Raw genomic sequence first — 72,089 nt, 5'->3', positions numbered from 1 at the left:
CATCTCTGCTGCATTCCCTTCCCTCCTGGCCTCCACTAACTTTCAAACAGCTCCTATTGCTTCCTCAGCTGCCTTCCCACACTGTGATAAAACTCTGGTTCCTATGTGCTTTTCATTCCTCCTGCCATGGCGCAACCTATGCTCTTGCTGAGTCTTTCAGGGATCAGGTCTTTGTTGCTATTGCTGGAGTCTTTGTATAATGGGCTGGAATGTTTTTATTATAAATACTTGTATTTCTATAGCACTTTTCCCCTAAAGATCTTAAAGCATTTTATACACATGAATGAATTAATCATCACCATATTCCTGGGAGATGGGGAAACTGAGGCACAGAGGCTGTGATGTGCCAGAACTGAGACTAGAACCCATATCTTCTGACTGCCAGTACTCTGATCACCAGACCATACAGGCACTCACCAGAGCTTAGCATTTTGTAGTCAGTTTTTAACCACGGGCTCCTTTAATAGCACATCCCAGTGCCACATCTGAATGGCTATATTAGCACATAGGCAAATGCCCATTTTACGTAACCGGACAAAGTCCAGAACTGGAAGTTCTATCAAGGTTTGAAAATTAAGCACCTGTTTTATACTGCAGTTTTCACTGAGCATTCTTGTGCCAATGCTACTACTGGAGAGATGGAGTACTAATGTGAGAGGGTACAAAGAAATCTTTAAATTGCCATGATCTATTGAGGGGAGGAGTCCTTTTTTTTTCTTTTTTTTCTTTTTTTTTTTTTTTAAGAAAAAGTGCTTCTTACCTTCAATTTCAGCATGCTTGGTTGCATGCCGTTCCCTTTCTTGCCGCACGCAAGGCAGGTTACTTTGATTGAGGAAATATTCGATAAATGGCACTGGGATTTCCCTGACTTAAATTAGCCACTAACCTTAGAGTGTCACAAACAGCATCTACCAAAAGCCCCTGTTGAGTTTCCTGGTGTGCTTTAGTCTGTAGCTGTCACCAATCTGCATTTAATGCGTTAATGTTTTGGGGGAGGGCAGGAAGGGATGGTGTGACTGTTACCCCTAGTTCTGCACAGGTTGATTATTGCTTGAATGAGTGGACTTCCGGATTTAGAAGTAGAGGATGAATGGTCTCCTTCTCATACTTTCAATTTTATTATTGAGGGTACTTTAGTAGCAGAGTGTCAGCTTCAGCCCCATGCGAGTGCTGCCTAGACAATCATTTCCATTTCTTGAGAAAAAGTCCATCTGACGCACCAATGGGAAGTAAAAACTTTCAGTTTACTAAAAGTGAGCAACGGGGCGGATGTGCATGCGCAGCTGAGAATGTTTGTCTTTCTGAGCACAGTCAGAGAGACTGAGACATAGGCTTTAAAGAGCTTCCATTTGCCAAAGGCACACACACTGTTCCATCTCAGTTACCTTGTGTAGCAGCATTAGAAATGAGCCTGTAGCTGCTAGTTCATTGTTATGGCAAACTTTAAGATTAAGAATCTATGAAAAAAAGAAAGTTACTTCCTTTGTTTGCAAAGTAGGGATGGATTTGGATTGCCTATGAGAAACAAGCCAATTAAGGATGTTCTCAGTGAAGGGGCCTCTGGGGAGAACCAATATTAAATAAATAAACCCCCTTGTGTTTTTATCCCTTTCCATGACCTTCATGTGCTTGGGACAAGGTCAGTCTTTCTATCTTTGTGGACAGAACCTGGCCCAGACGGGGCATTATTGTAATACAAGTACTTTGGGAAGGTAGCCCAATGTGCCCAGATATTTTTCACTTGTTTTAGATAGCTCTTTCGGAGACTCTCTCCTACAAGAGTTGTTACTACTTTTGGGTTTGTCTAGTGGGATGTGCTGATATTTAAATGACCATATTGCATGAAAATATCACATGACTATGCAGCAGGACATTCTGTGTGTCCTTGGAAAAAGTTTTTCTGACCTGGTAGCATCCCACAAACCAGATTTGCAGGATGCTGGGATGACTCAGCAAAAATGAACAATACCACAAACAGCAGGGTTGATGGCACCCTGAAACAGTGTAGGGACCTGACTTACAGAAATTATTTCACTCCTATTTTAATTCTAAATTTGTTCTATTAGCTATATAGGAATTTAACCCATGGACTTCGTATTTTTTGATACTTAGATTTTATAGGATTAAATATCATGGGTTCTAGTCTGGCAACAAGTCTGATCCTAGGCTATCTGTAACACAGGGGAGCAGTGGTGTTAGAGGTGCAATCCTCTGGATTATGTCTATGCTACAGAAATTGGTATCTCATACCTGCTGTCACCTCCGCTAGTGCTGAGAACATTACTCTGCTAATGTCAATGACATCAAGAAAGTCCGGGGCCTAATGAATGAAAGTGTTTTAACCACTCAGCCGAGGTATCGAACGTGAATTGCTACAATAGGGTGCTGTATTTGCCGTCCACTCTCAGACATGGCGGGTTGTTCAGTGTAGTCACGTCTCTGGGTAAGATGATACACTGAGGTTCCTTTTACTGTCTAATGGTTCCTGAGGTGGAAATTTTAAAAGGGCTTTTAAAAGTGAGCTTGGAAATAATCCTGGGGCCCTGGCTACTGTTCCCTATAAAACAGGTTCTGACAATTAGGTTCTTCCGTGAGCTCTTGCATGGAGTGTAAGAGCTGCTTCATTTTCTTTCACAGTCAGTGCACTATTATTCATTGTGCAGAGCACATTGAGGTATACTGAATTTGCAAGATGCTATTTTTTAATAACCCTTAACAGGGAGGCAGTGTGGAGAAAAAGAGCACAGGGTTGGGAGAAGGGGAAGTCCTGAGTTCTGAGCCTGACTCTTCCACTGAAAACATCTGTGGCCTTACGCAAGTCACCACACCTCTCTGCCTCTGTTCCTAATCTTTAAAATGGACATGATGCATCCCTACCTCGTGGTATAGTGATGGTCCTAGCTTGTCACTGCAAAACAGCAGCCAAGACCTGATCGTGTCACTTCTTCCAAATAGTCCCTCTGGAGAACAGGATGTTGACAGGGGCCGATGCATCAGGCAGCGTTCAAGTGTTTACCTAGGGTCACCCCAATCCTGTTTGGGGTCGGTCCTCAGTTTACAGTTGGTCACATTGTCACTACTCTTTGCCACCCAACCTCTCTCTTGACTCACAGTACACCATTGTTTTTGTTAAAGGTCGATGCCTGGGGGGAGTTGTTCTGAAGGAACCAGGTTCTCCATGATCATTGGCATTTCCTGCCATTTTGTTAGTGACATTTTGGGGTAAGGGATTTTCAGAGCCAAAGCTCTTTCTGGACTTCCACCTCTTGGGTGGTGGAATGTGTCCAAAGTGGGTCTTGGATCATACACCTGTTTTTCTCTCTCCTTTTTACTGAAAGCATCCTGACTCACTGATTATGGTGCAATCCGTACAATTCAATATAGTGACAGTGTGGGAGTCCATTTCAAAGTGATGATACTATACGATTATATGGTGAGGATTCATTAACATTTTATACACAGCTTTAAGTGTGTAAATGTGCTAATTGCTAGCTGATTACTATTTTAACACTTCCCATTTTTCATAGCAGAATTTTTGGCCTCATCACAATTTCTGATCAGTTTCCTTAAAAAGATTTCATATTCCCTTAAGGTCTTGCCATTTTATAGGCCTGGGCATCAAGCAGCTGATCTCAGAGCTGTTGGAGAGGAGATGGAAGCTGGTGAAAGTTTGTTTTTCTCCCTGCTAATGTAGGGGAGCAGTATCTGCTGGTTTTCATACTTCTCCTCCTCCTCCTTTTTGTCAGCTGAAGCAGTAGTTCTCAACCAGTGGTCCAGGGCCTCCTGGAGGGCCGCGAGTAGGTTTTAGAGGGTCCGCCGAGCAGGACCAGTGTTAGACTTGCTGGGGCCCAGAGCAGAAAAATGAAGTCCCACTGCATGGAGCTGAAGCCTGGGGCCCTGAGCCCCACCACCTGGGGCTGAAGCAGAAGCCTGAGCAGCTTAGCTTCATGGTGCCTCCTGTGGAGTGGGGCCCTGGGCAATTGCCCTGCTTGCTATCCCTTAATGCCGGCTGTCATAAATATAAAGGGAAGGGTAACAACCTTCCTGTATACAGTACTATAAAATCCCTCCTAGCCAGAAGCACAATATCCTTTTACCTGCAAAGGGTTAAGAAGCTCAGGTACCCTGGCTGGCACGTGACCAAAAGGACCAATAAGGGGACAAGATACTTTCAAATCTAGGGGTGGGGGGGGGGGGAAGGCTTTTGTCTGTCTGTTCTGTATGCTTTCCGGAGAGAGATCAAGAAAGCAAGCAATCCAACTTCATTAGAATTAGTAGGACTAGCAAGGAAATGCGTTAGTTTACTTTTGTTTTGGCTTGTGATTTTTCTCTGTGCTGAGAGGAAGGTGTATTCCTGGTTTTCTTTTTGTAACTTTAAAGGTTTTGCCCAGAGGGAAATCCTCTGTGTTTTAAATCTGATTGCCGTGTGAGATTGGCATCCCTTCTAATTTTACAGAGGTGCCTTTTGCCTTTTAACTTTCTGTAAAGTTCTGTTTCTTTTAAGAGTCTGACTAATTTCTCTATGGTCCTAAGACCCAGGGGTTTGGGTCTGTGATCACTTTGTAACCAATTAGTTAGGATATTATTCTCAAGCCTCCCCAGGAAAGGGGGGTGTAAGGGCGTGGGGGATATTTTGGGGGAATAGGAACTCCAAGTAGTCCTTTCCCTGATTCTTTGTTAAATCAACTTGGTGGTGGCAGCGTACCCTCCAAGGGCAAAAAGTTTGTGCCTTGGGGAAGTTTTACCCTAAGCTCGTAGAAATAAGCTTAGGGGGTCTTTCATGCGGGTCCCCACATCTGTACCCTAGAGTTCAGAGTGGGGAGGGAACCCTGACACCAGCCCTGGCTTTTATATGCAGAAAATCAGTTGTTGTGGCACAGGTGGGCTGTGGAGTTTTTATAACATGTTTGGGGTGGCCTCAGAAAGAAAAAGGTTGAGAACTCCTGAGCTAGAAGATTGCTGTTCCCCCCTCTCCTACATCCTCATCTCTGCCCAGATACATTCAACTACTGTTATAAGAGAATTAATTTGTGGTCTCCAGAGATCTTCAGGTGAATTCCACCCAGGCTGTGGTGGCTCCTAGTGCATGCTTTAGAAAGGTTCCTCTTCACAGAGATGTAAGGCAACTATTTCGAGCTCCGTGCACACTTCCTCTCAGCACTTCTGTTTAGATGTAGAAGCTGGGTTGAGTACTTGCTTTAGTAAAGCACAATTTCAGAGTAGCAGCCGTGTTAGTCTGTATTCGCAAAAAGAAAAGGAGTATTTGTGGCACCTTAGAGACTAACATTTATTTGGGCATAAGCTTTTGTGAGCTACAGATCACTTCATCGGATGCATACAGATGCTGTAGCTCACGAAAGCTTATGCTCAAATAAATTTGTTAGTCTCTAAGGTGCCACAAGTACTCCTTTTCTTAAAGCACTGTCGTAATTCTTCTTTGACTATGGACTTGGCTTTCTCTGCAGGTTGGTGCTGTCTAGTCTTTAAGTATAGGTTTCTCTGGAAGCAATTTCCAAAAACAAAAAACTAGCCAGTCATCGCAGTTAACTGGAAACAGTTGACTCCAGAGTCACTCATGTTCCTTCTTCCCTTATCTGTGTAAACAGATGGTCAGAAACTGAGGTCTCCGTGCCATATAAAGCATTGTGAAGTTCCACATTTGTATTTGCTGCAGTCCCCACACACGTGTTCCCAATGGGACATAGGCATTACCACCGGTCACATTAGGCTTGGTTCAAGTGAGTCTACCCACCATGTGATTCTATGTGGTGCCCATCTCCAGCAGGGCAGTACTGGCGTGAAATGGTGGTGTAGCTACAACAGTGCAGATAGCCCCCCTCCTACAATCCCACAGTACGTAAACAGGGTGTCTGGTTTACCTTCTGCACTCTGCTGCACAAAGTTCAAGTTGGACAGAAGTCACTTATTTCTCCAAATAGACCTGCACATACCACCTGAGCTATTTTCACAGTGACCAACATAATCGTCTCCTTCTGTGACCTAACAGATTGTAATGCCTCAGGTCAAGGAGGAGACCACCCTAGGAATTTGCTGTTAGCTGGTCTCAGGCCAATGTGTTAGGTATCCAGCAGAGAAGGGGAGGAGACCCAGAGGCAGCTGAACTTGGTCAACTAAATAGTCTGATGCATGACTGTGTGTCCAAGGAGCTGGCTGCAATGAACATCATCAGGAGCAGCAAACAGCTCCTCAAGAAGATGAGACTAAGGGTCTGCTATAACTAGGCCTAGGACAGCAATAATCACTCCTGCTCCAAGTGGGAAATACGTTCATTTCATAATGACTTGAACCAAATTTGTGGGATTTGCTCCTACTAGATAGAATGGAAGCACTTTGTGGAATATCATGAAAGTTGCAGAAGATCTGGAAAAAAAAATCCTCCATGTAATTAAAGACTTTATCATAATGTGATATGCACATGGAGGCTGAATTAAGGTTGTGCAAGGGCCTTTTGGCATGTCCAGACTTCCAAGTTCTAGACTTTGCAACCTTAATAAAGTTCTTTTAACATAGTTTATTTTGTGTAATATATTCATATTTTACACTTGCTGTGTACCTTTCAGAAAACACCTCATTCTGGGGGTAGGCCAGTGTTCACTAGTTTTACAGATGGTAACTAAAGTTAAATGAATTGCCAAATATTACCCAGTGACTCAGTGATGGAGCAGAAGGCCTCTTGTCACAATCCCATGCTCTAAACAAGCGGTTTTTAACCTCTTTGTTAGGGGGCTTATTCCTTCACCCACTTACTTCCCTGGTCCTTCTCGCATGAACAGAGAGCAACAATACCCAAAGTCCAAAGGTGCAAACAATTCGATGTTTATTGGGGTGAACTTCCAGCAAGCATGATTCCAGTTTCCTTCCTTAGTATCCTCCTTCCCAGCTCTGACACTACAGAGCCTTACACCTGTGTCCCTGTTCCCATTCCTGCCCTTAGCCAAACATGATTCCAATTTCCCCAGCCCCATTCCCTGTTCCCATTTCCCCTTTTAGCAAAACATGGTTCCAATTTCCTTACCCCCATTCCCTGTTCCCATCTCCCCCCTCCCACCCACGCCCCCTCACTTCCTCATTGACTACAGATTATATAGTAAAACTTGAGTTCTGCTTAGCTATACCTTAACCAATCATTTTCCTGAAATTTAACTAACCAATCCTAACATATTGTAACATGATTATGTAACCAGTTATATCCCACCGCCTTAATTAGTTTACACCCAGCAAAATTAAGTATACAGCAGACAGGAACAATCACAGAACCAGACAGAGATTATACAGACAAACAATAACAAAGTGGGAACTATAATGACAAAACAATACAGAAGTGAGGATTTCACATCCCAGTATTGATAAGTGAGTTCTTGCCAGACAGGATGCTGTTTCCTTTTACATTTTCTAGGCACTTCCCTTTCTCTGGAGGTGATAGGCATTATCAGGACAGGATTGTATTCCTAACAGCCCAATAGCACCTTCTTTCAGTGTGACTAGTTTGGAATGTGAGGATGTGACCTGTCGCTTCCTAGCTTATGGCTGCCTCTGCTGCTTAGCTAAAGGCCTTAGCCTAAGCACAGGGCCTCAGACTGTCACAGTAAGAAGGCCCTTACACCGGCAGACAGTGATTTTGATTCTCTTTTGTACCTCTATAACTAGTCAAGTGATAAGAATACACCTAAATTCTTAAAGTACAGGCCTTTGCAGACAGGCCTGAATATCTACATCCTAACACACTTTATTTGCGGACCTCTTAAAAAATTTCAAATGGAAGTGCAGAAATCTTTGGAAATCTTACATAGTTTTGTGGACGCCCAGGTATCCATGGACCACAGGTTGGAAACCACTGCTCTAAACTAAGCTCCCTTCCTTCCTAAAGCAGAATCCATTTTAGTGCCTGGCTAAAACAAGTAGCTATACAACTACATGATGGAAATGTTCACAAAATGGTTACATATGCCTAATAACTAGCAGCTTCAGTTTTCATTTGCAAGTTTCGGCTACAGGACTCATTCATTCAGAAGTAGTTTTTGCATATGCAAAAACATCTTTTTCCATTTCTTCCATATTTATTACTTTGCATGAGATGGGGAGACTTTATAGGGTATACTTTACAAGGTCACTACAATACAATTACTTAAAACAAGTATTTTTCTTGCCATTTGAATGTAAGACATCAATGAGTTGGAATAAAATAAGCCCTACAAAGTGGGTTGCTTGGGTCAAAACATACAATGATTGCAGCAGACCTCTTTGAAAAAGTTCTGAATTTATTTTTCCTGCAGCTTTCTCCTCACCAACACTTTCAAACTATTTTTCCCCCTCAGGTTGTAATTATTGTAGGGAACAATATTGCATTGGCCACCAGGTGCACTTTGAACCAACAGATGTTCATCTCTAGTGTCTGACTCTGCTGCACATAGGGCAAAAAAATGTAATAAACTGAACACGCTCTGGGCTGCCTTTAATTAAATCGCACAATTTTGTTGCTGACAAAGTTGGAGTTCAGCCCAATGGAAGCATAGTCCAATGTTGTTTTTCTCCACTGGAAAACACAGTCAGGAAGTGACTTCTCGTTGAGGCGAAATCATTAGTTTGAGAAGGACCAGTCTGGTATAAACCTTTTCCTCTTCAAATTAATCAGCCTTACAGATAGCCCAATGTTAAGGGTCAAAACCAGTGACCTAGATTAACTGTTTTGCATTGTTTTTGTAAACTACACATTTCTCCATCACTCAGAATATTTTAGCTGGTACAGTCATGTAGAGGTTATCTGGAAATCCTGGACGCTCCATCATCTCAGGCATTGGCACCTTGACAGCAGAATTGTCTGGCTATGCAGACTCCCTCCTCAGGCCCTACGCTACCAGCACTCCTAGCTATCTTCGAGACATGACTGATTCCTGAGGAAACTACAGTCCATCGGTGATCTTCCTGAAAACACCATCCTAGCCACTATGGATGTAGAAGCCCTCTACACCAACATTCCACACAAAGATGGACTACAAGCTGTCAGGAACAGTATCCCCGATAATGTCACGGCAAACCTGCTGGCTGAACTTTGTGACTTTGTCCTCACCCATAACTATTTCACCTTCAAATCAGTGGCACTGCTATGGGTATCCACATGGCCCCACAGTATGCCAACATTTTTATGGCGGACTTAGAACAACACTTCCTCAGCTCTCGTCTCCTAATGCCCCTACTCTACTTGCGCTACATTGATGACATCTTCGTCATCTGGACCCATGGAATTCCACCATCAACCTCAGCCTGGACTAGTCCACACAAGAGATCCACTTCCTGGACGCTACAGTGCTAATAAGCGATGGTAACATAAACACCACCTTATACCGGAAACCTACTGACCCCTATACTTACCTACATGCCTCCAGCTTTCATCCAGACCACACCACACGACCCATTGTCTACAGCCAAGCTCTACGATACAACCGCATTTGCTCCAACCCCTTAGACAAACACCTACAAGATCTCTATCAAGCGTTCTTACAGCTACAATACCCACCTGCTGAAGTGAAGAAACAGATTGACAGAGCCAGAAGAGTACCCAGAAGTTACCTACTACAGGACAGGCCCAACAAAGAAAATAACGGAACACTATTAGCCGTCACCTTCAGCCCCCAACTAAAACCTCTCCAGTGCATCGTCAAGGATTTAGGGGGGGAGGGATAGCTCAGTGGTTTGAGCATTGGCCTGCTAAACCTAGGGTTCTGAGTTCAATCCTTGAGGGGGCCATTTAGGGAACTGGGGCAAAAATTGGGGATTGGTCCTGCTTTGAGCAGGGGGTTGGACTAGATGACCTCCTGAGGTCCCTTCCAACCCTGATATTCTATGATTCTATCTACAACCTATCCTGAAGGACGACCCATCACTCTCACAGATCTTGGGAGATGCTTACAGACAGCCCCCCAACCAGAAGCAAATACTCACCAGCAACCACACACCACACAACAAAAACACCAACCTGGGAACCTGTCCTTGCAACAAAGCCCGTTGCCAACTGTGTCCACATATCTATTCAGGGGACACCATCATAGGGCCTAATCACATCAGCCACACTATCCAAGGCTCGTTCACCTGCACATCTACCAATGTGATATATGCCGTCATGTGCCAGCAATGCCCCTCTGCCATGTACATTGGCCAAACTAGACAGTCTCTACGCAAAAGAATAAATGGACACAAATCAGACTTCAAGAATTATAACATTCAAAAACCAGTTGGAGAACACTTCAGTCTCTCTGGTCACTCGATTACAGACCTAAAAGTTGCAATATTACAACCAAAAAACTTCAAAAACTGGGAGTGGATGTGTCATTACACAAAGTAAAACTATTTCCCCATGTTTATTTCCCCCCTCTCCCTACTGTTCCTCAGATGTTCTTGTCAACTGCTGGAAATGACCCACCTTGATTATCACTACAAAAGGGTTTTTTTCTTTCTCTTTTTTTCTCTCCTGCTGGTAATAGCTTACCTTACCTCATCACTCTTGTTACAGTGTGTATGGTAACACCCATTGTTTCATGTTCTCTGTGTATATAAAATCTCCCTACTGTATTTTCTACTGCATGCATCCGATGAAGTGAGCTGTAGCTCACGAAAGCTTATGCTCAAATAAATTTGTTAGTCTCTAAGGTGCAACAAGTACTCCTTTTCTTTTAGCCTATATTCAGACTCCTTTCTTGAACATGAGCCTTTCAGGCCCCAATTCTGCAGTTCCAAATACAGGATAGACCGTGCTGGCTTCAGCAACTCCCTACACCTCCTGGAACCCCAATACAATAGAAATATGATAGCCCCTAGGATAAAGGCATTATTGACATAGGACTCCCTCATGACATGCTGCTTGGGTGACTTGCTCCTGAGGTAACCCCAGCTATCTCTAGGTAATTCCAATGCTCCCCATTGTTATATCGTATCTACTGTCAGATAAGGGGATTCCCAGTCAGAACATATCCATATTCCCAACTAATCTGTCCTTGTTCCTGTCTGAGAGAGTTTTAAATTCTTTGGGTGAAATCCTGGCTCCATTATGGTTAATGGCAAAACCTCCATTTGGCTTCAGTGGAGCCAGGATTTCTACCTTTATATCCACTCCTCACCTCCAGTGCAGCACATGCTTAGCTCGGGTTTCATGCTGCGCTCTGCTCTAAGCCTCTTGGCTCCTCTCGTCTCTCCTGACGAATATATGATAGATGCACAAAAAATGTGGATTCTGCTGTTTGAGGGTGGCTTTTTTGTGTGTGTGGTTTCCTGTGGAGTCTGAGCTTGGGTTTTGCTTTAATGTCTTTTTTTTTTTTTTCCGTTGTGAAACTCATATGTGCTGAAGCCCCAGCCTTGCAGGAAACCATCTTCAGCCAACTCTTAGCAGCACAGCGGTGACCTGCATCCCCCACCCCAAAAGAGCCTGAAAGATCATACAAGTGTAATTCTTAGAACTGTGACTTTTGAGGAATGTACATACTGAATATTAACCCCCTAGTATTTCCAGTGTGTCTGTGCAGCTCAGGCCAGCAATTCATTTGCTCTTGTACGGTGGTGCCCTTAAAAAAGAAAAAGGGGGAAAAAATTGTTTGGGCAATACTCCTACCCCTACCGCCCTTCATCTTCAAATCAATAGGACTACTTGTGCTTAAAGTTACACACATGTTTTAAGTAAATTGGTGAGATGAATGGTTGTATGTAGGTATTTTGTTTTTACAGGACTATACATTTCAGAGACTAGTTGGGACCATTTTGAGGCTGCCGTTAATTTCAAGAACGGAACATTATAAAACAGCCAAATTGGTCTCGCCATGTCTTTCGGGAATTCCAAAGAAATAATCTCAGGCAGGACTGTCTTCTCTGAGCTTTATATTAAAACACCACCACCACAATCCAGTTAAGCAAACCTACAGACCCAGGTTATTTTTCAATGTCTCCTTAGAGAATTAAGCCTAACGCCAGCAAGAAAACTAACAAATTAAAGATAATCATATTTTTCTTACACTGTAGGCCCTTATTTTTCCCCAGGATTGTGTACGTTGATAACTCCATTAGAACATGAACACATTTATCCAAAATATAGATTCATTAAAAATATAACACCAAATTGCATATTTCCAAACATATCAACTAAAAATAATTCACTCATAAGATTAATGGTCTTCCATCATATCCTTACGTAGGAATATGCAAAGTATCCTATTTTCTATTCAATTCTACTTTGTCACCAACAAGTGGTTCTACCCCCCAGCTACACCCAGTGGTCAGCTCTATTTTGTCCACCAATAGATAATGCTGTCAATTTCTGTAGTCTTTATGGTTGCATATTATCCCCAAGAAAAGATTCTCTGCCTTGAGTAGTAAAATAACGAACACAGCAGATACTCCAAAAAGCCAAATTCTAACAAAGCAAATTGAATTTCTTTTCGGTACGGTTAACATAATACTCGTGTTTGTACAGTGCTTCACTGGTTTAAAAATTCTAACTAATCCTCAGAGCATCACTCTGAGAAGAGTAATGGTAGTCGGAGCATGGGATTAGGAGCTCGGGAGTTTGGAGTTCTAATCCTGACTCTGCTCCTAATACAGTATTGTCCCCATTTAATTGTATGGAAAATGAATTAATATTTAGCTTGTGACCTTGTCCATATTCACTGATACAGCGTCAGGGTTAGGACTCAGGACATTTGATTCCCAGTCCTGTGCCAAGTCCACTAGAATTGACCATCTTTCTGAAGCTTTGTTCTCTCACGCAGATATAGGAACACAGAAATGATCCCAGTCCAATACAACAATAATCTATATAATTCTACTGTTGACCAAAATACTGATCAAAACTATGTATATTGTGACAATATGAGAAACATGGCACAACACCAACGCAAGAGTCATCTCCTTTGCTGTCTGGATCAGCTTCCACGTATCTCTTTGCCTTCTGGTCTATTCAGGCCAAGCTCTGCTATTTCATTATATGGGTATAAATCTAGTGTCTCTGATGCGCAGTTCTGCAGACTTGCACTGTTATGGAGGGCCAAATTCAGCCCTTAATCTCTTTTCAGATCACACCAGAAATATTCTTTTCTCCTTTTCTGCATTTTATCTCCTCCTCCTATTTAATTCCATTGACTAGATTTAACTCTAAGGCTTTGAGGGAATATATTGACTTTATAATTATTTGATTGACTTAAATGGTCATAGGATCAGGGCTATAGTTTCTATGAAAGGTTCTGTGTAAATTGAAGTTGTGTTGTAGTGGAGTCTTAAATTAATGGTCTTTTTTGTTTTCACTCCAATTGTTTTTCTGCAGGTTGGGCCTTTGTTCACATTCTCTCTGAAATGGGACTTTTCCCAGTCTATGTACTGGGACAGAAGAAATCTGGGAGTTTCTTGCCCCTTAACTCTTGGATTTTTCTTTGTATTTCGCAATCTCTCTGCACTGTAGCAGTTGCCGTGGGGCACCTCACTTCTTGTCTGAAGGTTCCTTTGCCTAGCTACTGTTACGGGATGTTGGAATGTATGTTTTTGCTATGCCAATTCAAAGGGAAAATGGAGACAAGAGTAAGGCTAATATGGTTTAAAGGCTAGCTGATTAGGTGAACTGGGGATTTTTCACTTCTGAATTAGTGGTTCAAACCCAGCCAGCCAGAAGGGTAGCAAAGCCCAATGCATTGCAATGAGTGGAAGCTGTCGCATGAGAAGCTGTTGAATGTCCATTGTGAAATGTGTTTGGGATCACCCTTTGGTTCTCCATAGGCTTTATAGTCTCCTCTGAAACTGGCACTTCTGGCAGCCTTAGCAGAGGAAACATGGACTTGACTAGGAACAGAGACTAAACTATTCTCTCGCACCTACAAGTCAAGTGGCTTTTCCACATCAAGATTTTGGGGTGTGTTGGCAGGTCAATGGGTGGATGCCTGCTGAACTGTTGCCCATATGACACCTGCTCTCTGGATAAACAGAGAACTTCATTTCCCTGGGCTGTCAGGCCTGCATCTTCCACAAACCACATTCAAACACACTTCCCCCCCCCCCCCCCCGGTTCCCCCCGCCCCAAACAAGGCAAAGGAGCTAGAAAATGAGTGGGGGATTTACTGTCAGCAGCCCAAGTGACGGGGCCTGAGGCTGAGTGAGGACATAAAGACAGAACCAGAAGTCAGAAAAGCTTAACACCCCCACAGAATAGATGCTATTAATTAATGGGCCAGATTCTACTCTTTGTTTCACTGGTGTAAATCTGGAGTTACTCTGTTTTAAACTGGGGGGTTGGGGCACAGGGGAAGAGGGAAGCAGGTATTTAGAGGAAACATGGGGCAGCATGGGGTGGAAGGCTTGTTTGGAAAAGAGGGGTGGTGGTAAGGTAAACTTGGACGTTTGTTACAGGATCTTGGAGCAGTGCCCCCCCCCCAATCCCCATTATTCCTTCCTCTTTCTGCCCTGTCCCATTTCAGCTTCTGTCTTACATGTTGTCCTAGGTTTTCAGCCTCTGACCCCTTCATCTCTCTTTCTGCTGGGCACTTGGGCTGTCACTACTCCCATCATGCCCTTAGATCCAGCACGGAGAGCAGTGAGAGAGGCAGGTTGGCTGCCTGTAATTCCTTTGCCATAGCATCCCCCAGGAAGAGAAACTGCAGGAAGAATCCCTGCAAGATGCATGACATACTAGCAGAGCTGTGTGGAGGTGTGCCAGGGCTATTAGACACATGAGCAAGAGACAAAATTCCTGACACTTGGTAGCTTGGACCACTGGTACAGACTGCTGTAGCTGGTAGGGGAAGAGGAAAGTCCTGAAAGAATTTGTCAAAACTGGCCACAGATTGTTGGCTGTCTGGTCACCAGGGCTGGCTCTACAGTTTTTGCTGCCCAAGCAGTGAAAAAAACTGCCTCTGTGGACGGCAAAAGGAAGAAGCTGCCACCGCGGCCGGAGGAACTGCCGCCCCTTTCTAACTCCTGCCCCAAGCACCTGCTTAGAACTCTGGTGCCTGGAGCCGGCCCTGGTGGTCACACAGTAAACTAGAAACAATTTACCTATAACAGTTGAAGTAATCAGTAAGTTGAGGTTACAGGGACAAACCATCCCGATGAGTCGAAAGAATAGTAAATATGGCAGGCGACCAGCTTGGCTTAACGATGAAATCCTAGCGGATCTTAAACATAAAAAAGAAGCTTACAAGAAGTGGAAGGTTGGACATATGACCAGGGAAGAGTATAAAAATATTGCTCGGGCATGTAGGAATGATATCAGGAGGGCCAAATCGCACCTGGAGCTGCAGCTAGCAAGAGATGTCAAGAGTAACAAGAAGGGTTTCTTCAGGTATGTTGGCAACAAGAAGAAAGCCAAGGAAAGTGTGGGCCCCTTACTGAATGAGGGAGGCAACCTAGTGACAGAGGATGTGGAAAAAGCTAATGTACTCAATGCTTTTTTTGCCTCTGTCTTCACTAACAAGGTCAGCTCCCAGACTGCTGCGCTGGGCATCACAAAATGGGGAAGAGATGGCCAGCCCTCTGTGGAGATAGAGGTGGTTAGGGACTATTTAGAAAAGCTGGACGTGCACAAGTCCATGGGGCCGGACGAGTTGCATCCGAGAGTGCTGAAGGAATTGGCGGCTGTGATTGCAGAGCCATTGGCCATTATCTTTGAAGACTCATGGCGAACGGGGGAAGTCCCAGATGACTGGAAAAAGGCTAATGTAGTGCCAATCTTTAAAAAAGGGAAGAAGGAGGATCCTGGGAACTACAGGCCAGTCAGCCTCACCTCAGTCCCTGGAAAAATCATGGAGCAGGTCCTCAAAGAATCAATCCTGAAGCACTTGCATGAGAGGAAAGTGATCAGGAACAGCCAGCATGGATTCACCAAGGGAAGGTCATGCCTGACTAATCTAATCGCCTTTTATGATGAGATTACTGGTTCTGTGGATGAAGGGAAAGCAGTGGATGTATTGTTTCTTGACTTTAGCAAAGCTTTTGACACCGTCTCCCACAGTATTCTTGTCAGCAAGTTAAGGAAGTATGGGCTGGATGAATGCACTATAAGGTGGGTAGAAAGTTGGCTAGATTGTCGGGCTCAACGGGTAGTGATCAATGGCTCCATGTCTAGTTGGCAGCCGGTGTCAAGTGGAGTGCCCCAGGGGTCGGTCCTGGGGCCGGTTTTGTTCAATATCTTCATAAATGATCTGGAGAATGGTGTGGATTGCACTCTCAGCAAATTTGCGGATGATACTAAACTGGGAGGAGTGGTAGATACGCTGGAGGGGAGGGATAGGATACAGAAGGACCTAGACAAATTGGAGGATTGGGCCAAAAGAAATCTGATGAGGTTCAATAAGGATAAGTGCAGGGTCCTGCACTTAGGACGGAAGAATCCAATGCACCGCTACAGACTAGGGACCGAATGGCTAGGCAGCAGTTCTGCGGAAAAGGACCTAGGGGTGACAGTGGACGACAAGCTGGATATGAGTCAGCAGTGTGCCCTTGTTGCCAAAAAGGCCAATGGCATTTTGGGATGTATAAGTAGGGGCATAGCGAGCAGATCGAGGGACGTGATCGTTCCCCTCTATTCGACACTGGTGAGGCCTCATCTGGAGTACTGTGTCCAGTTTTGGGCCCCACACTACAAGAAGGATGTGGATAAATTGGAGAGAGTCCAGCGAAGGGCAACAAAAATTATTAGGGGTCTAGAACACATGACTTATGAGGAGAGGCTGAGGGAGCTGGGATTGTTTAGTCTACAGAAGAGAAGAATGAGGGGGGATTTGATAGCTGCTTTCAACTACCTGAAAGGGGGTTCCAAAGAGGATGGCTCTAGACTGTTCTCAATGGTAGCAGATGACAGAACAAGGAGTAATGGTCTCAAGTTGCAGTGGGGGAGGTTTAGATTGGATATTAGGAAAAACTTTTTCACTAAGAGGGTGGTGAAACACTGGAATGCGTTACCTAGGGAGGTGGTAGAATCTCCATCCTTAGAGGTTTTTAAGGTCAGGCTTGACAAAGCCCTGGCTGGGATGATTTAACTGGGACTTGGTCCTGCTTCGAGCAGGGGGTTGGACTAGATGACCTTCTGAGGTCCCTTCCAACCCTGATATTCTATGATTCTAATAAGTCACCAAAGTGGCTGCATTGTGCAGTGAGAGATTATTAAATACTGTACAAGTTACAAAAACTACAGTAGCTACAACAGATGAGTTAAGGATAGACTTTCCACATTGACTGTGAATTGCCTTGGTTGTCCAGGCTTATGTCAGTCCCTTGGTGTTACTTTAACCTATTTTTTGTATCTATATTAAAGGAAAAAAACCTAGTGGCTATGTGGCTGTAATCTGCTAACATGACATCAGTGGTTTTATCGACGGAATGATTTTGGTCAGTAACATTTCCTCATTTCTATCCAGAAAATGTGAGAAATCATCTTCTGTTTTTGACAGTCCAGCCAAAGGAGGTCAACACGTGATTATTCTTATAGAATTAATGAATAAAATTAATTCTAATTTAAATTAATTCTAAATATTATTGATAGTCGGATGTCAATGCTAGGGAGCATATTTGATTTAATAATCCACCCTGGAGGCATTTTCAGGTCTGGACCTGATCCCGTAAAGTTCTGAGGACTTCCTGAAAAGTTCTAAGCATCCTCAACCCCCTACTGATGTTGACATTACTTCTGCGGCTCTGAGCACTACATAAACACAAGGGAATAGAATTGTGGTGTTAAAGTGCATCTTGAGGATATTGACACCTGAAATTATTTGCTCAAGGATAACAGGAGAGGCAGTTTAGATTTGTGGTTAGACCACAGATCCCCAGTCTGCCTCTGATGCACTGGGTGAATTTCACCAAGTCACTATGGCTTAGATTTTTAATGATATTTAGATGTTGCTGTGCTCAGCTTTGTATTGCCTAACAGATTTAGGAGTCCAAGTCTCATTTTCAGAAGGGATTTAGGCACTTGGAAGCTAAAATCCTATTGACAGTTGATGGATTTAGATACCTAGGTGCCTAAATCATTTTCAGAAATGAGATTTAGGCTCCTAAATCAGTTAAGTGTTGCAATGCTGAGCGTAGCAGCACTTAAATATCTATGAGAATCTGGGCCAAAACCTCTGTGCCTCAGTTTTCTCATCTTTAGTGGTTAGAGAAATGGGTAAATTTCATTAAATACTTGGAGACCCTTGGATGAATATCATGATACAAAAGCTAAAGTTTTATATTACAGTTTCCTAGGTCACTTAAGACAAAATTAACTTCTTTGCAGCGGGCGAGCGCTATTTAAGTCCCATTCAAGACCTACTTTGAAGGTGTACATGATGCATGGGCCTTGTGCTGACCCTCTGCATGGAGTGAATTTCACCCTAATACTCTTGTTGAATTTCTGTGCTCCGAGTGAACCACAGAGAGGCCTGCAAATCTCTGGATCAAGTCGTCATTAAACTGAACATAAAACAGTGAGGCTTTTTCCGGGGGGGTTTCCTACTGCAGAAAAGTTTGTGACTTGAAAGGTTTAAATATTTGTTGCACTATGAATGGCTAAGTGCTTGACTACTTGAAGTGCTACAGATGCACTGCTGTAGTTCTTCAGTGTAGACACTATCTACAAGTGGGGTTCTCCTGTTGGTGGAGTTAATCCACCTCCCCCAAGAGGCGGTAGCTAGGCTGATGGAAGAATACTTCTGTCAGCCTAATACTATCTACATTTGGAATTAGGTTGTCTTAACTGTGGCTCTCAGGGGTGTGGATTTTTCACAGCCCCTGAGAGACATAGTGAAGCCAACTTAATTTTCTAGTATAGACCAGGCTTTAGTGCTGTAGTGAGGAACAGCAAAGCTCTCCTCTTAGTTTTTGTCACAAATGAGTCTAATAATAAAAAAAAACAATATTTACTGTGACTGGGATCCCAGGGAGCCATGCTGAGGTTACTCAGTTAGGGTGAACTGCAAAGAATGGGGTAGACAACCACCAAAGTTGGTGGATAGTCCAATACTTAGATTCACCAAGCCAGCACAAAACAGCTTCTATAATACCTTACGGGTTGCCCAGAAGCCAACAACACAGTTTTCTTAAAGCAACCCAGCCTTAAGCCTCCACCCAGACACCCAAGTCAAATGTGATGAGGATTACTGAAAATCTTATTCATCATATAAAAAAAGTTCTATCAATCCCAAAAGATCGGACACATTACCTCCCAGATTAATGAATATTTCAGATCTTACCCAAATACACGCTTACAGCCAATTCTTATTAACTAAACTAAAATTTATTTTTAAAAAAAGAGAGACTATTGGTTAAAAGATCAATATTCATACAGACATGAGTACAGTTCTGAGATCAGATTCATAGTAGAGATGGTGAACTTTGTAGTTGCAAAGAGTTCTTTCAGAATTAGTCCATAGGTTATAGTCCAATGTCCATATTCAGGGTGATCCAGGTGGGACTGGAGATCTCAGCCTTACGACTTAGGCGTCCCCTGCATGAAACATCAAGCAGATCTGAGATAAAAAGGATCAGGACCCAAGGGGTTTTTATGCAGTTCCAAGCCTTCTCTTGACAGCTCAGAGTCCCTAGGCGAACAACAGGCAATCATGGAGACTTTGAAGTAGACCTATTTCCTAAGCACCACTGGTAATTAACTATAGACATTAACATAATAAGGCAATTGCCTGTTTTCCACCATTTGCAGGTGATTTGCTATACATTTCAAAGAGGGATGAATACAGTAATATCACTGTGTTTATAGTTCATTTAAATGTTAAGATTTCCTTTTGATCTCTGAATTAACAGAATACAGCATCGACAGGAACTGTTTAATTACTTTGTTAACCTCTAACAATATATATGTAAACACACAAAAACACAAACATTATCTACCAAAATGTCCCCAAAGGTTGAATCTGGGTCAATTAGCCTGCAAGCTGCTTAACCCTTTCTGGCCATGCGTCACATTACTGGGCTAGGGCTACTTGCAAAACTTTTCCAAGTTGGCTTAGTTGAGACACGTACTGAACACCACCATTCGGGAAAGTATTTCCTTTAGGATGGCCTTTTACTGTCATTAAGGAGCGTAACACTGAGCTTTCTGTTTAATGTCGTTAAGTCTTTGTAATGCACTGCACATGATGAAATCAGGGAATTTCAGAAAATCCTAGAAAGGAAGTGAATATATTGTCTTCCTGCATGGCATGTCCAGAGGGCAAAAGTACCCTGGCAACATGGGGGGGAATTCAGGTTCAAGTCACCGTGGGAAAGCACTTTCTAGAGAACTGGGTTACGTAGTACCTGGATTTTCAAGAGTAAAAGTTTTTTGGCTGTGAAATTCTACAGAATAAGTTCCAACGTACACGTACTTTTTGGGTGTGTTTTGGTGAAGGTTAAATATGAAACATATGCCATGTTATATAGAGTGGTTAACCAAAGGGAATTTCACTTCGGCTCAGAGATGGGAAACCACAGTCAGTCTCTCTCTTCCTGCAGGTTAACCAGTGGGCATTCGAAAAAAAAACCTCCGGGGTTCTAAAAATGTAAGCCCAGAGTTCCTTTATTCCATTCATGGGTTTTGTAAAAGATCTGTCACTGTGGGTGGCGTGGGCTGGCTCAAAAATACCAAGAATATTTTTAACTAACCTTTATCTTTTGCTAGAAACATCAGGATGTGTAATTGTCAGGCTGATTTCAAGAGCATCTACTATGGATGGCTTTAAGGTAAAGGACTTTTGACCCAAGGTATCTGCCCCAAATGCATTTCTCCCCAATGTACATACATTGTGGGGTATAATATACCTTCCCTAAATATGCTTCCATTTTTAAAACAGGGCCAGGCTAGAGTTGTCAGCTGCCTGACCCAATGTTACTGAATGGAATTAATCCAACAATCAAGAAATCTCCTGCAGGACAGGCAGGCTGAAGGTGAACTGCAAAGGGAAAAAAATGGATTTGTGACCTGTTTTGCTTGTTTATAATGTATGGAAGGCCTTGGGAGGATTTTAAAGGAAGAGGAGAGCCGTTGGTTTGTTGGCTTTTTACCTTAGAAATGTCAGGCCAAGACTCCCTGGATTTTGGGGTAATCCTTTTGGAGAGAGACTGGTGAGGAGTAAGTGGATTGGGAATTCTCTCTGCCCTTAATGTAAAGGTCAGGGTTTTGATTCCTTAACAAATAAAGCATTTTTTCCTAATAGTTATGTGAAATAGGTATCCTATATCCACAAAAACACACAAACGGAGATTGTTTCAATCTGAATAAACATAACATCCCCTCTCAGTTAATGGGATTTCACTTCTTTGGTAAAAAGAAAAGGAGTCCTTGTGTCACCTTAGAGACTAACAAATTTATTTGAGCATAAGCTTTCGTGAGCTACAGCTCACTTCATCGGATGCATTCAGTGGAAAATACAGTGGGGAGATTTATATACACACAGAACATGAAACAATGGGTGTTACCATACACACTGTAACAAGAGAGTGATCACTTAAGGTGAGCTATTACCAGCAGGAGAGCCGGGGGGGAAAAACCCTTTTGTAGTGATAATCAAGGTGGGTCATTTCCAGCAGTTGACAAGAACGTCTGAGGAACAGTGGGGGGTCGAGGGGGGGAATAAACATGGGGAAATAGTTTTACTTTGTGTAATGACCCTCCACTCCCAGTCTCTATTCAAGCCTAAGTTAATTGTATCCAGTTCGCAAATTAATTCCAATTCAGCAGTCTCTCGCTGAAGTCTGTTTTTGAAGTTTTTTTGTTGAATTGCAACTTTCAGGTCTGTAATCGAGTGACCAGAGAGATTGAAGTGTTCTCCGACTGATTTTTGAATGTTATAATTCTTGACGTCTGATTTGTGTCCGTTTATTCTTTTACGTAGAGACTGTCCAGTCTCACCAATGTACATGGCAGAGGGACATTGCTGGCACATGATGGCATATGTCACACTGGTAGATGTGCAGGTGAATGAGCCTCTGATAGTGTGACTGATGTGATTAGGCCCTATGATGGTGTACCCTGAACAGATATGTGGACACAGTTGGCAACAGGCTTTGTTGCAAGGATAGGTTCCTGGGTTAGTGGTTCTGGTGTGTGGTTGCTGGTGAGTATTTGCTTCAGGTTGGGAGGCTGTTTGTAAGCAAGGACTGGCCTGTCTCCCAAGATCTGTGAGAGTGATGGGTCGTCCTTCAGGATAGGTTGTAGATCCTTGATGGTGCGTTGGAGAGGTTTTAGTTGGGGGCTGAAGGTGATGGCTCGTGGCGTTCTGTTATTTTCTTTGTTGGGCCTGTCCTGTAGTAGGTATAACAGATGTTTGGTATCACAGATGTCACAAACCTACCTGTAGTCACCCACAAAGACCAGAATTTCTAATGTATGAAAACAAGCAGAAAAAGAAATTGATTTCAGGCTTTATTTATACAGCTTGAAGAAGCAAAAGATGGTGTCAACCCATTTTTTGTTCTGGGTAAACTACTTTTAAATGGCTAGGGCCATAATATTTTCTGAATGACCCATAAAAAATGCTCCTTCCAAAAATGCCAATTCAAGTCTTTGTGGAAGAAAACACTCTGGCAATGAGTAGCTGAAAGGGCGTGGATTAATTTTTACAGGTGTTGGCATGTTATTTAAGAAAGATAGATGGTTTTTAGGGTTATTAGATGCAATATGAGAAGTAATTGGTCCTTTCCCCCTATGACTTAATTATTTAAAAAGAGGAAAGGAAAATAAAGTTTAAAAGTCTCCACTGGAAATATTGAGTTCTTTTTTAAAACTAAAGGGAAACTCCAAAGTAATCGTACACGAGATTCTGGCCACTAGAGTCCACCTAATTACAAAAACCAAATCACTAAAATAAATAAATAAGCTGTCTTAAATCTAAGAGGAGGAACTAACAAGCAAACAGGAAGCTGAAATTTTGACCGTTTAATGCTGTGCAGGACTTAAAGAATCAAAGTTTTTCATAATACTCCCAAAATGCAGGTCAAGAGGTAGACTGGAATATTGGGTGAAATGCTGGCCCTGTTGAATTTTATGGGAGTTTTGCCATTGCCTTTTAGTGGGGCCCAGGTTTCACCTACAGTAATTCTTTTCTTTTTTCCCCCTCCCAAGAAAACAGAACACAGATGACTGTATAGAATGTGTTTACATTAGCAGTTTCAGTGATATGCATTGATGTATTTATATCGTGGCCCCAATCCTGCAACATTTTTGCATGTGCCTAATTTAAGCATGAAGTCTATTGGGCTAACATGCAGAAGTGTTTGGAAGACAGGCATATAAATGTGTATATAAATAAAATTAAACATTCAGAAAAGCCTGGGGAATCAAAATTGAGGGAATTACTATGTTTGGAATTTGTAAATCAACTTTTAAACTAACCAGTCATTTAAAATTTTACAACAGCTTTGAAACTCACTGATTTCCAGTGTTTTCTATTGGGAAACCTAATCAATCCACTCTTCGCTCTCATCATCAAATGAGGTCTCTTCTGCGAACAATTAGCCCCTGAGATCCAGCAGGCTGACGTCACTGTATGAAAATGCTGAACCAAAACCAGGCATGTCTAAAGACTGGTGTCAAAGCTTTGTCTGAGTAAGGGCTACATAATTTGATTTCATTTATTAAAGACTTCTGTCTGCCATACTTGCACTGCCACAGTGGGTCTATTTGTGGAGTAATGGGTTATTCAAGACCTGCAATGGTGTTAGAACCAGCACTAAGTAGTTCTAATCTTACATCAGACAAGTAATTGTTTCTACTGTTTCAATCACTTCTGTTCCACTCTGTTCTTTCCTTTTGTGGTGTCTTTTATTTTGTCCACTTTTTCCTTTGTGATCTTATTCTTTGTTTTTGTCAGGTTTTTTTACACTTACTGTCCCTTGCCATTTTTTACTTTTCTCTTCTTTCTCTGCCTCCCTTTCCCCTCTTTGCTCCCCGCTGCCCCTTTTCATTCCTATGCAGGCCCCTTCCTCTGCCTCTCTGATGTGTCTGTCTTCATATTTCCCCTTCATTCACCCACTGTACACAAACCACAGATCTGAAGCTGCCTTTGTAGCAACTCTAACTGAATTCTAGGTAATCTGTGAGCTTTGAAGCTGACCTGGGCTTCATTGCTGCTGAACAGACAGCATTGCATAATGAGTGCAAAGGAACTGGTATGTTCTGCCACATACTGACCTATTTTTACTAACCAAGTGGGTGTCAGAATAGCATGACTGCACAACTAAACTATGTGGCAGTATTCTGCAGTTTGCATTCACCACCCAGTCTGTCCCACTCTGACATAAGTGTGCTGACAGCATGAGTGCCCCCTTATACTATTCATGTTTTATTTAGTTTCCAGCCCCTAGTGAGTTTCAAAGTAATGACCCCAACCAATATACTGTGGTGTTTAAGAGCTGCTTTGGAGCTCAACTCCCACACTAACAAGGCCTCCAAAATCTAGAAGTGGCGCTTGGGGACTGGACCACAGGGTAAAGAACCCAAATGCTCTGGACTTTAAAAGCTGGCCTGGTGATGTTACTTTTCCCTGCTGTTCCAGGTTGGCTAGAGCTGTATAAATAGGGCCCTACCGAATTCATGGCCATGAAAAACGCATCACGGACCATGAAATCTGGTATTTTGTGTGGTTTTACCCTATACTATACCAATTTTACGGGGAAGGAGACTGGAGTTTCTCAATTTGGGGGTCCTGAGCCAAAAGGGACTTGCAGGGGGGTCCCAAGGTTATTTTAGAGGATTGTGGTATTGCCATCCTTACTTCTGCGCTGCAGAGGTACACTTAAATCTAACCCAGGGGAGAGGATTTCCAGCCTTCTGGAGACAATCACTTTGTTCTCCTTTGCCGCTGAACTTTGCCGCTGAACTGAGAAACCAATGAAAGCTTGAGGCGGCTCTGTCCCCGTTAAGTGTTTTGTAGATGTTGCAAAGCCAGTGAAATCTCGTTTTTATGTCTTTTTTTCTTTCATGTAATTAAGAATTTTAACTTGGCTTGCTCATGGAAGAAAACGGATGTGGAAAAATAGAGGACTTGGGCAAGTCACTTACTTTCTGCCTCTGTTTTCCACAGGGAGAGACTACTTTCCTCTTACCCATGTGATGGATTAATAACTCATTTGTGAAGGGCTTTGAAAGTTAAAAATGCTTAAAAGGTAAGTAGAAGTGTTGTGTCCTCTAAAATGTATCATCCGGGCCCCACACATCATTTAGGTGTGAGCTGCTTTATCCCCACTGCTCTTAAATGTCCGCCTATTGACTACAGACAAGTTGGAACTTTTGGATCCAGAATATAGTAAACTTCCTGATTCACAGTTTTGGCACCTTTTTCTTGTCTTTCTTTCATGAATTAGTAGAGAACCCATGATGACAAACTAAATTTCTAAAACAAGACCCCTGCAAATTTTATTCTAAATTTCATGCAATTTGAGCAAATAAGGAAGTTAAATTGCTAGAGGCCCTGAATAGTGAGATGCTGTAAATCACTGATTTCACTGTACTGTGTTCTTGGAATGAAGGAACATCCAAAGCATGCAGATGTTTCACTAGTTAATGACGTAGCTCTCCTACCTGTACTTGATAAAACAAAACATGTACTATATCATTTCCAAATACCAGGGTTGAAGAGTACGCAAAAAGGAAAGAATCATAAGCCTTTAAGGGAATTCCTGGTAGACCAGGACATTATATACCTGTCTGGAGTTAAATCATGCTTTAAATATTGTAGATCCAGTTGAGAAAGGTAAGTACTACAAAAAGCAAATATTTCTCTCAGATATTCGCTCAGATTTTTTTACTAACCACTGGGCTATTGGGTGAAAAAAGGGACACCATTGCCCTCTCCATTGTGTGAATGGTGTTTTCAAATTTATTTTGCAAAACAGTTAAAAATGCCTGAAATCAGAACAAAAAAATTCATTTGACCCAAAACGATCTCTGTGTGTGTGTGTAATATAAATAATGGGTGGTGTGTGGGTGTGTTTGAGAAAACAAAAAAATAATTTTGGATCAATTTGAAACTAACAATTTTTTTTTTTTTGTTCAGCCAGCGAAAATTGATTTGGCTGATTCTGGGCAGAAAATTGCCATCCTTTGGAGCTGGCTGGCACAGTGAGTAAATGTACTAGTTTTCTTTTCCAACACTGCTACTTGCTGTATAAATCCTGGCTTAGGTTGCAAGTGAAAATTCATTCATTGATCTCATTTTAGTTCTCAGTGAACATGTGTCAACATCACAAACCATTGGGTCCCATGAGAATTTAATTCTGAGAGAAGAACGCCCTCCCATCACTTCCTGACCACTGAAAATCACTAAAGTCAGCAGGTTTTCATAAACATATTCCTCCTCAAGTAAAGCATTTACTTCTGAGAACATGCCAAATAGGTGCAGTTTAGATGAACAGCTAAAACTGACTCATGGTATTTTAGCAGCAGTGCTATCTGCCTCCCCTCACCACAATCAATGCCTCTTTAGTGCTTATCAAACACTGAACTGTGCATAGTGACAGGTTTCAGAGTGGTAGCCGTGTTAGTCTGTATCAGCAAAAACGACGAGGAGTCCTTGTAAAGTGCCACAAGGACTCCGCGTTGAACTATGCATAGTATTTTAGCAGGAGCCCTACATATGCACACTTTATGGGGACCACAGTCACCACACCTGTGGTGTTGGTGATAATTATAAAGGGACTTAATTTAACGGTTCTGGTGCCAAGAAGAATGTTGACAGATTGGAGAGGGTTCAGAGAAGAGCTATGAGAATGCTAAAAGAATTAGAAAACATGTCTTATTTTGATAGGCTCAAGGAGCTCAATCTGTTTAGCTTAACAAAGAGAAGGGCCTTGTGTTAAAAGGTCACAGTGGTCCCTTCTGGCCTTATAGTCTAAGAACTGGGACTCAGGATTTGGCATTTTTGTAAAAAATTCATGACATTATAGTAAACCTGCCATGCAGCAATTATTTCCACTCTTTTTTCTTCTCTCATTTCCCCACAGTTTAGTGGGGTGGTCTTTTTGGTCAGTTCTCTTTTGTAGTTTTGCCATCTCATTTTGTACTATGCACTATTGTTTGAAGAGCATGAATCACACTGAACCACACACAACCAGTGGGCGATAGAGAAAATCCCTTTAGTTTATAGTCAATGGTGCTATGTCTCTCCCACAATCCCCCCATTCAAAATGTTTGTGAGAGTCCATTACTCACAAAAACGAAGGGCTAAGAGCACTGACTAAGACCAGGCAGACGTTCTGGAAGCTTTACCCACATAGCTCTGCTACCATGTCACAATCGTGACCTGCAAAATCTGCACTTCACTAGTCTGGGATGCAAACACCTAGAAATTCCACAGCGCAGCGGTTCCCACACATAAACATATTTACAGTTTTTAATATTTTTTTATTCAGGCACTAAGGAAAAAAAGAAACCCCAAATCCTCCCACCCCCACTCAGCTTCCCCACTCCTCCTTGCTTTTGCTCTGCCAGCCCTGTTTCCTCCTGCAGCTGGCCCTTCTCTCCCTGTGGCTGGTTTACAATCACTCCCAGGCAGCTGGCTGTCCACTGGCTGGCTCCAGCAACTTCCTTCATGGGTTCTGTCCAGATCCTGCTCCCCACACCGCTGCCTGCTGCCCAGGGGGAGTGGGAAGCACTTCCAGGGCATGTGATGGGTGGGGACAGGTTGCTGACAGTCTGCTCACTGGCTCTAGCCACTTCTTCCATGTTCCTCTTGCTACCCCACTCCAGCTGCCCAGGGGAAGTCCTGTTCTGTTCATTCACTCTGAAGCATGGGATCCTGGGCTAGATGACCCATTGTTCTGACCTGTATGACCATTCTTATGAGAGCGAGGGGAGGGGAGAAGAGCACCTCTAGGAAATGTGCGACCTACCTAGAACCTTCCTGCGACCCAGTGGTGGGTTGGGCTCCACCATTTAGTTGACACTAAATTGGGAGGAGAGGTAGATACGCTGGAGGGTAGGGATAGGATACAGAGGGACCTAGACAAATTAGAGGGTTGGGCCAAAAGAAATCTGACTAGGTTCAACAAGGACAAGTGCAGAGTCCTGCACTTAGGACGGAAGAATCCCATGCACCGCTACAGACTAAGGACCAAATGGCTAGGCAGCAGTTCTGCAGAAAAGAACCTAGGGGTTACAGTGGACGACAAGCTGGATATGAGTCAACAGTGTGCCCTTGTTGCCAAGAAAGCTAATAGCATTTTGGGCTGTATAAGTAGGGGCATTGCCAGCAGATCGAGGGACGTGATCGTTCCCCTCTATTCGACATTGGTGAGGCCTCATCTGGAGTACTGTGTCCAGTTTTGGGTCCCACACTACAAGGATGTGAAAAAATTGGAAAGCGTCCAGCGGAGGGCAACAAAAATGATTAGGGGACTGGAACATATGACTTATGAGGAGAGGCTGATGGAACTGGGATTGTTTAGTCTGTGGAAGAGAAGAATGAGGGGGGATTTGATAGCTGCTTTCAACTACCTGAAAGGGGGTTCCAAAGAGGATGGCTCTAGACTGTTCTCAGTGGTAGCAGATGACAGAATGAGGAGTAATTGTCTCAAGTTGCAGTCGGGGAGGTTTAGGTTGGATATTAGGAAAAAATTTTCACTAGGAGGGTGGTGAAGCACTGGAATGCGTTACCTAGGGAGGTGGTGGAATCTCCTTCCTTTGAGGTTTTTAAGATCAGGCTTGACAAAGCACTGGCTGGGATAATTTAGCTGGGGATTGGTCCTGCTTTGAGTAGGGGGTTGGACTAGATGACCTCTTGAGGTCCCTTCCAACCCTGATATTCTATGATTAGGGAAATACTGTCATAGGGCTCTGTTCAACCTGTGGAATTGTTTTGAAACCACAATCAACAGACTAAAATATAAGATGGGATAGGCTTGGAAGCCTGTGAAGTCTAGCCCAGCTATCTAACTAGTAGCAGTATCCCCTAATAACCATTCAGAAATTCTGATAGTACAGTTCTACCACCACTTCCCAGAATCCCTACCCAAGCTGATTCAGTTCTTTTTGGAATTGCAGAAATAACTTATCTTGTGTGCCTTATGTGTCCATGCTGATGTATCTCGTGTGTTAGCTAGGGATCTCATGACCTCTGTGACAACTAATGCACAATCTCAGGTGGTTTCCTACTCCACTCATACAGATGCATATACTCTGATTTTATATGTATGTGATGGGAATGGACACAAATTCATAAATACAGAATTTCCTAATAAGACCCTTTCTATTTCCCCTTTATATCTAACTTTATTATAGAGAGGTGGTAGAATGTCCATGCCACCATGTTGCAACCAACTTCCATTTTACAGCCTTATTTTAGCCTCCTTATAACTTTAATTTTGAAAATGGATTTGATTTGAAAATTGTTACATTTACTCTGAAGGCAATTTAATTTGAAGAAAACTCATCTGTCTATGCTTATTTATGAGTTACAGGTCACTACAAACTTTCCATGATCTGAAATTTTGACCTTTTTTGTCTAACTTTTCATTTTCATCAAGTACAAAAAATCTTATGAAAATATAACCTTATCTCTTATTCAAAATATGTTTTGAGATTACTTTAAAATATTGAGACAAAAATCAAATATTCACAATGATCTACATAAAACAGGCTGTCTATAATTCCCCAGGTTCTCTTTGTTTTCCTTTTAAAATATAGGTACTATGTTTGCCCTTCTCTAGTCCTCTGGGACCACACCCATCCTTCAGGAGTTCTCAAAGATCATTCTAATGGTTCCAAGATTATTTCAGCTAGTTCCTTAGGATGAATTTAATCAGGACCTGCCAACTTGAATCCATCTAAATTATCTAAATATTCTTTAACCTGTTCTTTCCCTATTTTGGCTTGTGTTCCTTTCCCCTTGTTCTTAATTGTGTTGAGAATATGGTCACCATTAACCTTTTTTGTGAAGACTGGAGCAAAATTGGCATTATGTAGCCTTCTTCATGTCATCAGTTATTAGCTCTCCTTCCCCACTAAACAGAGAACCTACACTTTATCTTTCTCATGCTCCTAATGTATTTAATTAACCTCTTCTTATTGCCTCATGTCCCTTGCTCAGTATAACTAATTTTATGCCTTAGCCTTTTAGATTTTGTTCCTACTTGCTTGTGCTTATTCTCTTTATCTCCTCCTCAACAATTCATTTATTTTCCATTTTTTTTATGGGGTTCCTTTTTGATTTTCAGTCAGTAAAGAGCTCACGATGGAGCCATATTGGACTCTTCTTATCCTTCCTATCTTTCCTTCACATTGGAACAGTTTGCAGTTGCGTGTTTAATATTGTCTCCTTGAGAAACTGCCAGCTCTCCTCAATTCCTTTATCCCCTTAGATTTTCTTCCCATTGGACTTTGCCTTCCAGTTCTTTGAGTTTGTTAAAGTCTGCCTTTTTTGAAGTCTATTGTCCTTATTCGGCTGCTTTCACTCCTTCCTTTCCTCGAAATCTATCACTTCATGATTGCTTTCCACCTTCAGATTCACAATCAATTCTTCCTTGTTGGTCAGAATCAAGTCTAAAATGGCTGTCTCCTTGGTCACTTCCTCCTCTTTCTGCAGCAAAAAGTTGTCCCTGATACACTCCAAGAACTTCCAAGAAATTTTGTGTTTTGCTGTATTACTTTTCCCACAGATGTCTGGGTAGTTAAAGTCCCCCATTACCACCAGGTTTTGTGTTTTGGATGTTTCTGTTTGTTCTAGAAATGCCTCGTCCACCTCCTCTTCCTGATTTGGTGGTCTGTGGTAGACCCCTAACATGTCATCCCATTTTATCTTACTCGGAGACTTTAAGCTGATCTGCTTCTCATCTCCTTCTAGATCTTAGAACAAGACAATATATTCTTCTTGTATAATGCAACACCTCCCTTGTTTTCCTTGCCTGTCCTTCCTGAACACGCTATACCTCTTTATGTACATGAATTTTGTAAGTGATGTGAAAGTCTTTACACGTGGGCATTGTAAGAGGTGTGATTTGTCGCTTAGCAACCTTAACTGGTTTTTGCAATGATTTTCTTGGTTTCAGAATACTTTCTGTTTCTACTGCTGCTCTTATTTTTTATTTATTTATTTATTTATTTTTTAGTGACATGTTATGGAATGGAGAAAACAAGGCTCAAAGAGATCAAGTGGCTTACCCTAATGTCATCCTGCACATCAGTGTCACACTTAAGAATACAGCCTAGACAAATGTTAATCCTCAGTCCTGCAGTCCTTAATCAGAACCTCCATTGTTTTCCACTGGAGCTTTCTCTGAGTAAAAACTGGCTCCATGCCTATTTCATTTTTCTGAGTGGTTAAATTCCCATCAACAGGCCACAGTATTGCATCCAGTATTTTCCTTTGTTTTCATTGTGTGTTTAAAGAGCTTTTGTATTGTTTACATTCACTTTCTAAATTATCCTTCATGGTCATGGTTTCAGATCAGTAATTTAGGACCTTTGTTTTGCTTTATGATCCTCTTTATCTATTTTACACTTCGGACCTCTTATTTAGTTATCTTGGTTATCTTAGAAATAGTTTATCTTAGAAATCCAAAGTTACAAGCATGCACAGAAGTATACAGCTTTAGATTTCCTAAATCAACCCTGTCTGGCTGTTAATCAGCTAGCTTGCTTTACAAGGATTCTGTTTTATTTTATTTTTCTTACTTTACAAGTTGACAAGGGTTTTCACCTTGCCTCCATTGGCATTTGAACCACTGACATAGCTTCACAAGTTGCAGACTTCTAGTGACTTGCATTGATGCAACTTACTCTGGCTTCAGCTTGGAGTACATTGTCCCAGGGTGCCTACATAAGGGATTTGTTCTGGTGCAGCTTCATGTCTCAGTGTAGAAGGCCTTACTTTTAGCAAAGTTTAGCCTTAATACAGGAGCAATCTCCCAGAGGAAAAGTCTTATGACCTATGATATATGCCCCAAGGAATAGCACTAACTCTCTTTGACAAAGCTTCAGTCTCTATTCTTTTGGGAATCAACATGCCCATTAATTAGGGACGGTACAAACTCCTGCAGAATGACCTGCAACCAGTGAAACACTAAGAACTCTAATGATAATGGGAAGAGGAAAATATACATTCTGAAATATAGCCTTTCACGTTAAATGACACTTCATAGCTCTTCCCTGTTAAGATTAGAATCTTAATTTCATTCAACTGCTGAGTTAGCAATCTCTTGTTCTTTGTGAATTGCTTAATTGTTGAATTTTTATTTTTTATGAAGATGCATGTATGGAAATACATGGTTGTAAGAAATATAGAAGTTTGATGTACAGTAATATACTTTGAGTCAAGGCATGTATCTAGGAATCAAGTATTTGAATGATGCAGGGTATATTATAGAATTGATAGCTGCCCTATAGCAAGGGTTGCTTTAAACGCCTATTTTCAAAGACTTATGTCTATTTAAAAGAAAGAGCTCTGGGCAGACTAGTCACACAAGAATATTTTGTAATTTTTAAAGTATGCAAAAAAAATACCACTTCTGGATAGAGCTCTAGATCGTGGGTCTTCAGCTTCTCTGAAAATCACACCTTAGATGCCTCAAGATGGGCACACAAAACTAGTGGCCATTTTGAAAATGTGGGTGCATATGACTTATCCAGGGCCATGCCAGAAGCCAGTAGTAGAACTTGGGTATAGAAGCCAGATTTGCCAATTTCCAGACTTGTGCTAATCATGCTACCTCAAATGGAGAGGTGCCCAGCAAAACAGCCGAGGAAACTAAACAGACACACTCCAAAATCTTTAGAAGTACCTACCAGAACATTCCACTCAATTATACCAAGTTCAGCAGGCTGACAAGTGCAGTTTCTTCTTCGAGTGCTGTCCCTGTGGGTGCTCCACTATAGGTGTTGGTGCGTCCCGGCACCATTGATTGGAGATTTTCGGTAGCAGTGCCTGGTCGGGACACAGGCGCTCAGTTGGTATCTCCCATCTTGTTGGAATCTTCCTGAGCGCCTGTGTCCCGCACCCCCCTCAGTTCCTTCTCAACCGTTCCCGGCTGAAGACGGGACTCGGGGCAGTGCTACTTCTCTTCCCTGGTCTCTGTAGGAAAAAAGTAGCAAAGAATATAGAAATAGTTATTAGTTGCATCCCAGTTGTTTCCCTTCCTTTAGTGTGATTACATAGTTAGTTAGTTACCTAGTTAAAAAAAAAAAAAACCAAAAAAAAAAAAAACCAAACCTTTTCGCTTCAGGCTTGTCTCCCGCTGAGACACTCTCCCCTGCCATTTCAAGTTCGCAATGCCAGGGGCTTCAGGATTCAACAACTGTGTTTCCTGTCAGGACTCCATGCCACGGTCGGATGGGCACCCACATTGTGTGAAGTGCCTCGGGGAAACCCACATTCCCGCAAAGTGCCTCCACTGTACGAGCCTCAAGTCAAGGGCTCGGCGTGACAGGGACCTGCAGCTTAAAATGCTTCTGATGGAAAAATCCCTGCAGCCGCTTTCAGAGACGGGGAAAGTTAAACCCGCTCCTACGTGCTCCCCAGCCAGATCCGAGCCAGTGGGGAGCGTTGCTTCACCCCCTTTCGAGCAGAGGCAAGAAGCACAGCAGTCTCATAGGAGGGACTCTGACAAGGAAAAGGGTCTCCCGCGAGATCCTTACCCTCTGTGCCGACCGTGCCACGGGCAGGCGCCTCAGCTCTTTCTAAAGCCTCAGCCGCAGCGACCGCAGAGGCAGGAACCCGACCTCCCGTACTGGGAAGGTCTCCGCGGCGCCGAGCGCCTCAGGGCTGAAAATAGCCACGGTGCCGGCTGTGCACTCTGCCCCGGTGCCGACAAGGACGTCCACACCAACCCCCTCTGCGCTAAAAATAGCCGCGGAGCCGGGAAGTACGTCGGCACTGAGCCTGCCTCCTGCCCCGGCACCCCCTGCAGGGCACCTCCAACAGTCCCGCAGCACCGCTGACACTTTCACTTTCACTTCTTCCTCCTAATGCGCTAGAGCAGTGGTTCTCAAACAAGGGCCGCCGCTTGTTCAGGGAAAGCCCCTGGCGGGCCGGGCTGGTTTGTTTACCTGCCCCGTCTGCAGGTTCGGCCGATCGTGGCTCCCACTGGCTGCAGTTTGCCGCTCCAGGCCAATGGGGGCTGCGGGAAGGGCGGCCAGCACATCCCTCAGCCCGCGCCGCTTCCCGTAGCCCCCATTGGCCTGGAGCGGTGAACCGCAGCCAGTGGGAGCCACAATCGGCCGAACCTGTGGCCGCGGCAGGTAAACAAACCGGCCCGGCCCGCCAGGGGCTTTCCCTGAACAAGCGACAGCAGCCCTACTTTGAGAACCACTGCGCTAGAGCACAGTCTAGGCTCAGCGCAGCCCAGGGAGGAGGAGCAACAGTTCCTCACTCAGTGTGACCTCTCAGTGCCACCTGATCCTAACTCTCCACTCCTGGATACGCAGGGCTCACTCTTCGAACAGCCGCTCTCACCACCTGAACTGGCCACCTTCACTGACAGCGAACCCGATATACAGCAGCAGGCGGAGTTCTCCCCACCTGCCTCTCCTTCTCCACCGGAACCTCTTCCACCTCAGGCTACAGTCCACAGCCACCTGCCTCAGTTTCCCTACTTCACCCCCCTGTGGACAGCACCTGGGTTCTCCTACCCTATGCCTGTGCCAAGGGTACCACTCATCCTCAGACCTCTTCCACGAAACCACTACCTGCTTCTGTGCCTCGATCTCCAGCTCCATCCACTTCTAGAGTACCTGAACCCCCTCCGGAGAACATGAGCTACGAACCATATCCAGACTCACCGAACCCTAATTCTCCATCTGCTCCAAACGGAGCCCTCTTTCCCCTCCATCCCCTCCTCCACAGAACGTGGACAACTGTAAACGTTTTCAAGAGGAAAGGAGTAAGTTTGGCACCTTAGAGACTAACAAATTTATTTGAGCATAAGCTTTCGTGAGCTACAGCTCACTTCATTGGATGCATTCAGTGGAAAATACAGTGGGGAGATTTATATACACAGAGAACTGGATACAATTAACTTAGGCTTGAATAAAGACTGGGAGTAGATGGGTCATTACACAAAGTAAAACTATTTCCCCATGTTTATTCCCCCCCCCCCAACCCCCACTGTTCCTCAGACGTTCTTGTCAACTGCTGGAAATGGCCCACCTCGATTATCGTTACAAAAGGTTTTCCCCCCTTCCCCCTCCCCCGCTCTCCTGCTGGTATTAGCTCACCTTAAGTGATCACTCTTGTTACAGTGTGTATGGTAACACCCATTGTTTCATGTTCTCTATGTATATAAATCTCCCCACTGTGTTTTCCGCTGAATGCATCCGATGAAGTGAGCTGTAGCTCATGAAAGCTTATGCTCAAATAAATTTGTTAGTCTCTAAGGTGCCACAAGTACTCCTTTTCTTTTTGTGAATACAGACTAACACGGCTGCTATTCTGAAACCTGTCATTTTCAAGAGGGTGGCACTCAGTCAAGACATCTCCCTCGAAGAGGTTCAGGAGACACCACCCACTCTCCTCAGAATCCTTCAACCCTCTGCACCCTCAAAGATCGCACTCCCTATAAATGAAGCACTCCTGCAACCAGCTGACACTCTCTGGCAAACTCCAGCTTCTTTATTACCTACCTGCAGAAAGGCCGAACGTAAATACTATGTTCCTGCTAAGGATGCTGACTTCCTATTTTCTCACCCACAACCGAACTCTCTTGTCATGGATGCAGTCGCACAAAGGACAAAACAGCCACAATATTGTCCCACCCCGCAAGACAAGGACCTTAAATGCCTTGATGTCTTGGGTCGCAAGGTTTACACGTCCTCCACTCTACAATTCAGGATTGCAAACTACTCTGCACTCCTCGCCAGCTATGACTTTGATAACTACAATAAACTTTTTGAATTTGCTTCCTACATTCCAGAGGATAGGAGAGCGGACTTTAAATCAATTCTGAGCGAAGGGCCAATTGATTTCCAGAATGGCCCTACAAGCCTCTTTAGACATGGCGGACACAGCAGCCCTTACTACTGCAACTGCTGTAGTTATGTGCAGATCTTCATGGCTTTCTGCATCTGGCCTCCCTAAAGATCTGCAGACCTAAGTGGAGGACCTCCCCTTTGATAAAGACAAACTGTTTTCCAAAAAAAAATGAACTACTTCACACCAGGAAAGATTCTAGAGCGACACTGTGCACCCTGGGTATTCACCCACCTTTTCCCAGGAGACAACAATACCAACCCTACCAAAGACTGCGCACACAACAATATTATCGGCCTCAACCCAAACCATATGACATAAATAGGAATCGCGCTAGACCCCCTAAGCGCAGACAAAATCAAGCTCAAGCAACCACCTCCCACCCATCCGGGAATAAACAACAATTTTGAAATGTTGGTCAAGGGTCTGCGCAACCACACCTTGATTCTCCAGCCTACTTGCCCATTTGGCCACCACCTCCCGAGTTTCCAACATGCCTGGCAGCGTATTACACAGGATCGCTGGGTCCTCGAAGTAGTTCAGTCCGGTTACTCTATCCCGTTCATATCCTATCCTCCTACCCTTCACCATCCCTCTTCAGGGACCCCTCTCACGAGCACCTACTTCACGTAGAGGTGGCTCACCTTCTCCAGCTAGGCGCAGTGGAACCTGTGCCGACTCAACATCGAGGGAAAGGGTTCTACTCCCATTACTTCCTGACCCAGAAAAAGACCGGGGGATGGAGGCCTATACTAGATCTACGCCAACTGAACAAATTCGTGAGGATACAAAAATTCAAGATGGTCACACTGGGTACAATAATTCCTGCACTGGATCAAGGGGACTGGTTCACAGCCCTCAACCTACAGGACGCTTATTTTCATAATCAATTCATCCAGCTCACAGACGCTTCCTACGATTCACAATCGGTCATGGCATTTTTAATACAGAGTTCTTCCTTTCAGCCTCTCCACAGCACCGAGAGTCTTTTCCAAAACTCTAGCCATGGTCGTGGCTCACCTCTACAAACATGGGATCACGCTTTTCCCCTACCTGGACAATTGCCTCATCAAGGGCAACTCCTATGGCGAGACACTTCAAGCTACCCGTTTCACCATCTCCCTCTTTCACAGCCTAGGCCTCCAAATAAACGTCCAAAAATCCACCCTGACACCTACACAACAGATCGAGTTCATCAGAGCTCATCTCGACTCAATCCGGAGCAGAGCCTTGCTCCCATATCACAGATTCCTCGCTATCACGCAGCTCATACGCAAGCTCTCTATTCGTCCCAGGACACAGGCAAGAATCTGTCTACAACTCCTTGGTCACATGGCAGCCACCACCTTCGTGGTCCAGTATGCCAGGCTACATGATGTCTTCAGGGCTGGCTCAATTCCAATTTCAAACCCAACAGACACACCTTAGGGACGCTGCAGATTCCTCCTCCCAATGTTCTAGCTTCCCTACACTGGTGGACAAGACCAGAAAACCTCTGCACGGGGGTTTCCTTCCAGCAATGATCCCCAACGCTCATGCTCACCATGGGCACTTCCCTACTCGGTTGGGGAGCGCATCTAGGGGGGCACAAGGCAGGTGGTCCGCATCAGAGATGCACCTACTCATAACTCATAGAGCTCAGAGCAGTGAGGCGAGCATGTCTTCATTTTCTTCCCCTCATAAAGAACAAATCTATTCGGGTCTTAACAGACAACATAGCATGTATGTACTACATCAACAGACAAGGGGGAGGCCGATCACATTCCCTTTGCATGGAAGCCATCTGACTATGGAATTGGTGCATACAACATCAAATTCAAATCATCGCTTCCGACCTACCAGGCTGCCAAAACACTACTGCCGACGCACTCAGCAGACACTTCTCAACAGAACACAAATGGGAACTGCATCCCGTAGTACTTCAACAGCTCTTCTTCCTCTGGGGTACCCCATCAATAGACCTCTTTGCCACAACCCAGAATCGAAAATGTCGGCTATTTTGCTCCAGAGCGGGACACAGGACCGCATCCCTAGGAGATGCGTTCCTCATTCCGTGGAACAACTCTCTCCTCTATGCCTTCCCACCAATCCATCTGCTACACAGGGTTCTTCGGAAGATCGTAGACAACAAGGCCTGGGTCATCCTTATGGCCCTGGCTTGGCCGAGACAGACGTGGTATCCTTACCTACTTCTCATGTCTCCCATCATCCATGGGCTTTCCCCAACAGTCCAGATCTCCTTTTCCAGGACAACGGATGGGTTCTTTGCCCCCAGCTCCAAAAGGTCCACCTGACAGCCTGGTTCCTTCATGGTTCCAAACCCATGAACAAGCCTGTTCCGAGCAAGTCCGATACTTCCTCCTGCACAGTAGAAAAGACTCCACTCATCAAACTTACCTGCAGAAGTGGAAGCAATTCGCCCTCTGGTGCTCGCATAATCACTTAATGCCCAATACGGTGACCCTCCCTAACATTCTAGACTACCTCCTGAAACTAAAACAGGACAGACTTTCGCTCAGCTCCATCAAAGTACACCTGGCAGCGCTTACCACCTTCCACAACCTGTTAAAAGGTTATTAACTCTTTACCCACCCCACCATAAAATGATTTCTGATGGGCCTGAAAATCTCTACCCTGAAATTTACCCAACGGCAGCTACATGGAATCTTCACCTCGTTCTTCGTGCTCTCATGAAACCTCCATTCAAGCCCTTGGCTACCTCCTCTCTTCTCCATATGTAGCTTTTTTAGTTGCAATAACATCAGCAAGGAGAGTAGGTGAAATAAGCACCCTGATGACCCATCCTCCCTACACAATCTTCTCCAAAGACAGTCACTCTGAGACCACATCCTAAATTTCTCCCTAAGGTGGTATCCACCTTCCATCTTAACCAACTGATATACTTGCCTACTTTTTATCCCAAACCTCACAAGACTCCACACGAGGCATCCCTGCATACTCTCGATGTCAGGCGAGCAATCACCTTTTACTTAGACAGGACTAAGCCATTTCATAAATCTCCCACGACTCCGTCTCCATCACCGAAAGATGGAAAGGTACGGCTATCTCTAAACAATGTCTGTCCAAGTGGATCTGACTGCATCAGATCCTCTTGCCGTATTCAAAATATTCAACTGCCCAAAGGCATTAGAAGTCATTCCACTCGAGCTATGTCAACATCCGTTGCCTTCCTACATAACGTACCCATTTCTGACATCTATAAAGCGGCTACAGGGTCATCTGAACACACGTTTGCCAAATACTATGCTATCACGCAAGATACCATGGCAGACACCATAGTAGGCCATACAGTACTGTCTACAGTACTCACTGCGGCATCTCCAAAGTCCCACCAACCATAGTGGGTACTGCTACACATTCACTTAGAGTGGAGCACCCAAAGGGACAGCACTCGAAGAAGGGGAAGTTACTCACCTTGCAGTAACTGAAGTTCTTCGAGATGTGTCCCCCTGTGGGTGCTCCGCTCCCCACCCTCCTCCCCTCTACTTTGGAGTACTAGTATAATCGCTCCATGGTAGAGAAGGAACTGAGGGGGGTGCGGGACGCAGGCGCTCAGGAAGCTTCCAACAAGACGGGAGATACCAACTGAGTGCCTGCGTCCTGACCAGGCACGGCTACCGAAAATCTCTGATCAACAGCGCCGGGACGCACCGACACCTAGAGTGGAGCACCCACAGGGACGCACATCTCGAACTTCATTTACTGTAAGGTGAGTAACTTCCCCTTCTCAGCACCCCTTAGCAATGAGTGACTACTCAGGATGAAGTGCTCTCTCTTGTCTGAGATTAAAAATATATGCGTAAATGTATAAAGAGAAACCCAAAGGGCATGTGACAACTGTCAGACGCTATCAAGATTCTTCAACTTGATAGGATGCTAAGAGATGAAGCTTCTAGGAGCCCTTTGTATTGTTGAATATTCAAATATTAGGGCTGTCAATCACAGTTAACTCATGCAATTAACTCAAAAAAATTAATCGTGATAAAAAAAATGAATCTCAGTTAATCATACTTATAACAATAGACTACCAATTGAAATGTGTCAAATATTTGTGGATGTTTTACTACATTTTCAATATTGATTTCAATTACAACACAGAATACAAAGTGCACAGTGCTCACTTTATATTATTTTTTATTACAAATATATGCACTGTCAAAATGATAAACAAAAGAAATAGTATTTTTCAGTTCACCTCATACAAGTACTGAAGTACAATCTCTTTATTGTGAAAGTGTAACTTATAAATGCAGACTTTTTTGATTACATAGCTGCACTCAAAAACAAAACAATGTAAAACTTTAGCACCTACAAGTCCACTCAGTCTCACTTCTTATTCTGCAAATTGCTAAGACAAACAAGTTTGTTTACATTGACGGGAGATATTGCTGCCTGCTTCTTATTTACAATGTCATCTAAAAGTGAGAACAGGTATTTGCATGGCACTGTTGTAGCCAGCGTTGGAAGGTATTTACATGCCAGATATGCTAAACATTCGTATGCCCCTTCATGCTTCGGCCACCATTCCAAAGGACATGCTTCCATGCTGATGATGATCATTAAACAAATAATGCGTCAATTAAATTTGTGACTGTACTCCTTGGGGGAGAACTGTATGTCTCCTGCTCTGTTTTATCCACTTTCTGCCATATATTTCATGTTATAGCAGTCTCGGATGATGACTCAGCACATGTTGTTCATTTTAAGAACACTTTCACAGCAGGTTTGACAAAAACGCAAAGAAGGTAATGATGTGAGATTTCTAAAAATAGCTACAACGTTCAATCCAAGGTTTAAGAATCTGAAGTGCAGTCCGAAATCTGAGAGGGACAAGGTGTGGAGCATGCTTTTAGAAGTCTTAAAAGAGCAACACTCTGATGTGGAAACAACAGAACCCAAACCACCAAAAAAGAAAATCAACCTTCTGCTGGTGGCATTTGACTCAGATGATTAAAATGAACATGTCGGTTGGCACTGCTTTGGATTGTTATCGAGCAGAACCCATCATCAATATGGATGCATGTCCTCTGGAATGGTGTTTGAAACATGGAGGGACACATGAATCTTTAGTGCATCTGGCATGTAAATATCTTCTGACGCCAGCTAAAACCGTGCCATGCAAAGGCCTGTTCTCACTTTCGGGAGACAGTGTAAACAAGAAGTGGGCAGCATTATCTCCTGCAAATTGTAACCAACCTTGTTTGTCTGAGGGATTGACTGACCAGGAAGTAGGACTGAGTGGACTCGTAGGCTCTAAAGTTTTACATTGTTTTACTTTTGAATAGACGTTTTTTCGTACATAATTCTACATTTGTAAATTCAACTTTCATGATGGAGAGATTGCACTACAGTACTTGTATGAGGTGAATTGAAAATACAACTTTTTTGTTTTTTACAGTGCAAATATTTGTAATCAAAAATAAATATAAAGTGGGCACTGTACACTTTGTATTCTGTGTTGTAATTGAAATTAATATATTTGAAAATGTAGTAAACATCCACAAATATTTCAAATAAATGGTATTCTATTGTTTTACAGCGCGATTAATCGCGCAATTAATTTTTTTAATCCTGCGATTAATCATGATTCATTTTTTTTAATCACTTGACAGTCCTAGCAAATATCAAAAAATAGCTGGTAATGAGAACCCAGCTGGAAAGAGAGGCATTTGCTGAGCTGGGTAGCAGGAGACGTTCTGAAAGGGATTCTCTATCATCACTGTGATCAAGTCATATGATATTTACCATGTCACATTTTTCAAAGCACTCTGCCAACTTTATTTATCTCTGTGAGGCAGGAAACTATTTTGACAAATGGTAGAAACTGAAGCACAGAGAGAGAGTGATTTGTTCATAGCCATGCAGTGTATGTATGTCAGAGGTAACCTAGGATTACAATTAATGAATAGCCCAGCCCTAATGTAAGTCCACAAGGTCATATTAACGTCTCAGTTTAGCTAATTATGACAAAAACCATTACATAATTGCACTAAATGGCCTAGTGGTAGGTAGAGGGTTAAGAGAAGTCACTTACTGATAACGTGGTAAACAGAAGTGCAGACGCACCCACATGCTTCTGCCAGTGCAAGTAGTCTCAACACTTAACATATGAATCCATGGAGTTGGAGGCTGTGGAGTGCAGAAGAGCATGCGCACCTACTTTAAAAGCCAAGCCGAAGCCCAAACCACCTGCTCGGTAGACAGTCGTATAACAACTTAGAATCCCAAACAGGAAATCCTCAAAAAATCCAGAAAAAGCGAAAAAGGAGCTTAACCCCCTCCCCCCACTTATTTACAAACATCATGGTCCCTTTGTCCAGATGCTGTGAGAACCACATGCATTGCTCTACAGCTATGCTTCTTCCCCAGCAGGGAAGCCATGTTTTTTTGCTTCTCTTTACTGGATGTTACTAGCTACCTGCACTGCTAGCTATTTTTACCCCTAAAGCCCCTTCTTCCCCCCAGCCCCTTTTCTGCAAGCTTCCCACATGCACGGCTTCAAAATCAAAATCCCACAGTGACCCAAACAATAAGGAGTCCCCAGATTTAAAATCTGAAGGCTGCAACCTCTAATGTAGCTGTTTACTGCAGCTGAAATTGCAAGAGCCCTCAGCACAGCCAGGGGCACAAATGCAGCAACAGAAATGAATGCAAAGGCTGGGATAACTACCGCACCTCACCTTCCTAAATTGCAAAAGCCACTTTTACGGTTTAAATATTTCCCAGTCAGTTACCACATAAAACTCAATTGCCACATACATTAATGCACATGAGAAAGTACAGCCCAGGCAGGAGAAGAGTTTTTACACTGTTTTGCAACACTGCAGCTTCAAACTTCCTCAACTGTGCTAAGAGGAAGTGGTTTTACAGTTTTGTTGCCATTTCAGGGAGGATGAAGCTCCAGTAAACTTTCCCTGAGAGAGTCATCTGGGTACCATGAAGAAAAAATGACCATTTTGTTCATTATTTGTAAAGGAGATCCAGTTGCCCTAGAAAACTGAGGCCTAGAACAAGGGTTAGGATAAATGGTGGACTTAATAGTGAAAGTGATAGTGAGGGAAGGCCAGTGAAATGCCACTTTACATGAGGAGTTGTGTGTTGCAGACACTGTTACAGGTTACTGGTTAGTCTCAGAGTTGTAACATTTGACATTCTGTGGGAGTTGCCTCTATTACCATTTAATAGATGTGTAGGTACCAAACAGAATGAAGTCTAAAAGTCAATCACAGAATAAGTCACGGTCCTTTCTTGGTGTGATGATGTATATGTGCAAATCAACTTTTTCCACTGAAAGTTGTAACTCACCCAAAAGCTGTCACCGTATGGCTGGTTAGGGGATTCCATGTTCAATTTTAGTTGGGTGTATCTCGTGGGAGGGGGAAGCCTGCCTTCCCTCACTAGCCTTTTTTAGTCTAAGTTACAGACTTTAGCTTAATAAATGACTTGATGAAAATAATACTAGTTTTTAAATCCTTCCCTTGGCCCTCAGTCAGTCCTGACTCCACCTCTCTTCCTTCAAATGCCTTTCAAAGAAGTTCCACTTATTCTCCATTGAGACCTAGTCTGCGCTCGAGAATTGTACCATTGCAACTTGCACAAGTGTAATGTGCAGATACACAGCACTATTGCATAGGTACCCTATTTCAGGTACACACAGTGTAATGAATCGACATACAACATTTCCTGTCAGCATTGTGGGTCCTGTCGTGTTGCATCTCTCCCAGAATGCCCCACGCATCTCGGTGGATAATGTGTAACATCTATGGTACATGAGGAACATTTGTGCCTGTTCAGCTGTCTGCTTTGAATATCCCTGTCTTGCGTGAGGGTCCGTAGTCCATCAAAAGGGCAGACTTTTCCTTGTGACACCTTCACGCTTGCAGATTCATAGTGGAGGGCTGCTAAGCCATCGCTAGTGTTTTGGAGTGTATTTTGATGAGTGCTGCCACCTGTAGGATGGGGGAAGTAAGAGGGTAAAGAACTTAAAATTAAACAATTGTTGAATAAATGAATGAAAATAATAAAACTAGTTTTTAACTGGGTTTCTCTGTTCTTGTTTTGTTGGGGTTTTTTTGTTTTTTCTTTTCTCTTTAGCTAAACTAACAATTTCCTTTTTCTCTAGTGGTTCTTTTTAGGATCCAAGGCTGGAAGTGGTCAGTGGAGGATATCTGCCCAGGGGTGTCTATGCAGCCCAATGAGTGTCACCTACCCTGCCCCCCACTTGCTGTACTAGGGCCCCTCTGGGATGGACTATCTCTCCAGTGGCCTACAGGGTAATAGGTGAATTTACTTGGGCACATGTCCTTTAAGTAATGGTCCAGGCCAGTTTTCTCTTTGCAGCTCGCAGGAGGGTAGAAAATACTGCTGAGTCTGTACCTCCATTTCTGGGGCAAGCCCTGATAAAGTAATTGTGTGTGTCAGTGCGTCCTTCTGCTAACTAAGCACTGGTTTTTGTCTTGTGTTTTGCAGTGAATCCCCAAGGAGCAACTAAAAACTCTTCCTATGTTTTTAAACCAGGCTAGTGCTCTGAGCTGTTCAAAGCTGTCCCTGAAGGGTAGACCGGAACACTTTGGGACTGCTCCCCCCCCCCCCCCAAATAAATGTACTGGTGCAGCTGCCACACCTGCATTTTCTGGATACAATAGCCACTGGGTTTTCTCCGAACAAGTGCACTCACAATGTGTTGTGAACACCTGTGCACTGTTAAGACATTATGTGTGGTTTTAAAGCTGTAATGCGGGGAGTTGCCAACATTTTGAATTGTAGACAAGCCTTTGGAGACAAAAGTGCCTCAGAACTGGTGGTGCCAGGGAATAGTGAGGTAATAGTCTGTATAACTCTATTATACCACCCTTCGTGCACTGCACCGCACCTTAACTTTTTGCTGAAATATAGGCTAGAGTTCTGTCTTTTCGGAAAGCATTAGCCAGTTAAACCTCAGGGCTTTTGTATGTAATACCCTGACCAAATACAGGTTAATAGTTCCCAGTATACTTCCAAGGGAGAGTAAAACAAACACATAATGCTCACATAAAACTTTATAACTAGTATAAAATGTGATAAATATTTGTAATACTATGAACAACTTTTAAACAAAAGCTGGTAGGCTGTAAATCTATTAGTGCTCCTTATACAGACTTCATCCCTTTGCTGCTGTTACATATATTCAATTATAAGTTCCAACATAACATCTACACTCCTACACTTTTGCACACACACAAACCCATTGCTCTCTGATGTTCTTTCAGAGATGATTTCTTGGTTTTTATAGAGTGGCCATGCTATGTAGTGTGTGTCACCCGGATTCTTCAGAGTTTGAGAGATGACAGCATCTCACTCCTTTCAAAATACTGCGAAACTTAGTCCTGCATCCAGCTGCTGAGTTAATTCCTGTGTTTACAATCTTCTTCCCCCTTCACCTCCCACAGGCTAAATGGTAACTGGGTGTGACCCACCAGGAAGATTGCCCACAGTGAAAACTTACTATACGGTTTCAGAAGCAGCTACTAGAAACTGTTACACTCACACCCTATTTCTGGATGTTTCTGGGCCCTTTTAGCTGAATTGTCTTGCCCTGCCCTCCACACGTGTGCAGAGAGATGATATTCCAGCTACCATCCATATCCCCTTCCCACTGCTGCTTTGCCTTTCTTTTGGGCCAAATGCTTCAGTATAAAGCATGTGGGTTACATTGGCATCTGAGAATTGTCTGTGCCACTAGCTCTTTGTTCAAGGCTGAAATTGGTTCGCGCGCGCGCGCATGTGTGTGATAAAAGCATACACTCTCGCGCACACAGACAACCACTACCTCCAGTAAGCAGGTACTGATTTTTGATCATGACTGATAAAAACCCAGTCATTTAATATATAGTCAATAATGAAGCAAGGGAAAATTAAATGTCTGCCTACCGGACATGGTTGGTTATGTAATTATATAGTGATACACTGCTATGTGCATATGGAGTGCGTATAGTGCACAAATACACACACACTCAGCCTTCACGTGCCAAGCTGAGTGACTATTTTGTGTCCAGGCTCTGCCTATTGTTTATTCCATGAACTGGGAATAGCAGCGTATAAATGTATTGTGCTAGGTCATCCAGACTGACTTAAATGATGGCTCCTGAATTCACTTAAAATAAAGGAGTCGTTCGTTTAGCTGGAGGAATGTCTAAACTGTAGGGGAAAGGCTGTACCCATATGGACTGGAACACATTAGCCATAACACTGTGTGTAGAGTCCTGCTCATAAAACATTCTTCTTTCCTCAAAGAGCTGTGATGGATTTTTTTATTATTATTACTATTATTATTAAGGATTACAGAGTTCAACACAATAGTGGGACTGTGTAATCAGGCTTGATGAGGGCTCTTCTCAAAGCTGACTCCTGCAAAGAAGTTTAATACCCTATGGTTATTTATATAGCTAAATTTTAATCAACCCCCCTGCAAACTTATGTTGCCCTCAACACACATCCTCTGCTCTCCAAACCAACCACATGATCCTGTTCTCTTCACCCTCATTGCCCACCTCTTCTCCATGTGCAGTCATCTCTTCCTGCTTGTTCTCTTCTCAACTTAGACCTGACCCTGTAACTAACTGTGCAATATGCTCTGTTTCAAAATTAAGAACTGTTTACAGGACATTAGTCCATAATGGGAGCTATTCTTCTAGATTAGTATTTTTTGCTAATTGAATTCTCAAATTAACGTTAAAGTGGCTATACTGGTCATTCAAAGTAAACTTTTTCACAGCCTATTTTAATGTACTTTCAGCATCAGCAAGCTATTAACATGATTTCATAGATTCCTTGTGTACGGGCCTTGTACTTGGTTCCATTATGTAGAGTAACAGCCCTCACCCCCCGATCCCCTCCTATGACTAAGAATATCCCTAACCAGCTTAATACTGGAAATTGGGTAAGTTTCTTTTTAAATATAAGAATGGTTCATTAGAGTAGTTTACCACAGTGGGGAATCAGTCATGATTTCATATACTTACAGTAAAAGATATATTTTTAAAACTTACCTTCCCCACCACCACAGATCAATACTACTTTCAACTACATGTTAAAAAAGTATGGCAAATATAAAACAGGACAGTATGCTGTAGCCACAAAAATGCAAGGCATCAGACAAACTACAGACATCTGCTTCAATGCTTCTATAGTGTCTCTCACACACAGTGTTCATAACACTAGGATTGGTACAATGCACATTCAGTACATGTACTTCTCCCTCCTAATTACAGACTTGTTAGCATAATACCCAGGGGATTTATACTCTTGGAGAGCTGCTGTACACCCAGCATTAAGCAAAACTTCCCCAAACATACCTAATCTAGGTGCATCCCTACTGATGTACCTGAGCAAGGGAAAAGATGTCCTATTTAAAGAGACAAGCATATCCATCCCACCACCCTCTTTCTTTTGTACGGATTCCATCCATGATTTAAAAATGTAGTAAATCATGTTGTTGTGTCTTAACTTGCCTTTTCCTAGTAAGAACAGGAAGTACAATTCAGAAGATCTCTACTCAAAATCTCACGTGCACTTCAGTCATGTCTGTGATATTTATAATAATTTGTGTCATGATAAAGCCCAAAGTCCCCAGGGAGACTCATTGTGCTAGGCAATGTGCATACATAATGAAAAGATGGTTTCTGCCCCAAGAGTTTACTGTCTAAGTATATGACAGGCAACGGGTAGATACACCAAGTAGAAGGGGGAAAGCACAAAGTAGTGGTGAGACAGTTACAAACACCAGCTTGCCTAAAGTGATTTGAAAGCATCATGAAAGAGAGGATGGGATTTGAAAGATAACAATGTAGTGGTGGCTACTTAATCTAATTAATACTCTGTATTTAGCTAGCCCATTTCATCCAAAGATCTAAAAGCCCAGGAAGGCCATGCAAATTGTCATAATAACATGGTGCTAGGAAGTATTACTATAGTAGTACTTTGAATTCTCACATTAAATCATTGATCTTACAGTGAAGGATTTGTTACTTCCCCTTTCTGAAATGAGAACCCTTGCGGGTATGAGTGTAACAGTGTGGCAGGTTACTTGGAATTTCCCTTGCCTTTTTTTTTTTAAACAGATCTGTAGAAACCACAGGAAGTGGAAGTTTTTTAACAAAAAAGTACCATAAAACATAGGTAACTGATGCCTCTTGAATCACAAGTCTTATTCTTGTAGCAAGTTTTATTCTTCTTAGACACATCTGTGAATTTTGTGTACCAAGAGAGTTTGTTTCCCAAATCCCGGGGGGGGGTTACATATACATGTGAAAGGAGAACTAAAAAACTTTTTAAACTTAGTTCCAGAGTGAATGTTGCTAATAATTAAACAGTAGAGGATTGTGCTTTTTAGGACCTCTCTCCTGCAAGGCAATCCACATACTTAAGGGTAGTGAGGACTAGCCAGGCACCACCATGGTGCTTTGTGGTCTGACACCCTCCATGGTCAGTGAGGTTAGTGCAGGAGTCAGCAACATTTCAGAAGTGGTGTGCCAAGTCTTTATTTATTCACTTTAATTTAAGGTTTCTCATGCCAGTAATACATTTTAACGTTTTTTAGAAGGTCTCTTGCTATAAGTCTATATATTATATAACTAAACTATTGTCGTATGTAAAGTAAACAAAGTTTTCAAAATGTTTAGGAAGCTTCATTTAAAATTAAATTAAAATGCTGCTCTTACGCCACCGGCCCGCTCAGCCCGCTGCCAGCCTGGAGTTCCATTCATCTAGGCCAGCAGCAGGCTAAGCGGGGCCTGCGGCTGGGACCCCAGCTGACAAGGGGCCAGCAGCCAGAAGCCCAGACCGGTAGCGGGCTGAGCGGGGCTGGCAGCCGGGACCCCAGATCGGCAGTAGGCTGAGCAGCTCAGCCTGCTGCCGCTCAGCCCGCTGCCACTCAGCCCGCTGTTGGTCTGGGGTTCCATCCGCCGGCTCCTGCCAGCCAGGGTCCCAGCTGCCAGCCCCGCTCAGCCAGCCGCCGGTCTGGGATCCCAGCCCTGCCCACATAGTGGGTACCTACCTTCTCCCTGGTACTAGCCCCTTCTCTTCCTCTCTCTCTGCACTGAGCTGAGGGTGGGAGTGCACTGAGCACAGGGCTGGGGGTGAAGGAGCAGGCTGGGGGTTGGAGTGTAGGGTCTGGCCAGGAGCTAGATTGAGGGAGGGAGCTCAGGGTTGGGGTTTGGGTGTGCAGTGCTTACCTGGGCAGCTCCCATTTGGTGCAAGGGGTGCAGGAGCTCCCATTTGGTGCTCAGGGTGTGGGTGGGAATGTGGGGGGTGCAAGAGTCAGGACATGGGGTGTGAGGGGGCTGGGTATGTGTGGGGGTGCAGGAATCAGGGCAGGGAGCTGGGGGCATGTGAGGGGGTGCAGGAATCGGGGCATGTGAGGGGGTGCAGGAATCAGGGCATGAGGTGTGGAGGGGCTGGGTATGTGGGGGTACTGGAGTCAGGGCTGGGTGTGTGTGAGGGGGGCGCAGGGATCAGGGCAGAGGGCTGTGTGTGTGTGAGGGGGGCGCGGGGGGTCAGGGCAGAGGGCTGGGTGTGTGTGAGGGGGGCGCGGGGGGTCAGGGCAGAGGGCTGGGTGTGTGTGAGGGGGGCGCAGGGGGTCAGGGCAGAGGGCTGGGTGTGTGTGAGGGGAGCGCGGGGGGTCAGGGCAGAGGGCTGGGCGTGTGGGCTGGGGTTGTGGGGGTGCTCCCAGCCCCCTGCCCAGAGCAGATCACGGCAGGGGGCTGGAGGGGATATAAAGTATAACTCTGAGGTACTATTGTAATTATGCAAAGTGTGGGCCATTGATGATGGTTTAGAATCTTGATGGCTCCCATTGACTGGGACAATTGCTTGTAAATGGCTCTGTTTACTTGCAAGCCTTCCTGTGTTCATGTAAGGCAGCCCAGGAAGAATGGTGGAATCCATCTTAAATCTGGTGCTTTTCTATTTAGAAGGAGGGGTGGGGATCCAGAGAGAGACAAGATTCCCACCTTGTGTCAAAGCTATAAAAGGGGGTGGAAGAGAACAAAGGAGGAGCCCAGTCATGAGAGAGCCCCTGCTTTTCACCTAAGATGCCTGCTGGAACTAACAAGGACTGTACTGGGGAAAGGATTGGGCCCAGACTAGGAAGGTGTCTAGTCTGTGAAAGAAGCTTACTGGAACATCTCTGAGGGTGAGATTTACCTGTATTCAGTCTCTTAATGTATTAGGCTTTGACTTGCTTTATTTTGCTTGGTGACAGACTTTGTTCTGTCTGTTATTACTTGAAACCACTTAAATCCTACTTTTTATACTTAATAAAATCACTTGTGTTTATTAATTAACCCAGAGTAAGTGATTAATACCTGGGGGAGCAAACAGCTCTGCATATCTCTCTATCAGTGTTATAGAGGGAGGACAATTTATGAGTTTACCCTGTTTGCGCTTTATACAGAGTAAAACGGATTTATTTGGGGTTTGGATCCCATTGGGAATGGGGTGTCTGGGTGCTGGAGATAGGTGACCTACTGAGCAGTTTTTGGTTAAAGTCTGCAGCTTTGGGGGTGTGGACCAGACCTGGGTCTGTGTTGCAGCAGGCTAGCGTGTCTGGCTCAACAAGGCAGGGTTCTGGAGTCCCAAGCTGACAGGGAAAACAGGCTCAGAGATAACTTCAGCACATCAGGTGACAATCCCAAAGGGGTCTCTGTGACCAAACACGTAACAGGCTCATCCAGTTATTCAGATGTCATGGTGAGGACAAAGGCTGCATCAGTGAAGGAGATGTGAAACTAAGAATTATTGGCATAGTGGAGGCATGGAAGTTTGTGGCGTGTCATGATTTCTCACCGTCAGGATGACAAGGAAAAGGTGCTTATCATAACTCTGGGATCTGTGTAATAGGAGTGAGAGGATCCAGTGTAGTCCTGCCAATTTCAGCCCATAAAATCTCACGAGTGTCATCAGCATCATACACTCTGTTATCAAAGCCTGCTGAGAGATCTAGTGATATCAGCACATAAAGTCGGGAGAAAGTCACCCCTCAGCACTGGCAGGATCATTCCTCTGCCATGCCTTGGTGTGAAGGATCTAGGCTGTTACACTGTGCCCAATAGCTGCGCAAGGGGACAAGATGCACTGTGAAAGGCTGCTTGGAGGGTTTCCACCACTACTCCATGGTGATTAAAGTTAAGTGTGAATGTTCTAAAACAGCTTGTGTTCTAGCTTTAAAACAATCGGACATGGGTATTTTAGAATAATGCTTGTGCATGTTCTTGTGATAATTACCTGGCTTGTATTCAGCTCTTCCTGAGCTGATGATTGCTACACATTTCTTCTTTTGATGCATTCTTCCTCCTCCAAAGGTTTGTTGGAGCATAAATGTAAGATACCCCCCTCCCACACACACACACACACACTTACTTGTCCTACAACACTCTTCTGTTCAGTTACATGACGGGGAATAATCATGCAGCACCCAGCAATGGAAAACAAGACATTAAACAAGAAACAGGAACATCAAGTGGAACATCATTTCCTCTCTTTGTCTCCCCCCACCCTTTTTTTGTTTGTTTGTTTTTGTTTTTGAGTGGAACTATAGAAAGGCCCTTGACTGAGGACTTCATATGTAGCTTGCTTCTGTAATGACCCATCCACCTGTGTGGGTTTTGACGTTGCTCATATCCCCAAGCCCTGTGTTGGAGGGCCCAAGTTGAGATGGAATGGATGACTGTCCAGGTAGATTGTAGAAGTCTGGGAGGAGGGGCAGAGTGGGCACCTTTGCTGCAGGAGTGACTGTGTGTGTGCTGTTGGGAGAAGGGATAGATTTGTCATGGGTAGAAGGGAGGGAGAAGACAGGCAATCAGAGCTCCCTTTCAAAGGTTTATAATTAGGTTGACCAGATAGTAAGTGTGAAAAATCAGGGTGGGGGATAATAGGTGCCTATATAAGAAAAAGCCCCCAAAATCGGGACATCAGATCACCCTACTTTTAATTGGATTTATTGTGGCATAAGCCACCCCACTCCAGTATACCTTGTGGGCATAAAACGAATAACTGCCTGGAGTTGAAAAGGCTTTGCTGTGGGAAGATTTTAATTCCATACTTATCCAGGATGGAGTTTTGCACACCTTTAACTGAAATATCCATTACTGGTCACTATCATGGACAGGACCCTCGTACAAAATGGACCAGTGTTCTGATTCCAGCAGGGCTTGAGAGTAAGAATCTTTCACAGGTGAATATCATCAACTTCAGCAGAATCTAAGCTCTAAGAAAAAGACACTACCTCTTTCAGATGTTTATAACCTTCCACACGTAAACCAAGAGGATACTGATACAGTCCCGTCTTCAGGAGTCTACAGTGAGGCAGCTCCAGTGCTTCTATACCGGCTCATAGCTTTACTTACCTGCAGCAGAATGAAAACTGAATGCCTTGTCAATTTTTCCCTTCTGCTATTCAGAATCCCTGGGAAAGCAGTGAAACAAAAATTGTCCAGGATACGCATTGTTAGTGCTTAGGAAAGCTATGAGAAGTAGGCACTGGAGGACCCACAGATGGAGGCAGGTTGAGAGAGAGATTCCTTCTCAAAGGCTACGCCTATATTGGTACACATACATCTGCCTGTGCTGAGGGACATCATCACACCCTCCACAGTTGCTGGAAAAACACGAGGAACTATTGGCACATACTTGTGGGGCTACAGCTTTGTGAGGGTTTTCTTCCCCTTAGCCATTTGTTCCACTGCACACCATAAACACATTTGTAACCGGGCTCCTCCACTGGGTTGGGTTTCTGTGGAGGGTGGCATCCAAGGTGTAATGCAGGCATTGGGCAATGCTTCTGTGTCACTGTTCACACTTGTTTACAAACCTGTTATGGGGAGTACTCCATCTCTGTGGTCTTATCTCTATTTGCTTGCAGGGGGCAGGGGTATGCAGCCATTTCTTTTAAACCACTCTGTCAGCCCCCCTAATTGCACTTAGTGGCTGATATGGAGCACTAATCCCTACTAAGACTGAAGGGACGGTAAAAATTTTATCTTCCAAGGGAAAAGAAGTTTTCCTCAGACAACCAAAGTGTTCAGTTCCCTTCACCTTCCTGAACCTAACCCCCACCCCCACTGTTTGTAAGGGGATGGTCATATGAAGTTGGGTGGGAGGAGAAGCACTGAAACTGTAATCTTGCAAGGGACCAAAGACAGCTGCTACTAACTGTAGACAAACTGTACGTTTTCTACAACTGTCCCTTCTCCAACGAGAACCTTTCTCACCCGCCCCATCCCCTCACCTCCCTCCGCTTCTTGGTCCTGGGATCATCACTGCCTGGCTAATAGTGGTTCATCAGAAATCAAAACCATTAATTTATAGTATCAGAGGGGTAGCTGCATTAGTCTGTATCCACAGAAACAACAAGGAGTCCGGTGGCACCTTAAAAACTAACAGACTAATCTGTTAGTCTTTACGGTGCCACCGGACTCTTTTTTTTTATTTTTTTTTTTATTGATTTATAGCTGTCTTGCTTCTGGACCATTTTGGGGTAGGATGGAGTGAGAAAAGTTGGAGGAGTGTGGTACGGGGATAGGGTGTGACAGTGCTTCAGCAGGGCAGTTCAAACTCAGTGAACAGAGCAGTACATGGCATTTTATTCAGGGAGGAAAAGTCAGTGCACAGTGCTTCAAATGCCCTGGATCATTGTCATAAATATAAAGGGAAGGGTAAACACCTTTAAAATCCCTCCTGGCCAGAAGAAATACCCTTTCACCTGTAAAAGGTTAAGAAGCTAGGATAACCTCGCTGGCACTTGACCAAAATGACCAAGGAAGAGACAAGATACTTTCAAAGCTGGAGGGGGGGGGAGAAACAAAGGCTCTCTCTGTTTGTGTGAGGCTTTTGCCGGGAACAGAACAGGAATGGAGTCTTAGAACTTAGTAAGTAATCTAGCTAGATATGCGCTAGATTCTGTTTTGTTTCAATGGCGGATAAAATAAGCTGTGTTGAATGGGATGGATATTCCTGTTTTTGTGTCTTTTTGTAACTTAAGGTTTTGCCTAGAGGGATTCTCTATGTTTTGAATCTGACTACTCTGTAAGGTATTTACCATCCTGATTTTACAGAGGTGATTCTTTTACTTTTTCTTCAATTAAAATTCTTCTTTTAAGAACCTGATTGCTTTTTCATTGTTCTTAAGATCCAAGGGTTTGGGTCTGTGTTCACCTATGCAAATTGGTGAGGATTTTTATCAAGCCTTCCCCAGGAAAGGGGGTGTAGGGTTTGGGGAGGATTCTGGGGGGGGAAAGACGTTTCCAAGTGGGCTCTTTCCCTGTTATATATTTGTTAGACACTTGGTGGTGGCAGCAATAAAGTCCAAGGGCAAAAACGTAAAATAGTTTGTACCTTGGGGAAGTTTTAACCCAAGCTGGTAAAAATAAGCTTAGGGGGTTTTTCATGCAGGTCCCCACATCTGTACCCTAGAGTTCGGAGTGGGGAAGGAACCTTGACATGGTGGCAGAGGGGGGATTAACTTGAAATCATTTTGAGATCAATTTGAGATTTTTTGAACCAGAAGCACAGATTTTAAAAGGAAATATTTTTTTTCCTTTGGGCTGCTGGAAAGCAGGTTTTAAGCTGAAAGCAGTTAGTTTTGTTTTTGTTTTGTTTTGTTTTTTTGTCTCTGCTTTGGGGCCAGAGCAGAGACAAAAGGGAATTGTCTTTTTTGAGCTGGAGTTTTCTCTACCTAAAGGCAGGGTAGTTAACCTCCTGCAGGGAAATTCACAAGTCTTCACAGACCTGAAGTATTTTTTTTTTTTTTTTTTACCTAAGAGCAATGAGAGGGATTTTCTGTCTATTTGCCTGGAGACAAAGGTGTTAGGGTTTGTTTTTGGGGTTTTTTTAAGGATTTTTCTATAGGCTGACAATCACGATCAGAGAACATAGGTATCCAGTTACAGCACAGCAAAATTTTACAAGCCAAGTTTTTTGTTTGTTTTATTTCTAACTCTCGGGTGTAAAGTTAGTTAAAAACAGAGAGGCAAACATGACAGAAACCAAGACACAACGCAAATTGGAGTTAACCAGACTGGAGGCAGCAAAAGAGGCAGAAAAAGCCCTAGAAGCTGCCCACAGGAGAGCTATGGAGGCAAAGAACAAAGAAATGGAGGCAGCAAAAAAACCAAGAGGCTGCCCACAGGAGAGCTATGGAGGTAGAAAAGAAGCAAGAGGCTGCCCACAGGAGAGCTATGGAGGTAGAAAAGAAGCAAGAGGCTGCCCCCAGGAGAGCTATGGAGGTAGAAAAGAAGCAAGAGGCTGCCCCCAGGAGAGCTATGGAGGTAGAAAAGAAGCAAGAGGCTGCCCCCAGTAGAGCTATGGAGGCAAGGGACAAAGAACTGGAGGAGAAGGCAAAGGCTCAGCAGAATATACAAACAAACCCTAGCAATCCTTCTCCTGGTACCACTTCCCATCCCAGAAAGTTCCCCACCTACAAGGCAGGCGATGATACTGAGGCCTTCTTAGAAAACTTTGAAAGGGCCTGCCTTGGGTACAGCATCTCTACAGACCAATACATGGTAGAGCTGAGGCCGCAGCTCAGTGGACCTTTAGCTGAGGTGGCAGCTGAAATGCCTAAGGAACACATGAACAAGTATGAACTGTTTAAAACCAAGGCGAGAGTCAGAATGGGGCTAACACCTGAGCATTCCCGTCGGCAGTTCAGAGCCCTAAGGTGGAAACCAGACATGTCATTTACCTGACATGCCTACCACATTGTGAAAAATTGGGATGCCTGGATATTAGGAGCAAGTGTTAAATCTCCAGAAGATTTGCCCTTCCTAATGCAAATGGAGCAGTTCTTAGAGGGTGTTCCTGAGGAAATAGAAAGATACATCCTAGATGGGAAGCCCAAAACTGTAATCGAGGCGGGGGAGATTGGAGCCAAATGGGTGGAGGTGGCAGAAAAGAAAAAAACTGGTCGCAGTTGGACCGGATACCAGAAGGTTCAACCTTAGACCACACCCTACTACCGGGGGCAGCCCAAGGCCCCAACTTCCCCCCAAGGAACCCTCCAGCCACCTTATTGTTCCGCCACGCTGTCCTCCAGCAACCCACCTCGCCCCAGTGACCCGTAAGCTGGACGATGTTTTAAATGTAACGAGCCGGGGCATGTAAAGGCCAACTGCCCCAAGAACCCCAACAGATTACAGTTCATTGCACCGGAATCACCCCAGAGGTCCTTAGGCCCAGATACCTCTCAGATACTCTTGGAGCGGAGGGAAACTGTGAGTGTGGGCTTGAAGAAGATCACTGTGTGGAGGGACACGGGAGCACAAGTGTCGGCTATCCATGCTTCCTTAGTGGACCCTAATTTAATCGACCCAGAGATCCAAGTGACGATTCAACCCTTCAAGTCAAACTCTTTCAATTTGCCTACAGCCAAGTTGCCTGTCCAGTACAAGGGCTGGTCAGAAATGTGGACTTTTGCAGTCTATGATGATTATCCCATCCCCATGCTGTTGGGGGAAGACTTGGCCAATCATGTGAAGCGGGCCAAGAGGGTGGGAATGGTCACCCGCAGCCAAGCTAAACAAGCCATCATGCCTAGTTCTGTTCTGGAAACTTCTACCAGGAGCCGGTCAGAGGTGATGGACCCGGACCCCATGCCAACGTCTGCAATGGCAGTAGTGGATCCCGCCCCAGAGACCCAGACAGAGCCAGTCCCAGAACTGGAACCGGCAGCAGCCGATAACCCTACACAAGAGGCTCAGCCAGAGTCTGAACCCCAACATAGTGCACCAGTGGAGAGCAGTTCACAGTCAACGGAAACAGCCCCATCACCTACATTGCTTCCAGAGGGACCACGCCTAGGTCCACAATCCAATGAGAAACTGATGTCTCCAGCATCAAGGGAACAGTTCCAGACCGAACAGGAAGCAGATGAAAGCCTGCAGAGAGATTGGACAGCAGCCCGGATCAACCCACCGCCTCTCAGCTCTTCTAATCGATCCGGGTTTGTTGTAGAAAGAGGACTTTTATACAAGGAAACTTTCTGGTGGACACCAGGAAGACTGGCATCCTTAAAGGCAGTTGGTAGTTCCAACTAAGTACTGGGTCAAGCTCTTGAGCTTGGCCCACGATCATCCTAGTGGCCATGCTGGGGTGAACAGGACCAAAAACCATTTGCGGAGGTCATTCCACTGGGAGGGAATGGGCAAGGATGTTTCTACCTATGTCCGGTCTTGTGAGGTATGCCAGAGTGGGAAAACCCCAAGACCAGGTCAAAGCCCCTCTCCAGCCACTCCCCATCATTGAAGTTCCATTTCAGCGAGTAGCTGTGGATATTCTGGGTCCTTTTCCGAAAAAGACACCCAGAGGAAAGCAGTACATACTGACTTTCATGGATTTTGCCACCCGATGGCCAGAAGCAGTAGCTCTAAGCAACACCAGGACTAAAAGTGTGTGCCAGGCACCTGCAGACATTTTTGCCAGGGTAGGTTGGCCCTCCGACATCCTCACAGATGCAGGAACTAATTTCCTAGCAGGAACTATGGAAAGCCTTTGGGAAGCTCATGGGGTAAATCACTTGGTCGCCACTCCTTACCACCATCAAACAAATGGCATGGTGGAGAAGTTTAATGGAATTTTGGGGGCCATGATACGTAAATTCGTAAATGAGCACTCCAGTGATTGGGACCTAGTGTTGCAGCAGGTTTGCTCTTTGACTACAGAGCTGTACCACATCCCAGTTTAGGGTTTTCCCCATTTGAACTTGTATATGGCCACGAGGTTAAGGGGCCATTACAGTTGGTGAAGCAGCAATGGGAGGGATTTACACCTTCTCCAGGAACTAACATTCTGGACTTTGTAACCAACCTACAAAACACCCTCCGAACCTCTCTAGCCCTTGCTAAAGAAAACCTACAGGATGCTCAAAAAGAGCAAAAAGCCTGGTATGATAAACATGCCAGAGAGCGTTCCTTCAAAGTAGGGAACCAGGTCATGGTCTTAAAGGCGTTCCAGGCCCATAAAATGGAAGTGTCATGGGAAGGGCCATTCACGGTCCAGGAGTGCCTGGGAGCTGTTAATTATCTCGTAGCATTCCCCACCTCCAACCGAAAGCCTAAGGTGTACCATATTAATTCTCTAAAGCCCTTTTATTCCAGAGAATTAAAGGTTTGTCAGTTTACAACCCAGGGAGGAGATGACACTGAGTGGCCTGAAGGTGTCTACTACAAAGGGAAAAGTGCTGGTGGTGTGGAAGAGGTGAACCTCTCCATGACCCTTGGGCATATGCAGCGACAGCAGATCAAGGAGCTGTGCACTAGCTACGTGCCGACGTTCTAAGTCACCCCAGGACTGACTGAACGGGCATACCACTCCATTGACACAGGTAATGCTCACCCAATTAAAGTCCAACCTTACCGGGTGTCTCCTCAAGCTAAAACTGCTATAGAACGGGAGATCCAGGATATGTTACAGATGGGTGTAATCCAACCCTCTGGCAGTGCATGGGCATCTCCAGTGGTTCTAGTTCCCAAACCAGATGGGGAGATACATTTTTGCGTGGACTACCATAAGCTAAATGCTGTAACTTGCCCAGACAACTATCCAATGCCACGCACAGATGATCTATTAGAGAAACTGGGACGGGCCCAGTTCATCTCTACCTTGGACTTAACCAAGGGGTACTGGCAGGTACCGCTTGATGAATCCGCCAAGGAAAGGTCAGTCTTCACCACATATCTTGGGCTGTATGAATTCAATGTACTCCCTTTCGGGCTGCGGAATGCACCCACCACCTTCCAAAGACTTGTAGATGGTCTCCTAGCGGGATTAGGAGAATATGCAGTGGCCATATTTTCGGATTCCTGGGCAGAACACCTGGAACATCTACTAAAAGTCTTTGAGGGCATAAGGGAGGCAGGACTAACTGTTAAGGCTAAGAAGTGTCAAACAGGCCTAAACAGAATGACTTACCTTGGACACCAGGTGGGTCAAGGAACTATCAACCCCCTACAGGCCAAAGAGGATGCTATGCAAAAGTGGCCTGTCCCAAAGTCAAAGAAACAGGTTCAATCCTTCCTAGGCTTGGACGGTTATTACAGGCAATTTGTACCACAATACAGCCAAATCGCCGCCCCACTGACAGACCTAACCAAAAAGATACAGCCAAATGCCATTCAGTGGACCGAAGAGTGTCAGAAGGCCTTTAACAAGCTTAAAGTGACACTCATGTCTGACCCTGTACTAAGGGCCCCAGAGTTTGACAAACCGTTCCTAGTAACCACAGATGCATCCGAGCGTGGTGTGGGAGCAGTTTTAATACAGGAAGGACCGGATCAAGAATTCCACCCTGTAGTGTTTCTCAGCAAGAAGCTGTCTGAGAGGGAAAGCAACTGGTCAGTCAGTGAAAAAGAATGTTCCGCCATTGTCTACGCTCTGGAAAAGCTACGCCCATATGTTTGGGGACGGCGTTTCCACCTGCAAACCGACCATGCTGCGCTACAGTGGCTTCATACCACCACGGGAAATAACAAAAGACTTATTCGGTGGAGTTTAGCTCTCCAAGATTTTGATTTCGACATCCAACACATCTCAGGAGCTTCTAACTAAGTGGCTGATGCACTCTTCCATGAAAGTTTCCCAGAATCAACTGGTTAAAATCGTCCTTGAGATGCGGAAAATATTGTTAGTCTTTATGTACTTTGTAGTATATTTAGAGGTGCATGTGTCTTATTAACTCTGTTTTCTCCTAGAGCTCCAGTAAGAAATCACAGCCAGCATTTCACCCTATCTGTGATTTGGGGGGCGTGTCATCAATATAAAGGGAAGGGTAAACACATTTAAAATCCCTGCTGGCCAGAGGAAAAACCCTTTCACCTGTAAAGGGTTAAGACGCTAGGATAACCTCGCTGGCAAAATGACCAATGAGGAGACAAGATACTTTCAAAGCTGGAGAAACAAAGGCTCTCTCTGTCTGTGTGAGGCTTTCGCTGGGAACAGAACAGGAATGGAGTCTTAGAACTTAGTAAGTAATCTAGCTAGATATGCGTTAGATTCTGTTTTGTTTAAATGGCGGATAAAATAAGCTGTGCTGAATGGAATGTATATTCCTGTTTTTGTGTCTTTTTGTAACTTAAGGTTTTGCCTAGAGGGATTCTCTATGTTTTGAATCTGACTGCCTGTAAGATTATCTTCCATTCTGATCTTAGAGTTGTTCTTATCTCTTTTTGTTCTTCTAATAAAGTTCTGTTTTTTAAGACTCTGGGGTTTTTGGGTCTTAAAAATCCAAGGCTGGTTTGTGTTCATCTCGTTTATTCTCAAGCCTCCCCAGAAAAGGGGTTTTAAGGGCTTGGGGGGATATTTTGGAGAAATAAGAACTCCAAGTAGTCCTTTCCCTGGTTATTTATTAAATCACTTGGTGGTGGCAGCGTTTACCTAATCCAAGGGCCAAGACTTTGTGCCTTGGGGAAGTTTTAACCTAAACTGTAGAAATAAGCTTAGGGGGGTCTTTCATGTGGGTCCCCACATCTGTACCCTAAAGTTCAAAGTGGGGAAGGAACCCTAATGGAGGCACTAGCCAAAATTGTTAGAGGCAGCAGTGAAATTAACAGAGGAGTACGTGGAGGTGGACTTGCCACAGCAAGCGCTCCATACCCCGATGACCAAGGGTGAGGGAAAGAAGGTTGAAGACCCTTATGCAGCAAAGCCTAATATTATGGGGGCCAAACAAGGGTGCCCCAGCTCTAGTCTGGTACCTGTTCCTGGGCAAAGGACACATGAAGAAACTGCCCTTACATGAACTGTGGGTACACAGAGTTCTCTAGGTGGACAGATGTAAAAGGGGGACCAGGGATCAGGACGATTCGGATTACAGGCTGAAGAATGACAAGGAGCGTTGAAGATTCAGTGGCAGCTGTTCCCTTGTACAGAGCGCCTTGGTTAGGCTGCAGTGGTGACAGAAGGGAGCAGTGATAATGATCTATTGTATACATGGGGAAAAGATCACTTAAACTGTGACCATTATCCCCTTGGAAGTAAAAGGGACATTTAGATGGCAGCAAGTAGTGGTAGTAAAGACATTGCCCTGCTCAGTAATGTTAGGAACTGACTGGACCCCATTCCCCTTATGTAAAAAGGGTAGACAGTAGGGGAGGGTCTGTGTGAAAAGCTCATGCTGTCCATAGGCTTTCCAGGGAGTCCTCCAGGTCCAGTGTGTGACAACCCTAGACATAAGAAAACAAGCTCAGAAAGAGGTGACACACTGGAGGACTTATGGGGGAGGGAGAGAAAAATGCAAGCAGCAGTGAAGCAGGGAATGATGGAGCAGGGATACCTAGAGGATAAGGAAGATGGAAGCTCAACTGATGCCCAGGAGAGATAATCCCTGGACAAGACACAGGGTAAAGAACCAGTTGGAAGGAGAGGGAGAGAAAAAGAGGAGGGTCCTGACATGAAAGCCTTCGTGGGCAAACCCACCCTGCCAATCCCAAACCAGGGGGAAGGTAAGTCAGAGGAGGAGAGGGATCTTGAAATTGTGGCCCTAGAGAGAGAATTCAGGTAGACCTGTCGGAAGTGACTGGTGCAATGACCTATGCCTAGGGCCCTTTGTTTTCTGTTTTTATTTTAGTTAATATTTCCTGGGAATTTATTGGTGGTGGGGTAGTAATAAGAGGTGAAAATTGGTGGAAAAAATATTAATTTTTCTCAATAAATATCAGGGTTTATTTTGGTGGACGGAAGGACAGGAAAAAAGTATTTGGTAGATTTATGCTTTGATCAATTTAATTCAATGTGGTTTGCTGCAGAACTAAAACAGAACTCAAAACACGTATTGTTTTCTTAAACTCAGATATCTCTGATCTCCAAATAAAACTTTTCATTTGAGTAAGTTTACAGTTGTAGTCTGACCTATTAGTCTATATTTTCATTTAACAATCACTGCCATTGCAGCAGCCTGAGGAAGGCTGCTGGCCTAGCTGAGGCCAGTTATACACTTTCTTTTGGAAGGATTGTGAGCACCTGGGGGGCAATCACTGGTCTAACAAGATAATTGGGAGAATATAAGAGGAGGAAACAAGAAGCAAGGGCAGCTCAGTAGGAAGCTCACAGGGTAAGCCCAGGCTGAGGAGTGAGGGCTGCAGGGAAACCTGTGCTTTCTGTAAGCCCACAGTGCATGGTATTACTATGTAAGAGAATAAATACACACCTTGGTGAAAGAAACAGCCCAGTGTGTGTTTGACTGGGTAGTGACAGAGGGGCCCTGCAACAGCATCTCATGTGGACAGTGTCTCCTTCCCTTCAGTCTCTTATCACTAGTAGTCTACTTAGGAGATACCTAGTATTTCCAAGTGCTGCAATGCGCACATGACAGCAGTTAATAGGACAGGGGGAAGGAGAGAGACAGGACCAGGGAGATAAGTACACTACAGAAAGGAGAAAGAATGTCAGAAAAGCTGGACCCTGACTTGTTAAAGGAAATGGGGATGAAAAGGGAGGAATGAAGTGAAGCTAGGATAAGTGATATGCAAAGTGTACACTATACCGTACAGAATGTTGTTCCTTTAATTTAGAGACAGCATGGTGGTGCAGAGTTTTTCACCTACCCACTTCACTTAGACTCCAGACTTGTCATGGTGAGGTATGTTTTTTCCAAGCCTGAGCTGTATGTATCTTGTTAGGTACTTATATGGCCCCCCTTGCCACAGTAGTTGAGCACCTCACATTCTTTACTATTTATTCTCAAGAGCCCTGTGAGGTAGCGAAGTGCTATTTTCCCTCTTTTACAGATGGGAAGCTGAAGCACAGAGGGGGTAAGTAACTTGTGCAAGTTCCTCAGTCTGTGGCATGGCAGGAATTGAACTTGGGAGACAACCTAGTTCCCAAACTAGCACCTTAACCCCAGGCTCATCCTTCCTCTCAGTGCAATAACTTAGCACTTACTATTTTCAAATAGTATGTGATAAGGAATCTATTTCATGTAACAGCAGCTTATGTCTAAGGTAATGTGGCAACTCTTATTTGAAGCTGTAACAGTCAGCCAGAAATTGAGTCCAGCTGCATTTAGACTCTTTTTCACTGAAATATTACTAACCCCATAAAGCAACTACACCACCATTTTATTATAAAAATAACTGACAAATTTTAAATTTGTATACAATCTGTATTCACATATGTACAGTCACTTTCTAGCACAGAAGAAAAAAATAAATATAATCCCCATGCAATGTGTTTCAGTGCAAAAAGAGGGTTTCGATCAGAGTAACTAGTATCTTAACATTTTCCTCACATTCAATGCAAGTGATTTATAAAAGCTCTGTCAGACACACATAACTGATTTCATTCTAAGACTCAAGGTAGTGGCAAATGAGATGCCTCTATTCAACTGTACCCCAGAGACAGCACAGTGAAGCTTTTTTCCTCCTACCTTACCACTTTTGCCACTCTTCTCTATATGGCTATATCTATGAAAAGGAAGGTATACAGATTTCAAATCCAGTTACAATCTCTGAACTTGTGGCAATCTGAATATTTATAGAGAATCAGACTTTTGCTTGTAAATCTGTCTGTGCTCTGAGCCCATCCACAACTTTTGTGCTCTTCAGAACTTTTGGCTTGTAGCAGATTTGCATTTGTTACACTCACATTTGTTGGAGTGTTAATTTGTATATTTCCATTCTTTGCAAAATGGCTGGATTTATGTTGAAGTCTCTTGTGCAGTCCAACAGGTGGTGGAATGAAGTAAGAGGTAGACGTTTCTTATCCTGTTGGTTCCTAACATCCCACATTATGGCCATTTAAAATGAATTACTTCATTTTTTTTTTTGCCCTTACTTATTGTAGATTAGTAACAAATTAACTTTTCAGTAAGATGTCCTCAAATTAGAGAGATTCAATGCTGAAACTAAACACTGAATTTATGCTTAGATAAGTCAGTCCAAACATCCAAACTGGATGATAAATATTAAAAATATAACCAACATTAATTGGTACTGTAGTATACATCTCAAAGTGCTGTTTTCTCAGTATCAAGTAGTGGTTGATTTGATATTTGATTGCACTTCTCAGGTCAGATTATTGACAACATTCAGCAACATGTCTGAGAAATTCATCACTGAGTTCATCATTGAAGAACCTCATGCAATGAGGGCACTGAAGTTCACCCTGTCCTCTTCTCTCTGATCCTGAACTCCCACTGTCTGTGCGTGTAGCAGCTTGTTCAGATTGTGAACCTGTTCTCCTCACGCCTGACTGGACTTGGCTGTTGCCCAGTAGATGTTCAACATTTGTCTGTACATACACACGATGATTTTGGTTCCCAGTGTGAACTCTAACATGACCAGCTGTCTCTCTTGATTCCTAGGAAATTAAAATCATTTAAAAAAAATCAGTATCAAAAATCCAATTTTGAGCCCCAAAGGGTTAATCTAAAATGCTAGTAATGACATTTTGATAAGGCGGACCAAAGCCAATGCATACTTCACATAAAGATTTTTAGCTGAAACTCAAAGCAATCAGAGCCAGCAACTGAAAGTTGATTAAGTTCCAAACAATCATAAAACCTACATAAAATAAGTGATTGGGAGTCAAGTATAGCATGTGCAACTATAACAAATTAAAAAACAAGCGAGTTCCACCTATTCCCTGTTTGTACTGAACTGGTACAGTGTCTAAATCCATGAGAAGAAATACTATTTCCAGTTCTGCTGATTCAACACAGAAGGGACACTGGGACTAATAGGAAGCGTTATATAAATAGAAGACAACTCCTAATTCCTCTAGAACTGAAGTTCTGAAATACAGGTATGGGATTTTTTGCAGTTACAACTTTGACACCTCTGAATTTAAGATATTAAACAAAACTGTCCATGATTTATTGGTATGTTTTGGAGTTATTCTTGTTTCCTTGGGGTGCGTCTGATTTTCAGCTTGAGTTTCCCTTATTAATGAAAACAACTTGTTTAATATCTTGCCTTTCTAGATTTTTTTACCTGTCTCCTGATTAGCTGGTGCTGTAGACATGAAATTTCTGCCTGAAGTTCCTGTATCTTGCTTTGTGCACGCTCTCGATCTGCTCTTTCAGATGTGAAATCATCCTTGTAAACAAGGACCTGCAAATGAATCATTTAAATATTTTAGCCATTTACTGAGAGTGGTGAGGTAGCAGAGGTCATAGCTGGTAAAAGAATGATAGATTCTCCCATCTCTAATATTTAAATTAATACTCCGTAACATTGGCTCAGAATGCAGGTATTCTTTTCTACAGTCTGTCTGCACTTAACTAGATATACGGAATTTACAAAAATACTGATATTTTGTGTTGGAGGAAAATAAAGCTATCACAGAATTCCTCCAGTTCTGCATTCTACTTGAACTTGTGTGCGCGCCCCTTTGTACTGTTGCCACCTTTGCAATTTGTACAGCCATCCTATGTCCAAGTGCCAAATCAGAAAAATCAACTGTTAAAAAAAGTGAAAAATTCAGTGAACTTGTTTTCCCATCTTTTTCTGAGAAAATCTTAATTCCTAAATCAAGCAATTCTGATCGAAGAGTAGATTTAATGACCTGTTGTTCCAGCATTTGTACAAGTTCACTATCTCCATCTCTAGCCTTCTTCGCATCCTCTAACTCTCGCTTTACTTTAATGCATTCATTCATTTTTTCTTCCAGTAATTTGTTCAACCGAGAAATCTCCTTCTGCATCAGCTCTGAATTTCTTTTCAGTGGTGTAATGCCTTGCTGCTGTTCGGGTTGAGACTTCAGTTCTTTCAGCTGCAGGTGGAGTCGTTTCACATATTCCTCTCTACTAGCATCATATGCCTGCCATTTTGTATTTAAGTCTTCCACCTGAGAAAGCACCAGAAAAGTCAAAAATAAAAATATACACCTTAAAACAAAGTGTTGCAAGCAAAAACTTTCAGAGAAGGATTAAGGTGAGTGGTGTTAATGTGGTGTTAGGGCAGAAACAGGATTCTTAAACATGTTGCATTCTGACACAATTTCTTTGAGTCAATGGGGCAGCTAGGCTATGTATTGAGGATTTGTATTTGCCAAGGGAACAAAGATTACATGCTAGCTAATATTTTTTATTGAGACTATTCAGGGTCTGCATAAAGGTACCATTAGGGTTAAATTAAATTAGGGTTTGTTAGTGGGAATTTACTGTAGTTGAAAATGTATAATCAAATCCTATTCTACAAACTAAAAAATGTACTTACATGAAACACTTTTTGTTGTAACTTCCGATTTTCCTCCTGTAGCTGGCAAATAATTGTTTGGAGTGAAGTTTTATTCTCTGAAAATTGTAGCTGTCAGACAAAGTAAGTGTTACTTTGATTAAAAAAAACCGCACAAACCTGGAAGACATTCACAGCTTTATTTTAAAAATAGCACAAACATCCTCCATTTTTCTTCCCTAAGCTATTCAAACATGTTTTTAGATTAACTCATTGTAAGATCAGTTGTTGGTAAACATTTTTTAAGCAAAGAAATTAAATTTGCTTTAATGTAAGGGAGAATAGCCCACCTGAAAAACCATAAAACAACCAGCAGCCACAAACACTCATTCACTTTGGCTTGCTATGACTTTAAGCAAATGAGAACAAAAAATAATAAAGCTGCTTGATAAATTTTTGACCAGAAGTTTTAAACTTTTGATTTAATTACATGCCTTTGGACTTTAAGAAATGTCATCTGTTCAAAAAAAAACCCCAAAAACCCAAAGTACATGAGTAATAAAGCATTTTTGAAAAAAAATTCCCTAGAATGAACTAGGAATCATATCTGAATTTCTCTTTGACAGGGAAGTCCCCACTGTACAAGGTAAGCTAGTTATTAGACTGAAAACTTATTACTTAGAGAGATGGATATTTCAGTTACACATAAAACATCACATTGCTGAAAATTTCAAGTCCCATTAAACAATCTGCTTTTCTTTCCATCTAAGTCAGCCTCTGTCTATTCACGCAGTAATATTTTACATAACTAGAGCATCTTTCATCCCAAAGGCTCCCAATGCACTTTACAAATTTAAACTCTGCACAGGGATCACTGAAACTCGCAGCTCTTTTAAAAGATCCAGTAACAGCAGCTCAGGACAAGAAATGAGCACTACTTTCATCTGCTTTAAACTTCCAGAAGAATCTTTGTGAACAAAATTAATGGAATGTCGCCACAGTATCTGGTTTTAATACCCTATTTCTTATGGGGGTTATAATATCTTAAATTATCAAGAGTTGCCAACTCATGATACTGTCATGAAACAACTGTTGTTTAAGTAGTTCCTCATTTTGGGAACAGTAGGGTTTCTCTTGCAAATTTTTACCATTATTTAATACTGCCATCTCCCAAGGCTTTCAATGAAATTGAAGTCAGACAGCCATCAGTGAGGTGGGGATTCTTGGTAGGTATTTCTTGGGTATCACCGTAGTATCTAAGCACCTGCCAAACACTAAGGCATTTACCTGAACAAGGCTTTGTGGCAGCGAAATTATATTATCTCCACTTTAGGTAGAAAATAAAAGTCACAAATGAAATAATTTGTCCACAGCCACATAGAAGTCTGACAGAGCAAGGAATTGGATGCCTTTCCTGGTTCCCTGGCCAGTGTTTTAATCCTTCCCCGAGAGAGGAATCCTCTTCCATAACCTAACAGCAAGAGTGAGGCTTACATTGTGTGTGCAGGGATGAATTTTGAATTGGAAATGATCACACACACTAAGGGCTCAACAAATCAGAAAAAAAAATGCAAATTCTTTTAAAATCTGATGATATTTAAGCCAACTTGACTTTTGTGGTCCAAGGATACATCTACCCTGTGATTAGACACCTGCAGCTGGCCAGTGGCAGCTGACCTGGGCTCACAGAGCAGAGTAAGCAATAGTGGCCTCTAGAGCTCTGAGATCCTTCCATCTTGCAGCCTCCGGCTCAAACCCAAATAAACAGCCCTTTAGCGTGCGCCCCATGAGTCTGTCAGCTGGCATGGGCCTGCCACAGGTGCTTAATTGCACAGACCAGTGGTTCTCAAACTCTGGGTCAGGACTCCAAAGTGGGTTGCGATCCAATTTTAATGGGGTCACCACGGCTGGCGTTAGACTTGCTGGGGCCTGGGGCTGAAGTCAAAGCCCAAGTCCCACTGCCCGGGACTGAAGCCAAAGCCCTACAGCTTCAGCCCTGGGTGGCAGGGCTCAGTTACAGGCCCCCGACCTGGGGCTGAAGCCCTTGGGCTTCGGCTTCCCCGCCCAGGACAATGCAGCTCAAGCTTTGGCTTCCCGCCACAGGGCAGTGGGGCTCGAGCTTTGCACACACGCGCACACACGCGCACACACACACCCCTTGTAGTAATTCTTGTTATCAGAAGGGGGTTGTGGTGCAAGGAAGTTTGAGAACCTCTGGCATAGACATACCCCAAGGGCCTCATTTTTGTCTCTTGTCAAAGGGATGTCACCCCCAACAGCACAGCACCCTCTAGTGCTCTGCTCTAGCCTCCACTGGTTTACTGAACAATAAGTGTGTAAATATATAATATTCATATTTTGGGAAAGAATGCTTATGGCACCTCCTACCAAAAGAGGCTCTGACTACTAGAGATAGATGAGGGATGGCCAAAATGTACATGACATGATCAAAACCAACTTCCATCTCTCAATGAATACCAACAGTTAAGGTTTTGTGAGAAGATTCTCCTTTTCTCTTCACTGTAGCTGAAGTGATTGGGGAAAGTGAGAAATAACTTAGAGCTATTGCATTAACAGTTGCTTACAATGTAACATCCCTCCCTCCAAATTATTCACGCTGACAGAAAATGTATTAAGTGTACCTGATTGGATCTTTCAATAGGAATATGCTCCTCCAAATACCCTCTGTCTTTTCTCTTTTCTTCTAGACATTTTGCCAGCTGCTGACACATTTCTGCTGTGGATGCCAATTTACGTTGAAGTTGGTGAGTTTCATCGGTGAGTGAACGACATAGTACTTCACTTGTAGCCTGGACTCTTTCTCTCTCTGCCAAGCTTCTCTGGAGTCGTAAGATTTCTCTCTCTCTTTCATACTGTGGCTGGTTTATTATCTGCTGTATATCTCTGTCTTTTTCTTCTAGCTGCCGATTCAGCTTCTGCACTTCCTAGATATTGGGGGTAAAGTTGATATATTTGAGAACATAAAATGAACTCAAAAGCCAAGAGGTTTATAAAAGTGAATTTTCTCATCATTGTTTAAGAATAACTTAAGTCCACTCTTCAGGAATGTCATTAGTACCATATGTTACCACCATTAAACAAGACCACTCATATAAAGTCATTTTTCATCAAATTTCTTGAATGTGGTGTTGGTCTACAATGTCTTTTCCAGTTCTCATTTTACATTTTCATGAACATATGCTTATGCACATATCCTAGGTCAGAAAATAGTTGGTATGCAGAAAAGGATTTGCCAATACATTATCAACTGCAGATTGTTTCCAACCTCTTACTTGATATTTCAGGACAATCACTCCAGGCTTTTTTAAAAATATGTAATTGGGGCAGTTATCCCACTTTCTCAAAAACATACTTATACAAGGATGAAACTTTATGCACTATAACTTAAGCTTCTGATGCAGGCAGCATAGCCAGCTTGTAGTGTCCTGACCACTTTTAGGGTGCAATGAAAGACCTCTGTTTGGCTCTTCTACTCCAGTGTCCCAAATTATAAGATGGTAGAAAATAATTTCCTTAAGCTATTAGGGACCATAAATTTCATCAAAGCAAATAGCATGCCTAATCCTGAGAGACAGCAAAGATAGTATCACTCTACATAGTAACTTGATCAGGAACAAACAGTAATGACAGAGAAACAAACCCCAAACAGAATGCATAACTCTATGCTGGGGTGGGTTATATCTGCCTCACAAATATCTGAGGGATCTGCATTTTCTTAACTTTGGCAATGCTTGTATATCTTGTTGTACCAATAAAGTTTCATGGAATTGGAAGCTCTGTAACATTACCTCGCTTAACACATGGAAGCCCCTCTGTGAATGGTTTGATGGGACTGGGATTTGTTGGGGTCTAGACAGCAGCCAATCTCTGGCATCATCATGTACTCAAATTGTAAATGAAATTTGGAGTATATTAACACTGACCCAGTGAGCACTAACTTCCTATGTTCCCATTTAAGCTGTTAGGGGATGAAAGAGATTGGAGGACAACAGCTGTAAAGAAAGCAGATGGAACATAGCTCTCCCAGAGTCTTTTAGTTTGTCTATATGGTATTTTGGAGCAAGCAGGAGTGAGCCTCCCAGCCCAGATGTGGGCCATGGGGGTGGAAATCAGGCTAGTGCTCCAAAAAAAAAAAAAACAGCTGTCTAGACAGTGCTTTCAAGTTGCAAGGCAAGCTCTGAAGCCTAGGGAGTGGTGTGGGCTTGGCTTCATTTCAGCGCCCAAGCCACAACTTCAAAGTGCCCTCTATGCAGCTATTTTTAAAGTGCTAGCACAAGCCCTGCTACCATGAGTCGGTGGACCTGGGCTAGGAGGTTCACTCCCACACACAGTACAGACATGCCCACAAGTTGCCCTGGATCCCAGGGTAGACGGGAGGTTATGGAGGCAAAAGCCACAGTCCATCTTGCAAAATCTGTCCTGTTTTTTGGAGGTGAAGGGGTGGGGAAGGTTGTAATGCAATATCCCTGCTAGTTCCTCAGGAGATCAAATCTTGGTCCTCCAATGGAAGAATACAATAGAAAAGCAGAGTATAAACTAAGTTTCCAAGCCCCCTGCGTAAAAACCTGTATAAGGGCATTATCTTGACCTTTAGCTTGTCAGTGACACTGGGTTACCTCTGGAGAGCCTCATAATAAATTGTGTTTAAAATGTTCATTTCTAAAAATCAAAGCTTATATTGACTAGTGCAGTTTTAAAGCTGCAGCAGAAAGTGCTTATTTTAAATGTTAACTACAGTAATTAGAAAATGAAATGCTGCCATGTACTTACTGTAGACTGGTGCCTTTGAGCACTTAAGGGAAAGGATACACTGTTTGGGATTCAGAACAAACCCACAACTATATCAAACCCAATACTGATACTGAATGTTTTAAAAGGATTTGACAGGCTTAAAAATCCATTTGAAGAACAAAAGGCTACTTCTAGCTATGCTTTGTTGGCTGGTGTTGCACTTCCTGGGTAGTTTATGGCATAAGACATTCATCAACCTGCCTCACAAGGTAGTCAAACAGCGGAGTGCTGACAGAGGTGTAAATACCTAGACACATCCCAAGCTGCGCACTGTATAAAACAGTGAGATCATGTTTTATTACAAGTCTCAAAGCCTGAACCGGTCTAAAGCGACCTGTTCCATTTGAGAGACATTCTTGTACCCGCATTATGTCAAGAGATTACTTTGTCACAAGACTACTTGTTTCAGTTTCCAATATTTTCTCATTTGGAACTCCCTTCACAGACACCAGACTGTTTCATTACAAAGAGAAAGATTTTAAACAATTTAATTTCAATAAACAAACAGTAAAAACACTTTTTCCAGAGTTAGAAAGATGTTTTTAACTAGAAAGGAGGAAAATTGAGATTTCCCCCTCCTCCCCCCCGAATTGCCAACTAGTTGCAATGGTTACAACTGAAATGCTAGGTCTGGTGTACAGATGTGCTGATGAACAGTTCAAGAAGCAGATACACAAAGGGGAAAAAGGGAAGAACTAAAAAATCCCATTTAAATGCCTTTTAATCAAGAAATATTGGTACTGTGGATTTGTGTTATGGAGTGAAAAATAATTGCTTGCAATAAAATATTTAAAAATTTATTTTAGCTCATTTTTTCCAATAATCTCTTCCACTCTACTTGTGCAAACTAGTGAGATTATATAAAGATGTATACTAGCTAGTATGCTAGCTGTAAATCTCATCCTGATAGCATGAAAAATACCATTTAGATTACATTTAAAAATGCCATGTAGATTTCATAGTCTCTGCAACTACTTTTTAATTAACATGTTCCCACAATCCAATCACTGCCCTGAAGTGCATGGTGATTATACCTTGGTTATAATAAATAGTGCTATCTTGAAAGTATTTGAAGACGACAGGTTACCTAGTGGTTGCAGAGGGTTTGGCAAACTTGACTTCTGGGCTCTAACCAAGACCCTTCACCAGCTTGCTGTGACACCTTGGACAAGTCACCTAAACCAAATTTTCCATTCTAGAGCAT

At 43.4% G+C, this 72,089-nt stretch overlaps 1 protein-coding gene and 1 long non-coding RNA gene across 2 annotated transcripts in view; both read right to left on the bottom strand.

Moving 5' to 3' along the window:
- Window positions 1-19,348: 19,348 nt before the first annotated feature.
- On the bottom strand, window positions 19,349-42,365 carry LOC119566143. Its single transcript, XR_005225239.2, has 4 exons — window positions 41,968-42,365; window positions 38,099-38,273; window positions 32,735-33,020; window positions 19,349-19,468 (listed from the first exon to the last, which is right to left on the bottom strand). It is a non-coding gene; the product is annotated as an uncharacterized LOC119566143 (long non-coding RNA).
- Window positions 42,366-62,995: 20,630 nt separating this feature from the next.
- TNIP2 (TNFAIP3 interacting protein 2) overlaps window positions 62,996-72,089 on the bottom strand; it is a 10,416-nt gene continuing 1,322 nt past the window's right edge. The window contains exons 2-6 of the mRNA XM_007060041.4: window positions 68,716-69,018; window positions 66,116-66,205; window positions 65,463-65,744; window positions 64,889-65,008; window positions 62,996-64,256 (exon numbers count right to left, since the gene is read on the bottom strand). Of these exons, the coding sequence (XP_007060103.2) occupies window positions 63,972-64,256; window positions 64,889-65,008; window positions 65,463-65,744; window positions 66,116-66,205; window positions 68,716-69,018 (1,080 nt within the window). The 3' untranslated portion in view covers window positions 62,996-63,971. The remainder of the gene's footprint in view (window positions 64,257-64,888; window positions 65,009-65,462; window positions 65,745-66,115; window positions 66,206-68,715; window positions 69,019-72,089) is intronic.

Source organism: Chelonia mydas, chromosome 4 (assembly GCF_015237465.2).
Source record: "Chelonia mydas isolate rCheMyd1 chromosome 4, rCheMyd1.pri.v2, whole genome shotgun sequence".
NCBI classification, from domain to species: Eukaryota; Metazoa; Chordata; order Testudines; family Cheloniidae; genus Chelonia; species Chelonia mydas.
Note: the sequence above shows the minus strand (reverse complement) of the source record. Positions and strands in the feature narration are given on the sequence as shown.